The sequence below is a fragment of the Taudactylus pleione genome, unplaced genomic scaffold, assembly GCF_031769625.1.
Source record: "Taudactylus pleione unplaced genomic scaffold, aTauple2 ptg000451l, whole genome shotgun sequence".
Classification (NCBI taxonomy): Eukaryota; Metazoa; Chordata; class Amphibia; order Anura; family Myobatrachidae; genus Taudactylus; species Taudactylus pleione.
Window position 1 is genome coordinate 8,115,433 of NW_028284853.1, and position 69,167 is coordinate 8,184,599.

Sequence of the window (69,167 nt, forward strand, 5' to 3'; positions counted from 1 at the left end):
GGTAGCACGTGGGAGAGCCCATTTCGGAAACCTACCGGACATTCCGGGAGAGTAGGTAAGTATGGTTAAACCCTATTATACAAGCAACACCTTAATGCTTATTACTAATCCTAGCATAATGCCCACTGTAAATCCCAACCAGGACATGAAGATCAGCGGACAGGCTGCTTATAAATCCCGGAAAGCTCAGTCTGTGGAAGACAGTAGGATTTCAGCAGGAGCAATTTTCTGCTGAAAGTACATTGATGCCCCAAAGAGCTTACAATCTGCAGAATAATCTGAACTACAGCCAACATGGTGGAAAGCCCTGTTTGTGGCTGGAAATATACCGGCACCTCCTCAGCTCTGCACCTCTCCCTGTTCATGTTTTGCACTGTGACTGTGCACCAATATGTTTGTATATTGTAAATCTGTCGGTGTCAGGAAAAGCCAAGCATAAGCTGACATTTACAATAATAAGAACACACTCTCATTGTGAGTCTAACAACACACCCACACAGGGAAGTCATTGCTCGGAAGCAATAAATTATCACTTGCTGCTAATCACTCGTTATTTGTATTGGATGAACGCTGAGCCCGGCTGTTGGATATAGAGCACCTTCTTGGAGATCTGTGTGCTGTCTCACCATTATCTGGCTTCCAGTTATATTGGTGTCAGGGAGGGGTCTCTGTCGCACTAGTTCTGACCACTTCTAAAGCAATAAGTAGGGCAGTGTGCATAACTATATAACTCTTTAGATCCGCAGATGGGGGCTGGATAAGCTGCCATGGGACAATTGCCCTACCGGTCCTTTCCCAGACTTCACCCGCAAATCCAGGCAATGCAATAAACACAATAATCGAATAGCTTTGTGTTCTGATCATAGCTATGTCAGTATCTAGGAACTGCAAAGTGTGGCCAGTGGCGGAGCCTAGAGGTTGAAATGGGTTAGTACTTCATTTACAATCTGAATGATTCTGAAAATGTTATAAAACAAATCAAGCATTCTCTCTATCATTTCAAAGTTGATTTAGCGACAACTTCAATTAAAATCTTCTTTATTACAACTCTTCGGGGCAATAAAAAAAGGCAGCTGCCACTCACTGTACAGATTATATTATACTCGTATAGTTTACTATGGCAAAATACACTGTGTAGACAAAAGTGATTGGACACCTCGCACAAGCGAAATGCATACCATTGCACACAAGTTTCAAATGGCCACTAATGTGGCGGGTTTGACAAGAACACTTGGCAGGGAAGCCCATGCACTTGCAGTTCTACGGAAACAAATTTTTTTATCAGGACGACAATGCCACCTGTCATGGTTATCCAGGGCGACGCTGGACTGGTATACAGAAAATTTGATAACCCAGATGGACTGGCCAGCTCAGAGTCCAGATCTTAACCCCACTGAGAACCTCTGGGACGAATTGGAGCGACGGGTGCGTTCTAGGCAGACTCAACCTTCTTTAGAGTCACAGTTGGTCACTGTACTTAAGGCAGAATAGCAAAACGTATCGCTTGCTGTTGTTCAGGAACTTGTGGACAGTTTGCCAAGAAGGGTGACTGCAGTAACCACTGCATATGGTGGGACCTCCAAAGTGCTGACGTCAATTAAATCTCTGATCTATTTGCTTTCAGTGTCCAATCATATATAGTGTAGGTCTTATAGTGTTCTCCCACATGATCAAGCCTTTGTAACTTTCCTTTTCTTATTTCCTATGTACTATTTATAGATTAAGCAGCTGTAAACCTTGGCATGCTGTGACTCACTATCTTTCCCAGAAGTACATATCAGAAGCCCAAAACAATAAAGGACTGATTTATCATGTTGCGATATAGTTTAGTACAGGGATTGGCAACCAGTGGCTGATGAGGTACAATGACAGCCTCACAACACCTGGACAGGCAGAATGCCAAAGCCTGGTTTATCACACATAGAGAAGAGGGAATATAACACACACACACACACACACACACACGCACTTACTAATATAACAAGACTAAACAGCATATGTAAAGCAAATATTTATTTTACTTGACAGGTGCTAATCTAGTACAATGCAAGGTGAGTGGGGCATTGCAAACTGAAGGCTTCAAGGACTGGACTTTGACGGAACGGTTCTGACAATAATGGATCTCATTGTGGACCGCATAAAGCAGGAACGCTGCCTCCGAGTAGGGGAGGATATAGAGGGGATTTTAATAAATATATAGTGTTGAAGGGGAAGATTGGACCAGTTGAATGCAGGATAAATGTTAATATATACATATACAAAATAAAAATAAAAATTAAACCAGCTCAGGGGGAGGGACGGATGTCTCCATCTAAATCTGCGTCAGTGGCAGGAACTTCTGGTAGTAACTCTTGGTGACGTCAATCATGAGTTCCTGTGTGCATTCTGGGAGTTCTCCAGAGAATAGGCCTAAAAGGGTTAAAAATACAAAATCAGACATAAAACACAGAGGTAAATTGGTTTATAATTAAGAAGAATATGTGAGTTTATCATGTACCGGGCAGTGCACATACACTGGGGAGGTTGTACTAAGGATGAGGATCTGATACTTTTCTATAAATGTCTTAGGGCCTGATACAGCATGAATTGCCATTGCGATCGCAGCTCTGTAATCGCGCAGAGGTCTGCTGCGAAAATATGCTAATGAATGCAATCGCAAAGCCGTTGCACTGCCAGGTTAGAGACGCCCACTACTGCTATCTCACATCCGTAATACCTCTCAGTCCTGCGTATACATCAGTGACATAGAGTAACAATGGCCCCTCACGCAGAATTGCAGGCTGACCTGCCGCAGAAACTGCGAGTATTGTTGAACGCAGAGAGTACTTAAGCTGCGTATGCCATCTCAGTGACTACGGCATTCAAACGGACAGACACGTCTGTGTTTCTGCCACCACTGCCCCGTCACCACCCCCAAACGCTTACAGCCTGTCACTCACTTTGCGAAGGCTTTTATTCTGCTTGAGCGATCGCAATGCTAACATGCGCAGTACACACCATCGATTGATCTGTGTACACTGTTGCAGTTGCTGAATCAGGCCCTTAGACTAAACAACTGACAAGACTCAATGTCAAGTCCTGGGAGACAACGGTGCCCAAATTATTTAACTAAAGTAGTTATATTCCAGGGAGAAGACAATGTAACAGACCTAGTTATTGACTTGGCCTTACACCAATCACAGCTTATTGTCAGTATCTGCACACAACCCAGTTCCTCCGCCTAACTTCCATACACCAATCACAGCTCATTGTCAGACTTTGTACACACCTCTTTACCTCCCACTAGCTCCACTTACACCAATCATAGCTCATTGTCAGTCTCACCCCCCCGAGCTTTCCTCCCATTAGCTGCACTTACACCAATCACAGCACATTGTCAGTCTCACCCCCTCCCTGAGCTTTCCTCCCATTAGCTGCACTTATACCAATCACAGCTCATTGTCAGTCTCACACCCCCCCCGAGCTTTCCTCCCATTAGCTGCACTTACACCAATCACAGCACATTGTCAGTCTCACACCCCCCCCTGAGCTTTCCTCCCATTAGCTGCACTTACACCAATCATAGCTCATTGTCAGTGTCATCACGCATCCCTGAGCTTTCCTCCCATTAGCTGCACTTACACCAATCACAGCTCATACTCAGTTTAGTGGCTGCTCTATAATGTGTCACAAGTGTTAGAAATGTGAAATTGGCGGCCAAATGTAAATCTGGGCCCAGCGCAAATGCTCTTCTTGAATTAATAAGAATGTTCTATGTGTACTCTCCGACTTCCAGATGTGCCCAACACTGCTTATTAAATTGTCCTTTGCTATTTATTAGTGAGTTATAGCAACTAATTACTATACGGCTGCCGGACTATAGATGGACAGTAAAAAGGTAGACAAGGTCTAGATAGACACCAGATGTTAGACAGTCAATAGGTTGACTGGAACAAAATGTCGACACAAAGGTCGACATGTGAGAAGGTCGACAGGTACAAGTAGTTGACATGGTCAAAAGGTTGACATGAAATGGGCGGCACAGAATGGTCGACACATTATTTTTTGCTATTTACAGGGGAATTCAATATGGAGCGATAAGTCCGTTTTTTGCGTTAATATCGCACCTATGATGTCATTATCGCTGGTTTTAGTTTTACACTGTATTCAATTTCAAAGACTTTTCGCAGGTTCGAAAAGTCTTTGGAAAAAAACGGGGATAACTTTTCACCACTGAATAGGTGGCGAAAAAAAGTGCAGAATTGGGGTTTAGGGGTGCAGGCTTAAAAAAAATAGCCTGCACCCCTGGGAATGACATTTTAAAAATAACTGTGTCAAAAAAAATTAAATAAAAAAATAGGGACACCCCAAAAAATGTATTTAAAAATTGGGGTGAAAAAAAGAAAAATGGGAAAAAATTGTTTAACAATAGGGAAATAGGTTCAGGGCTATTCTGCAAGTATGCGGCAGGTGTTTTCTAGAATAGAATTATAGCGGCAGGTGCGCAAATGCAGAATTTTTAAAAACTTAGTTTAGGGACATAAAAATATGCTTGTACCCATTTTCATGTACCCCAAATTTGATGGGACCACTTAAAAAAACGAAAAAAAAAACCTAAGTGCTCTTCTGCATCACTTCTTCAATGTCGGGAAAAAAACACCTGCTGCGGCTATTTAAATCCCCGACTTTCATTTGCTGGCTAAAAACGGGGGTACCCATAGCGATCCCCCATGTTTTTACAGCTTTAGGGGGGTCCTATGAAATTTTCCTTCAAAAAATTGTACTTTAACGCAAATCCCACTTCGCAGGCTCCCGTTTTCGTAGGTTTCATATTGAATACGGGGATAAGCGGGCGCGCGCCCGATACTTTCACCCAGGTAAAAGCTCCGATATGAAACGTAAACTTCGACAGTGAAGTTTACGTTTCATATTGAATACCCCTCTTAGGGTTAGACACTTACCCGGTGGTTAGTGTTGGGCACTTACCGGAGCGTTAGGTTAGGCACTAGAAGGGACTGTTAGGGTTAGAAAATAAATAAATAAATAAAAGTCGACCATTTTCATGTTGACCTTGTCAACCATTTGTACCTGTTAACTTTCTCATGTCGACCTTTAGTGTGTTGACCTTTTGTCCCTATAGACCCATTGACAGTCTAACATCTGGTGTCTATCTAGACATTGTCTATCTTTTTACTATCTGTTAATCCACACCCTTACTATACACTGCTATAACTCCTTGTGAAGGGATTACCAACACAAATGTAGCTCACAGCCTCCACTGTATTTACTCATTGGCACATGAGCCCTGCATCGTGATGGCAGATACAGAGGGTCTCTGCCCAGTGTGGCTGCTTGCTGAAGGAGAAGAATTACCTTTATATATACTCCAAGTCATTTGTGCATTGTGGCAGCAGACAAATAAAATTACTTGTCGATGACCAGTCTCCAGAACGTGGCTTCAAAGGGAGCATTATTTTCAATCTTCAACTGAATGCGTTAAACTGATCAGCACCGGAGTCATAGGGAGGCATTCAATTAGCCCCGATAAGTTTTTGGGGGCAAAAAAAATAAAAAAAAATTTCCCCGTTTTTAAGATTCGGGCAACTTAATTAGAACCCGTTTTTCAGGCGAAAAAACAAACAGAATCCGTGTTAAGTTCATGGACCTGTGTGTCAATTAGCCGGCTGCCGTCCTGGAAAACAAAATCCCAGATGCGGCCGCGAGGGATCAATTAGCACGTGGTAATTTACATTGGCTAATTGAATTCCCCCCAAAGTGAAAGCCTGCGCGAATAATGGACCTAGGTGTGGCCTCGGGCCGCAGTATTATGTACCATGAAGATAGGCAGGATAATTAGAAGTTTGAATTTACATGTGAATTACATATATACGGTACACTCTCATATAGTCATACAGTTTACCAGGTGCTCAAAACCCAATAGAAACATCACATTTTAATTTGCCTAGCGGAAGAATTCATGATTAATTTTGGAACAAAAACCTAATCATTTATAGCAACATAAGCAGGATCCATCTTTCGACTCAATAGTTAAGTATTTAACATGTAACAGGGAAACCTAGGGCTATACAATTGAATACAGACTCTCGCCTCTGCTACATTCATTTCCCCAACTAACTGGACTGACCGGGGCATCCGGAAAACACGGTGAAGGGAGGGACCACTGTTTCAGGGGGCAAAACAGTGTTGTCCAAAATCTTGCAACAATCCTTTAGGACACACCTCCGGCCCTGTAAGAAGAGAAGTAACTATAATAAAAAGAAATGACCACTAAACACAATATTTAATTTAACATCGCTAGTTACATTGTTTTTGTACATACCTAAGCTGCATACACACGTAAAGATTTTCCGCCCTAGTTGATTGGTTGGAATGAAAATCTGGTAACGTATGGGAGTAACTGATGATCAGCAATTTGCTCCTAAATGCCAGAAAACAGATGAAAATGGTCGTTCAGACAAGTTTGTTAAATGTTTGATCCAAACAATTTGTTCAAACAGTTTTTGTCCGTTTTCCGGTGTGTGGGAGCAAATTGCTGATTGTCAGTTACTCCCATACGTTACCAGATTTTCATTCCAACCAATCAACTAGTTGGATGGTTGGACAAAAAATCTTTACGTGTGTATGCAGCTTTACACTAGTGAGTGCCGTTTACCAATGGTAGTCTGGTACACAAAATGGGGCAATCCCTCTTGGTAAGTAATATACCCACTGCTCAATAAATGAGATACTCCTTTTAAAAATGCAGATCATCCATAAACGCTCTTTGATAAAGCCCCCAAATTAGGGGTAGAACGCATAAGAGTACCCCTGCTTGTCTCAAACGTCTGAAAGTTGAGTGCACAGGACTTGCCCTTGGCATACTAACATTTATATGGCTTGTATCCACGGCAGACAGTCTGACTGCCTGCATCTGTGAGCTTCCTCCTAGTGGCTCCCTGTGGGGTGTTTGACTGCTTGCAAGCTTTGAATTTACAACCATTCTGGTGAGCAGTAAGCTGGCTCAGTGTCAGCTGCAATGTTACACTGACACCTCCAAACAGCAGCCGCTGTGGTACATTCTTACGAGAAGAATCACCCCAATTTATGTACCGGACTTCCACTTGTAAATGGGACTCCCCAGTGTAAGTGTGTGGAAAAACTACAAACATCAATCATATTTGGACCCAAAAGCCTCCCCGTCAGTCATAGTTAGAGATGATCCTAAAACGGTAACCTGCTGCAGAGGAGTGACATAGTGCATGGTGGATATAGATGGTTAGTTACAAACACTCCAGTTATCTCATGTATAATACTCAGGCCAGCAATACACATCCTGTGCTACAGATGTGTCCGGCTTCATCTATCCTCAATATGCCACGCAGGGTAACATGCCTGGCCTGAGTGAGCCGCCATGTCCCGTGCAACTCTGCTGGGCTTCTATTTTTTTGCCATAAAATGCATCTAAGGGCCGTATTCAATTAGACGCGAAAAGCAGAGATCCGCGGAATTGTATCGCCGATCTCGGCTTTTCGCGTGGCGAAAACTTATCTCCGTATTCAATTCCAGACGCTTTTCGCGTATGCGGAAAGTCAATGCAATGTAGTAGGTGAAAAAGATTTGCCTCTGAATAGCAGAAGAGAAGTACCGGTTTTTATTTTGGGGTGTAAAGGTGGGGAAACCACTCAGGAACCTAAGGACAGCCCCCCCAAAAAATAACTGTCAAAAAATTCTGGGAAAAAAAAACTTAACAGACCAATAAAGAACTTTCATTTTGGGGGCGAAAAAGTAAAAAGTGGGGGGGACAAGCATAACTAGCAAAATAGTCTTTTTGGGGGTCTGCAAGGGTGGGTCAGGTGTTTTCGGGATTGCAGGTGCTTGCAACAGGTGTGTTTTTCACGTTTTTTTTTACTTCACTTTAGAGACTATAAAATATGCTTGCACCCATTTTCAAGTACCCCAAATTTGACAGGACTCCTTATTTTCACCAAAAAATACTGCTTAATGCCATTCTTTACCACTTTTATAAGGACGCTAATAGCAAGCAATTGTCAAAACTTAAGTACCCAAAATAGCTTTATTAGGGCTATTAGTACTCATCTACATTGATCCCCAATGTTAGTGCATCTTTTTTGGGGGGTTCAGGCTGATTTCCCCACTTCTGACGGCACTTTCCGCCTGTTTCACATTCTCCGGGTCCAGTTTTCGCGTGGTTTGGAATTGAATAGGGCGACTAGCGGGGGGCTCGCACGATAAGTTCCCATGTCCAAAACACGCGATGATGGCAGAAAGTCCGACATGCTAAACTTTATCGCGGGTGCGAAACTAATTGAATACGGCCCTAAGTCGCAATGTGATGTGATCGGGACGCACCAGACTGTGCTGATTAATGTGACACTTGTATATCTGTGTGTGACAGTCTGTAAACGGAACGTGACGTGGTAAAAAGCTGCTGCTGCATCGTACGTAACACTTCGCATGCTGATCCAGAGACTCAGTAACGCACAGATTTACAAGTGTCGCATATCAGATTAATCAACAGTCTCCTGGTGCGTCCTAGTCGCATCGCATTGTGACTTCGATGCATTTTCGGCAAAAAAGACGAGAAAAAAATGCCCGGCCCTAGCAGAGTCTCACAGGACATGGCATGCCGAGAGGGGCTGTTTGGTGTGACTGCAGCAAAGATCTGCGAGGACACATCTGTATGTATTAATGCCAATAGCGTCTTTACTTATTTAACTGATAACCGTCCACCACTAAACACAGAATCCTCATATAAAGCCAGCTCATCAATAATATGCAATACTTACAATAACACAGTTCTTCCCTATGTGTACATAGGATCCTATCTGTGCCGCGTTGACAACGCAGTCTTCTTCTATGAAGACGTGGTCTCCAATATGCAAGGGGAAAAAGGCCACCCTGTTGAAAGCAAACGACAGACACGGATCTGCATTAGGGAAAGGGGACTGGTGTATTCAGTGGTACTGTGGATGTGGCTGAACGTCATCCCCCATAGTATTTACCTCCTTCAGTCTCACAGCACAGAGTGTCTGACAAGACCTGCCCTAATGTCACGTGTACCTTCCCATCGCAAAGGACTTCTGCAATTATCTGGCACAGCTTTTCCCTGGACAAAAGGTCTCTCTGTTTTAAAGAGCAAAGTAATTTTCTGTCCCTTAAACGGTTGTGTGTGTTAATTAGAACTTGTGGGGAAGAGGCCGGGCCTCTCAATGACAGGGGGAAATCAGAGACCTCGCTCCACATTCTCCTCAATTACACACTGAAAAGGCAGCAGCAGTGCCTGCAATTAAGGACAATTTAAGAGCATTAAGAGTCGTGTAATATGACTACAGGCACAGTACATCTAATAGGCAGCAAGCAACATTGGATCCTCAACCACTTAACTGATCTGTACAGAAACAAAACCAGGCAGATAAATCGTGATTATAAAGAATATTATAAATACAAAGTATAATTTTTAAGCATTACCCTATGTTATATTATAATGGATGCTAACACTACTCATACTATAACAGTTCATATTAGACTGGCATGATGGGATCTGTGTGCAGTTTGGGCACCAAAGCTGACTTTATTGGATAGATTCAGATGGTCAGCTCTTGGACCCTTATAGTGCTGTCGGACAGCTACTTCAAATTTTGGGGGCACAAGAGGACTGAATTAGAGCATCCTAATTCAAGGTTTTCTTAAAGCGTCCAGATAATTTAGTTGTATAATAATAATCACAATTATCTTTGATCATCATGATGCAAATGACATTACTAGTCTGTGACCACAAGTATTATTTATACCCATGTCTCCTCTCTGTCATAGACCAGTGTTGGGAACAGATTAATGATCTTTATGAATGCACACCTCTCTTCTGTCCTCCTGCCATAAATGGAACACAGGGTAGACAGGTTTAAATCAAGTCTGTGTAAGTAGCCAGATTGTCCATGTGGTCTTACATGGACAATGAGCTGCCGCGTAACGGGGGTCGGTGGATCTTACCTGCGGCTCGTCTAAACAGAGATCGAAAGATCACTGTAATAAATACTGAATTGTTAGTATATATAGGACCGACCAGTAACACTGCGTTATGTATTATTGGTCTGGACCAGTGGTTACCAAATTTGGTCATGAAGACACCATAAAAGGTCCAGGTTTTAAGGATATTCATGTTTGAGCACAGGTGACTTAATTAGTACCTTCGTCAATTTCATTTAAACTTCTGTACTCAACAATTGACATCCTTAAAATCTGAAACTGTGAGGCTCCCTCATGTGTTAAAAAAGCACATTATCATTGTTTGGGGTTAATTCCACTGTAAATAACCCTTCAATAAGTCTTAAATTAATTCACTGCACACAGACCAGTTAAATCCAATATACAACTATCCAAATGACACTACTGTATATGCAATTTCTACATAAAACATACAAGCCTCACCCTTTGCTGAATTTCTTAAATGGCGGCCTAATCACACTTCGGCTTTTGACGACGCAGTGTCTCCCCACTCGAACATTTGCCAGGTCCCCCCGGATAATACAGTCGTTCATGACTATTGTCTGTAAGAGAGAAGTGAACAGTGGGTCCTGGGAACTATAATATAGCACTAGGTGACTATTTGCTATTTACTGTGCAAGCATTAACTAAGGATCACTTGCGCATTGCATTACAGCCAGGGGAGGACACTGAGGATCAGGGAGTGCAGGCAAGTACAATTTCTGGTTCTAACATGTAACCTACCTAACTCCGTCCAAAGCCAAATGCTGGCATTATCCTATACAGGTAGAGTCTCCCATATCCAAATATTCCGAAATACGGAATATTCCGAAATACGTTTTTTTTTTGGCATGGCTGAGATAACGAAACCTTTGATTTTTGAAAGTTCAATGTACACAAACTTTGTATAAGGCACAAATTAGTAAAAATATTGTATAAAATTACTGTCAGGCTGTGTGTATATGAAACATAACTGAATTTTTTTATGTATGTACACAAACTTTGTTTGAGCCACAAAATTATTGAAAATATTGTATAAAATTACCTGCAGGCTGTGTGTATAAGGTGTATATTACACATAAATGCATGCTGTGTGTATATTTGGGTCCCATTCCCACGATATTTCATTAGGATATGCAAATATTCCAAAATACGGAATATTCTGTTATCAGAAATACCCCTGGTCCCAAGCATTTTGGATATCGGAGACTCAACCTATAGTACATAAAAAGCACCCATCTGATAGCAAATTATGATCAGAAAGGTGATTTTAAAATAATTTTTGTGCACTCCAGATCAAATTATATAATTTAACCCAGCCACTGTATATAATATAATCTTGGATAATAAATACATTATCTTATGCATTGCTGTACAGTCAATATTTAGATTTTAGTTATGTTCACTGTCGTGGTATCAACAAAACTATAGTGGCTTCATTAGGGTTACTCTAACCATATGTTTTTTATTTGCCTGTATTTTATTTATTTTTTTAAATCGGACGCAGGTTTACTGGATATGAAAAAATGAGTGTTATGGTAAAACTTACCTTTCTTAACTCTCTTTCTTCGAAGTCCATAGGGTCCACATGGAGACATTGGGGTGTAGGTGGGACCAGGAGGACCGGACACCAACAGCAAAGCTTTTCAATCCCAGGATGATCCGGTCCTTCCCCCTATACCCCGCCCACAGCCAGAGGGCACCTCAGTTTTGTTAACAAGCCCAAGGCAGGAGCAGGACAGGAGAGAAGGAAGACTGGTACACTGAAGAATCACACTCTCATACAGAGAAGGAAACAAGTGACCAATAGAAGAAACCCATAGAAGCCAGGTGGGTCAGGGCGGGTGCCCTGTGGACCCTATGGACTTCAAAGAAAGTTAGCAAAAGGTAAGTTTTACCATAACTCTAATTTTCTTCTTCAGGGTCCATAGGGCTCCACAGGGAGACTTTGGGGATGTCCCAAATCAGTTGTTCAAGGGCAGGAACGCTCCTGCGTTGATAGAACCCTAGGCCCGAGAGGCAAATGTATCAAAGGCATAAAACCTAAGAAAGATGTGGACAAAAGACCAGGTGGCCACCTTGCATAGCCGTTCAGCTGAGGCGCCATGCCGGGCTGCCCACGAGGGACGCACAGAGCGAGTAGAATGAGCAAAGACTGTAGTCGGCACAGGAAGGCCCGTCTACGTGTAAGCCTGTGAGATAGTCATGCGAATCCATCTGGCCAGAGTCTGTCAGTTAGCTGGCCATCCCGTCTTTTGAAATCCATATAGGACAAAGATGGAGTCCGATATCCTGATGGAAGTAGTACAATCTACGTAAATCTTTAGAGCATGGACCACATCCAAAGATGCCTCACCTGCCGAGAGGTCTGGTGAATTAAAGGTCAGAACAACAATTTCTGTATTTAGGTGGAAGAGAGAAACTACCTTAGGAATGAAGCCTGGGTGAGTTCAAAGAACAGCCATATCCTGATGAAATATCAAAATGGGGGAGCGGCATGAAAGGGCCCTTATATCCTATACCCTACAGGCAGATGCTATAGCCAGAAGAAAGAGGAGTCTTCGTAGTGAGCCATTTGATATTCACCGATTCCAGAGGTTCAAATGGAGGTTCCTGAAGTGCTTTGAACACAAATGACAAATCCCATGGAGCCACAGGAGGGACAAAGGGAGGTTGTATCATTAGAACACCTTGCATGAAGGTGGACATCTGGCATAGAAGCAATCTTGCGTTGAGACAAAGCAGAAACTTGTACTTTGAGAGATGCGAGGCGGAGGCCTAGATCCAGTCCGGCCTGAAGAAAGGCAAGAATTTGAGAAATTCTAAAGACCTGAGGGTCATAGTTTTGAGTAGCACACCATTGGAAATATGAATGCCAAATTCTGTGGTAAATCCTAGCTGAGGCTGGTTTTCGTGCTCCGAGCATGGTCTGGACCACAGAGCTAGAAAATCCCTTAGCCGTTAGGAGGGAAGTCTCAAGAGCCAAGCCGTTAAAGACAGACGGGCTAGGTCCGGATGTAGACAGGGATCCTGAGACAAAAGGTCTACTCGTAGAGGAAGTTGAAGAGGAACGTCTTGGGAGAGTCTTAGTAGATCCGAGTACCAGTGACGTCTTGGGATACTCTTAGAAGATCTGAGTACCAGTGACATCTGGGCGAAGCCGGAGCTATTAACAGGACTGTGTCTCCTTCTTGTCCGAATTTCCAAAGCACTCGAGGAAGTAGGGATATTGTAGGGAAGAGATATGCCAACTGGAAAGACCATGTCACCGACAAGACCCCGTCGGGGTCTTTTGTTCTTGCTCTGTAAACTGGAAGTTTGTTGTTGTGTCTTGAGGCCATGAGATCACGAGATCACTTCTGGAAGACCCCATTTGTCCACCAGAGGCTGAAAGACTTCTGGGTGTAGAGACCATTCTCCTGCATGCACGTCGTGATGGCTGAGGAAATCCGCTTCCCAATTGAGAATCCCTGGGAGGAACACTGCGGAAGATGGCTGGGAGATTGCGTTCGGCCCATGTGAGAATGCAGGACATCTCAGTCATTGCTGATTGACTTCAAGTGCCCCCTTAATGACTGAGGTAGGTTACAGCCGTGGCGTTGTCGGACTGTACTTGTAATGGCCTGTTTTTCAGAATTTTCTGAGCCAGAGTGAGAGCTCTGTATATGGCTCGAAGTTCTAGGATGTTGATTGGCAACATTGCCTCAATTGGGGACCATCGGCCCTGGAATGAGTGTTGGCTGGTTACTGCGCCCCACCCTCGGAGGCTTGCGTCCGTGGTAAGGAAAGCCTAATCAGAGATCCAAAAGGGACGACCATAGTTCAAATGGGTAGCCTGTAGCCACCAGGCTACGGACAGGTGAACCTCTGGGGGGAGGCTCATTGTCTGGGAACTTTGCAGATGAGGTAGTCCATTCCACCTGGAGATAATCAGGTGTTGCAGGGGCCTGGAGTGAAACTGGACGAACTCCATGTCAAAGGTGATTACCATTGACCCCAAAACCTGCATTGCAGAATGGATCAACACACTGCGACTGTGAAGCAGTCTGTACTGTAGCACTGAAATATTGTCTGTCATCAGGAAGATTCTCTGAACTCGAGGGTCCAGGAGGGGTCCCAAATGTACCATCCTTTGAGAGGGTGTCAGGTCTTCCAGTTGATCAGCCAACTGTGCATTTGTAGAAAGGTAATGGTTACCTGCAGATGGCGTTGAAGAGTCTCTGGGGAGCTTGCCAACAGCAAAAGATCGTCCAAGTATGGGAGCAGTCTGATGTCTGATCCCTTGACAATGAAGAGAGGCTAACTATGACTGCCATGATCTTGGTAAAAACCGGAAGGGCCCTTGAGAGGCCAAATGGTAGAGCCTGAAATTCGTAATGTTGCTGCAGTATAGCAAACTGGAGATATTGTCGATGAGAAGGCGCTATAGGTACATGTAGGTAAGCGTTCTGAATGTCCAGGGAAACCATAAAATCTGCAGGCTCTATAGCTAGTATAATCGAACTGAGAATTTCCTTACAAAACTTAGGCACCCTGATATACTTGTTCAGAGATTGAGGATAGGACGATGAGACCCATTGGGCTTCTGAACTAAGAAAAGGGTAGAATAATAGCCTTTACCCTGTTGTGAGAAGGGAACCCGAATTATTAATCCTGAATTCAGTAAGGACTGAATGGCTTTCTGGAGCAGCAGGGCCTTGGTTGAGTCCGATGGAGGTCTTGTGCCAAAGAACTGTTGGGGAGGTCGTCTCAGGAAGGAGAGGGCGTATCTGTGGGAGACCACGCCTCTCACCCAGGCATCTGACGTGGTTTGATGCCAAACCTGGGCGAACTGAAGAAGTCGTCCTCCCACCCTGGGAGCCACCACAAAGAGGCACGCCCCGTCAGCCTGCAGGCCTGTCCGTAGACTTGGCTGGTGGACGTCTAGTAGCCCAGGCCTGTTTGACCCTAGGCTTGGAGGCCTTGGCTGACGTCTGGAGCAGTGGAAAAGACTGACCTCTGGCCACCCAGGCTGTAGCCCTAGCAGGACGAGTAATAGCTCCTGTAAGAGTAAATAGATTTATGGATTTATGACAAGATTCTGTACGGCTATCTGTAGTCTCCTTCAAGGAAGTAGCAGTGTGAACGGGTAACGTGGCATTTTTAACCAAATGAGTTACATGAGAATCCACCGCTGGGGGAACTTCCCATTTAGTTCAATCAAAAGCTGGAAAAGGTTAAAAGGAACTGAATTGTTTTGGGATTTGAAACCTTTTTCCAGGCATGATCCAAGCTTCACTCATGTGATCAGATAGCTGGCCTGATTGAGGGTACTCTGGTAAAACTACCTTTTGTCGTTTAAAAAGTGCATTCTTTTTCTTAGGAGCGGGTTCATCCTCTTCAATTTGTAAAATGGATTTGACAGCTCTAACAAGAGCAGGTATATCTATCTTACAGGGTGCCTCCTCTTCTCCGGAGATGGCGTTAGAGTCAGAGAGGTCTGCATCTTTCGCCTCCCCAGATGATATGTCAGAATCAGATAACTGAGTGGACTGGGAGGAAAACAGAGCCCGTTTAAAGAGTTTGGTAAGTAAAGGCTTTTCCTTGTGTAGTAGTTGCTGCAAGGCTGCGGTACTGAGGTAGACAGCATGTCTACACATGGGGGAGGCTAAGGATTTGCAGGGAGTACCTGCTGTGGCCATCCCACAGGGGGAGACACTACAGCCCCAGTGTCTCGCCCTCAGGACCCTCCCTTGGCTGCCTTTTCACAAATGCTCCCTTGGCAGCATTTGTGAAAAGGCAGCCAAGGGAGGGTCCTGAGGGCGAGACACTGGGGCTGAGGGACCAGAGGCTGTGGCTGAGGGACCAGAGGCTGTGGCTGAGGGACCAGGGGCTGTGGCTGAGGGACCAGGGGCTGTGTAGCAATTAGTGCAAAGCCCATGCTTAATCAAGTCCCCCTGGAGCCAAATCCGCTGAGCAGGCTTTACATGACAACAGAATAGGGGCAGGATCCAGAAGCTGTTTATTATTCTTTCCTCTGCCCACCATAGTAATGATACAATGCAGTAAACATGTTGCAGTATGTGAAATATGGCACAATACAGTGTGCAAACGCGCTATATATGACCCAATATCATATGAAACAGTGCTATATATGGCACCATGTAGTATGCAACAGCTTTAGTATGCAACAGCACTATATATGGCACAAGGTAATGTGCAACAGCGCAATATTAAATATAAAGGTAGCACAATATAGTCTGCAACTGCACTGCTGGTAGCTCCCCTGGAGTAACAGTGCTTTATAAGGCACAAGTTATGGTGCATACACACGGTCAGATTTTTCCTTCAGATATGAACGATAACGATTTAAAAATCATTCAGTCGTTCATATCTGAAGGAAAATCTGACATATCTGACATACCTGAACGATGGACGATCAACGATGCGCGTTCCCGTTTGTCAGATAACGATATCTGATGTGTTTGCAGTCAGACTTGGACGATTCCATTCATTTTAATGCAGTCAAAAATCGTTCAAATCGTTCAAAACTAGGGATGTGCAGGCTCGGATAGGTTCGAGTTTGCACGTGGAGTTCGGATTTTTCCCTCCAAAAAAACGGAACTCAGAACGAGGCAAAACGTCATCTTACATGGACGAACATCATCATTCCTGGACAAAAGACCAGGAATGATGATGTTCGTCCATGTAAGATGACGTTTTGCCTCGTTGTGAGTTCCGTTTTTTTGGAGGGAAAAATCCGAACTCCACGTGCAAACTCGAACCTATCCGAGCCTGCACATCCCTATTCAAAACTTTGGTAAAATCGTTCATCTGACAAATCTGACCGTGTGTATGCTCCATTAGTTGCAAAAGCGCTACATAGGATACCAGGGAGCGGGCAACCGCATTAGATATGGCATCATGTAGTGTGCATCGCGGTGTAGAGTATGTGATAGCCCTCACACATGTGAGGTACAATGACCCTCTATACCTTAGTATGACAGGATACAGTAGAAGAAAGGGATAGTTATGACTGACAGTATAGAAAAGGAGAAGTTAGTGCTAGCACAAAGTCACATACAAATCAGAAAGAAAAATCACATTTTCTGCAGTGGGCACTAATATCAACTACACAGACCACAGCGGCTGGTAGGAAATAGCGCTGTATGACCTGGCCCTTGGGAGAGGTATACAGGTAGACTGGACCCAGCAATTCTCGGAGACTGCTTGTCTAAAATGGCTGCCGTCAGGGGGCAGAGGGTGAGGGAGGAGCAGTCCAGGGAACTCCACGACCACAGTGGAACGGCGCCCTGAGCTGGGGGAGGGGCTGCAGGGAGAGGGCATTTTTTCCCTGGCCTTAATATATACCTCTGCGCCAGTATGTTAATGCCCTGGTGGTCTAGTGGAGTATTGGGCTACCACCCCAGTGTCCACATCAGCGCCTCCGGTCTGTCTCCGGAGACCGGAGGCAAGACTGCACTATTATGTGGGGTCCCCGCGAACAGGGTTCCGCCTTACCTATCCCCTGGCTTCCGGACTGCAGTCTGGGGGTCCAAAGAGTTTGCTAGCTAGTCCCCCTCAGAGCCCCGCCGGGAGTACCTAGCACAGGCTTTGAGTCGAGGCGCCACAGAGGGGTGATGGGGTGGCAGCACAGACGTCCGGAGGACAGTCTGGTGCTGCTCACCCTTCTGGTAGAAATAAAAATTTAATAAAATTAAAAACATAAAAGCTTGGGCTGCATAAGGCAGCCCCCTGTTATAATGGTGGTCCAGCTCCTTGCATGACACCAACGAAAATGAAGTGCCCTCAGGCTGTGGGCGAGGTATAGATGGAAGGACTGGAGCATCCTGGGATCGAAAAGCTTTGCTGTTGGTGTCCAGTCCTCCAGGTCCCACCTACACCCCAATGTCTCCCTGTGGAGCCCTATGGACCCTGAAGAAGAACTTAAAACTATATTTTGTAACCTGTAGCATGTATAAAGCATTTTAGCAATAAATAGAATGGGTACCCACCATTTAAGGTGAGATTTAATCATGAAGTAACGTTTCCAATGGGATACTCCCTGTCTACAGTAGGTGTCAGGTAATTGATGTAGGTCAGTCCTAAAACAAATTAATTTAGTAATCGATTTTATTAGGGATCAATTAAAATTATGAAGGGTAACTTTCAATGACCCAGTATAGTACAATCTAGTCCAGTTGTTTAGTTCGGATTACAAGTTTTTGTTACTTAATATATACAAATTGTAACAATCAAATTGACATGTTTCACCGATCAACTGGCCGCTTTATCAGAGTAAGTCGTGATGTTCAGCAGGAACAATAGCAGAAAGCCAGTGCTGTATGGTGCAGCGTAGTATAGTGACCCTCTGGTTTCTAGGGATGAACCAAGACGACTACATCTGGAGCAACGTAGTGTAGCGTGTCTATGGTTTCTAAGGATGACCTATGACAGTGAAGGCTTTCTACTATCGCTCTTGCTGAACGTCATAACTTAATTGGATGAAGAGGGCAGTCGACCCGTGAAACACACCAATTTGATTGTATATAAATTCTGTAACAAAAAAAAAAAAAATCATAATCCGAACTAAACAACTGCACTGGATTGTACTAAACTGGGGCATTGGAAGTAACGCTATACAGGTTGAGTATCCCATATCCAAATATTCCGAAATACGGAATATTTTTACCATGACTGAGATAGTGAAAACTTTGATTTTTGATGGTTCAATGTACACAAACTTTGTTTAAGGCACAAAATTATTAAAAATAAAGTATAAAATGACCTATAGGCTGTGTGTATAAGGTGTACATGACACATAAATAAATTTCATGTATGTACACAAACTTTGTTTGAGCCACAAAATTATTGAAAATATTGTATAAAATTACCTGCAGGCTGTGTGTATAAGGTGTATATAAATCATAAATGCAATCTGTGTTTAGATTTGGGCCCTATACCTTAGACATTTTAATATAATATGCAATTATTCCAAAATACAGAATATTCTGATATCCAAAATACCCCTGGTCCCAAGCATTTTGGATATGGGAGACTCAACCTGTAATTGTCAATTACTAAACTCATTTGTTGCTGCACTGACATACATCAGTTGATGCCACCTTACACTTAGAGGGGGAGTATCCCATTGGAAATCTTACTTCACGTTTGAATCTCACTGTAAATGGTGAGTACCCAGTAAATCTATTGCTAAAATACTTTATACAAATTACTCTATAAAGTTTGATTTTATTTTTTTTTATTTCCGGTACACTTGCGCCCGAGAGCTCTTTCTTTCTTTCATGGAAGATTCTGTATTCCTCCCAATCTCTTACAGGCAGCAAAAATGACCAGAAACAAACATTTACCTCAAGTCGTAAAGGGGTGCCGATTCCCTGCAATCCTATATACTATTTTATAAGAGACATTTTTTATAGGAGTTCTTATGACTGTGCTAGTAAACCTGCCTGCAGAAGCTATCTTTCAGTACAATTCCATTGTTTGCATTCTCTTCTCCCAGACTACCCTCAAATTATTTGAGGTGCGATAATTTCCTCACAGTATAATATCTTGGTGGGGCTACATGTGGCATCATCACAGCGGGATATGACGTTGTTAAAAGTGTGGACTTGTTCAGAAAGGTCTGAAAATGACAGAGAGCACACAAAGGAGGCAGCAGGCAAACGTCTAAACCTGCAGAGGGATGGTATAAAACAATGTCTAACATACACACTGTTTTGGGCTAAGTAAATATACATTTGTAAATTATTGAAGTAAAGCTGGTAAATAGAAGATAATAGGACTGAACTCCCACCAATTCTGTTCTTTATGTACCATATTTTCTATTTCCCAAGTGCAAGGCATAGACGTACTATTTCATGGCTACTTCACTGTGGGATAAAACTTTCAACAATTATTGAAGTGTTCTCAGTAATTATAGCAACAGTGCCACCATATAAACAGGCCAGGAAAAGAATTGCAATTTATATTTTGAAGATAAAAGGAATTTATTTTGGTGTATAAAGGGGCCCATACATCTGCAATAAAAAAAAAAAAAGAAGGAAGTGTCTGTATTCCCCCCCTCCCCAAATTTAATGATTCTCCAGTCCACCAATATGCCCACATACACGGATATGTACCAGCGATTTGCAGATCATTTTCACCAAAGAATGGATCTGCCAATCGTGAAAGGCATTTTACTAGTAATCTGCAAAATGGTTGATCGTTACCATACACTACCAATCTGCAGCCCCGATTGTTCGGTGTAATCCAGCTTGTTAAACAACCTGATTGACCAATTCCAATCACTTATTTGGTAGGAATCGGCAATGGATGAACCCCATACATTGCTGATATTTTTTACACAATCATCTAGAAAAGGCAGAATTGCCCCAATGGATTGCTGATGTATGGGCACCATAAGACTGAGGCAAATTCAACATTATTTCCATCCTCCATACTTATTTCATAGCGGTGGTTAGCAGTGAGAAAGTGCGTTACTAACCTTGCCATTGAGTACGATATTCTGGCTGCCGCAGAGTACGGACTGTCGGCTCACTTTGTTTCCGGAGGCCTGAGAACACAGGACAGAAGTATAACGCATGTGTCTCCAGCCATTGGGAGCAAATGACATAATTTGATGGCAGACCCATCTAATTGGTCATTACTGTGGCAAACATCCTCGGTCCCTGTTTGAGCCTTTGCTGTTTTTTTTTTTTTTCAGATTTAGAATGGACTTATGTGTATCCCATGCCAAAATGTCCCTGTAGTATTAAGAACCACCTCTGCTGGAAGGCTATTCCAGCTATCTACTGTCTTGTCTGTAAAGAAATCTTTCCTCATACCTTGCTACCATCCAGTTTTGGTGCATGACCTCTAATACTTCTATTCCTCTGTAGAACGCTCCCTGTTGTACCTTCACAACACCCTACATATATTCCTCTCCCTACGCAACCAAGCATCTGGATGACCTTGCTTTTCTATATTGTCTGCTTAGCTCTAATGCCTAGGTTTTCCTTGTGACCAGTGACTAGAATGCACAGTCCTTTCTGGAAAGTGCGGCCACCTTAAACAGTGAGTACACAAATAGAAATATTTTTGTATAAAAGCTGGGCAATCCGATGAAAAGAAGAAATTGTCGTAAACGTATTGAATGGATTCAAAGAGTGCTCCGATGCATACGGACCTTGTTAAGGTGATAATCACAATGAATAGAGATTAAACTTACTTAAATCTTAATTTTCGTCTCCACGTGTATTCCAAAAACAGAGAGAATTGTGGACACTGCGTGGCGGAAGATGGACATGGTGGATTATGTGAGATGCACACACCTGTGATATGTGTCAACTTAGCTCCGGGCAATCTTAGCACAGTTGTTCACCATCGGAACTTGAATATACAGACACACGGGAGCTCCAAGAATATTGCAAACTAGGTGGTAACACTTATTCTGGTGATAGTGTAGCAGAGGTCCGTTACTTTAGTCAAGCTAGCCTGATCTGGGAAATGCGTTGAACACTATTCAATTAGCCGCGAAAAAGCAAAAACTTAATGTCGGAGAAGTTTTTGCACAATTTGCGTGTTTTGGTGCGATATTTCTGAGTCTAGTCTATGCAAGCTCACGTTTTTCGCACTATCCTATTACAAAAGCAAAAACGCATTCGTTCTGAAACTGCGCAAGGTGAGACCACCTAAAAGTACAGCATATTTGAAGAAATCAGCCTGTACCTTATAAAAAGCCTAACTGACATTGGAAATCAATATAGAAGTGTATTAGTGGACCTAAAAAAAATTGTATTTTGGGTTTTTAAATTGTGTAAATGGTTGTTATATGCATTTTTGTGGAAAAAAGCTATAATTGTTTTAATTGTCTTACACAATCCACTGTATCCATCCACCATAATGTAGTATATATATATCTGGTCATTAATTCCTTGTGATTATCACATCAACAGGCTCTCTCTGAAGCAAAGTTATAGGCTTTATTATTTACTGGCGGCAAGTGCAAGGACCAATGAAGTAAATCACTTGTTCTCTGGCGTTAGGCATCCCCAGTTTCAAAGTAATTTACTGAATACCTGCAGGTCTCCTGATGTTATCCCATTGTATCAGACAATTGTGCATATTTGTACTCCTGGCCTATTTTTCAAATATGAGATGAGTGCATTGAGAAGGATAAAGAGGAACAATGAGGGGTCAGTCATCTATCCCCTAAGCAGTCAATCACCTTTCTAACCCCGGCATGTAATGCACAACAGTGTCCAGGAGGTGGCACCATAGATGAAGATATTTCACATTATTTACTTTCAATTGTCCAACATTAGTAAATTAATGACCTAAAAATTTTATTTACATAATTTTTTTTTTTTTTTACTCTTTAGGAATAAACAGAAAATAAATAAAAAGGCGCTCCATTGTTTGAAAGAGGGAACTCCACTTATTATGGATCTGGGTATAGACTGGATGGGTGAGATCTCGGCTCCAACCCCTTATTCTATGAACTATAATGTTACTTGTTGCCTACTGTTAAAAAGAGGATTTTCTATAGCCAAGTCAGTGTGCCCTATCCTTGCATTTACAGTGCTCACTGCCCAAGGGGCACAATTGTGTGCACACGTGCACCATGGGGAAGCTGTAGCGGGTCCCACGCCGCTGCACTTGGTACACTCCTCTGTCCCCTATTAGTTTTGCCCGCAGCTCCAGGGTCGGACTAGCCTGCCAGGCACAGTGCAGCTGCTTGCTGGTGGCGGGCCTTCTGTGTGTGTGTGTGTAGCTGTGTGCAGCAGCACTGATTCACGGGGGAAGGAGACAAGCTGCTGCAGAGCGCCCAGAGCACCTTCCAGCAACAGGCAGGCACAGCCACACAGCTCCCTAACAAGTGCCCCCCTCCCACGCTGCTTGCATGCAGGGGCGGAGCCAATATGTCTAGCTCCACCCCTTTCCCAGCGGGATCATTCCCACCTGCCCCTGTAAGCAACTACATTGTGGTATGTTATTATATATCTAAGTGTGTGTGTTTCATTATTTCTTTCTTTCCTGGGGGTTATGTGTTGTAATACTGTCTGCGGTGGTATATTAATGTTGTGTGGGTGGGGTGTGTTAATAGTGTGTGTGTGGTGTACAGTATTCATATATCTGTGTTAAATGTGGGTCACTGCTGATGGCCTGTTATATGGCAGTCACTGCAACACTCTACATTACATGGCGGGCACTGCGACAATCTCTGTATATGGCGATCACTGATGCTCTCTGCATTACATAGCAATCACAGAGATGTCCTCTGCATTGTATGGTGGTTGCTGCGATGTTCTCTGCATTATGTGGGGGCCACTGAGGCACTCATGCCGGGAACTGCGACACTCTTTGCATTATATGGGGGTCACTGAGGCACTCATGCCGGGAACTGCGACACTCTCTGCATTATATGGGGGGCAATGCAGCACTCCCTTCATTACATGGAAGGCAGTGCAACATTCTGCATTATCCGGCAGGCACTGCAACACTCTGCATTATACGGTGGGCACTGCAACGCTTTCTAAATTACATGGTGGGCACTGCAATGCTTTCTGCATATGGTGGGGACTGATGGTCTCTGTATTATATGGCAGGCACTGCAATGATGTCTTCATTATATGGCGGTTACTGATGCTCTCTGCATTATATGGCAATCACTGCCATGTCCTCTGCATTATATGGTGGTTGCTGTGATGTTCTCTTCATTATATGGTGGTCACTAAAATGCTCTCTATATTGTCTGACAGCCACAATAATGCTTTCAGTGGTGTATCGCAGTCACTAAATTGCTATCAGTATTGTATGGAACTCATTAAAAATGCTCTGAGTATTGTCTGGCGGTAACTAAAATGTTCTCTGTATTGTCTGGCACAGAGCCGTAACTAGACTTTTTGGTGCCCTGTGCTAGAAAGAGCATTGGCGCCCCCCCCCATTTCAAATAGGGACATAAGACACACACACAAAAAATGGCCATGGCCTCATGGGGAAGGGCCAGGGAAGAGATAGGGGAGGCCATGAGATGCTGGGGATAAAAGAAGATGAAGCTACAAGTGAGAATGATAATAAACAGAAAATTGACAGGCCCGACCAGCGCCCCCTGCCCTGTGCAATGGCACTGGTCACACCACCCTAGTTACGGCCGTGGTCTGGCACCCCCAAAGATTGCAGGAGGAATGAGCGATTTCTACACTACCGCACATGCGTGATTTTCTGAGATGCCAGTCTGCGCATGCGTCAGATTAGCAGTCCAAAATCAGGTGTGGGGTATCCTCACTCATAAATGATTATATCCTGTATGTATATAGAGATGGGGACATACAGTGACACGGTGCAGGTGTGGCTATGAGCATCCTCACACACAAATTAATAGGTTATATACATATGATAGCTATATACATGATTATATAGTGATATGATGCAGTTGTGGAATATGCACATACGTAAATGGGCATATTCTGTATGTATATAGTGATGGAGCGCGCACACACACACACGTATATGCACAGGCAGACACACACACACGTATATGCACAGGCAGGCAGACACACACATGTATATGCACAGGCAGACACACACACACACGTATATGCACAGGCAGACACACACACACACACGTATATGCACAGGCAGACACACACACACACACACGTATATGCACAGGCAGACACACACACACACACGTATATGCACAGGCAGACACACACACACACGTATATGCACAGGCAGACACACACACAAACGTATATGCACAGGCAGGAGCACACACACGTAAGCACAGGCAGGAGCACACACACGTAAGCACAGGCAGATACACACAGGTATGTACAGGCAGGAGCGTGCACACACGTAAGCACAGGCAGATACACACACGTATGCACAGGCAGGAGCACACACACGTAAGCACAGGCAGATACACACATGTATGCACAGGCAGGAGCGCACACACACGTATGCACAGGCAGGAGCGCACACACACGTATGCACAGGCAGGAGCGCACACACACGTATGCACAGGCAGGAGCGCACACACACGTATGCACAGGCAGGAGCGCACACACACGTATGCACAGGCAGGAGCACACACACACACACACGTATGCGCAGGCAGGAGCACACACACACACACGTATGCGCAGGCAGGAGCACACACACACGTATGCGCAGGCAGGAGCACACACACACACGTATGCACAGGCAGGAGCACACACACACACACGTATGCGCAGGCAGGAGCACACACACACGTATGCTCAGGCAGGAGCACACACACACGTATGCGCAGGCAGGAGCACACACACACGTATGCGCAGGCAGGAGCACACACACACGTATGCGCAGGCAGGAGCACACACACACGTATGCGCAGGCAGGAGCACACACACACGTATGCGCAGGCAGGAGCACACACACACGTATGCGCAGGCAGGAGCACACACACACGTATGCGCAGGCAGGAGCACACACACACGTATGCGCAGGCAGGAGCACACACACACGTATGCGCAGGCAGGAGCACACACACACGTATATGCACAGGCAGACACACACGTATATGCACAGGCAGACACACACGTATATGCACAGGCAGACACACACACACATGTATATGCACAGGCAGACACACACACACACGTATATGCACAGGCAGACACACACACACACACGTATATGCACAGGCAGACACACACACACACGTATGCACAGGCAGGAGCACACACACGTATGCACAGGCAGGAGCACACACACGTATGCACAGGCAGGAGCACACACACGTATGCACAGGCAGGAGCACACACACGTATGCACAGGCAGGAGCACACACACGTATGCACAGGCAGGAGCACACACACGTATGCACAGGCAGGAGCACACACACGTATGCACAGGCAGGAGCACACACACGTATGCACAGGCAGGAGCACACACACGTATGCACAGGCAGGAGCACACACACGTATGCACAGGCAGGAGCACACACACGTATGCACAGGCAGGAGCACACACACGTATGCACAGGCAGGAGCACACACACGTATGCACAGGCAGGAGCACACACACGTATGCACAGGCAGGAGCACACACACGTATGCACAGGCAGGAGCACACACACGTATGCACAGGCAGGAGCACACACACGTATGCACAGGCAGGAGCACAGACACACACACGTATGTACTGGCAGGATCACACAGACGTATGCACAGGCAGATACACACGTATGCACAGGCAGGAGCACACACACACACGTATGCACAGGCAGGAGCACACACACACGTATGCACAAGCAGGATCACACACACGTATGCACCGGCAGGAGCACACACACATGTATGCACAGGCAGATACACATGTATGTACAGGCAGGAGCACAGACACACACACGTATGTACTGGCAGGATCACACAGACATATGCACAGGCAGATACACACACACACACACGTATGCACAGGCAGGATCACACACACACACACACACACGTATGCACAGGCAGGATCACACACACACACACGTATGCACAGGCAGGATCACACACACACACACACGTATGCACAGGCAGGATCACACACACACATGTATGCACAGGCAGGATCACACACACACGTATGCACAGGCAGGAGCACACACACGTATGCACAGGCAGGAGCACACACACGTATGCACAGGCAGGAGCACAGACACACACGTATGTACTGGCAGGATCACACAGACGTATGCACAGGCAGATACACACGTATGCACAGGCAGGATCATACACACACGTATGCACAGGCAGGAGCACACACACACGTATGCACAGGCAGGAGCACACACACACATGTATGTACAGGCAGGAGCACAGACACACACACGTATGTACTGGCAGGATCACACAGACGTATGCACAGGCAGATACACACGTATGCACAGGCAGGATCATACACACACGTATGCACAGGCAGGAGCACACACACACGTATGCACAGGCAGGAGCACACACACACATGTATGTACAGGCAGGAGCACAGACACACACACGTATGTACTGGCAGGATCACACAGACGTATGCATAGGCAGATACACACACGTATGCTCAAGCAGGATCACACACGTATGCACCGGCAGATACACACATGTATGTACAGGCAGGAGCACTCACAGTCTCTATGTACTCGGACTTGTTATACAGCAGCTCGCTCAGCTCCATCACTCCTGCTGCTCCTGGGGCAAGACGTCACTTCCGGCTACCGGAGTCATGTGACCGCTGTGTACCGGTGCCGGGAGGAAGAGGATCATGTGACGAACGTGTACCCGCCGCCCTGTGTACGTACATATATTTATTTTAATGTATACCACATATATATCTTGTACCCGGCTCCTGCTCGCTCCCAGTGCTTACCATGTCATATACGTGTAGCCTGGCCGTGTAATGTCAGCATTATCCTGCACTGACCAATGGCTGTGTGCAATATCCCTGTCATCCTGGCTGGCAGCGCATGTGATGTCCCAGCTTGTGATAACACAGTGCGCTCTGCCTCTCCCTGGCATGCTGGGACTTACAGTTCCACAGCTAGATACAGTTTGCAGATCCCCAGCTTTCAGGGACAGTCCCAGGGATGTGTCACTGCGAAGCTTTATACTTATATCACCAGCTCCCTAGTTATGTGTGCTAGATGCAGCAGTGTATCTTCCTATAATGTGTGCTGTATAAGTTGGGGTAAGGTATATTGGAGGAGACAATAACCCAGTAATGGGCAGCAGGCGGCCTTCGAAGCCTTCGCTTGCAGACTCCAGGCCCTTCGGGTTGCCTGTCATGTGCAATTGTCAGTTCAAAGCGAATATGTACTGACATAGGGCCTGATTCAACTGCACTGCTGAACGCAGTTTTGCTAGGGTCGGGAATCTGCGCAGGAGCCTGACCCGTTCTGCGCATGTGCAGAACGGGTCTGTGATCCCGCACGCGGACTGTCATTGATTGACGGTCTGCTGCCGTTTGGGTGGGGAGGGGGCAACGACGGCCTCCGTTTCCCGAAACAGAGGAGTGTTTCCACCGTTGGGGGAGATTTCCTGGCCTCTTTCATCTGCGGCGGCCGGCTTGCCTGACCCCATGGGTCACTTAGCCGGCCGATGTTCCCGCAGATTATTCGATGCTGCGTTGTACAACGCAGCTCAGGTAAGTATTGCATGCAGGAGGCATGATGTCTCCTGCTGCATTACCATTATTGCAAGGACGGAATTGCAAAGTTGCTTGTGTGCAGCTTTGAAAATCCGTCCTAAGATGAATCAGGGCCATAATCTGTATTGCGTACACCTACTGCGATGTTTATGAATTGTATATGACGGGTAGGCAACCTGTGGCATTTCAGCTGCTGTGGAACTACACCTTCCAGCATGCCTTGCACAGTTTTGCTGTTAGGGCATTCTGAAACTGGCAGAACATGTTGGTAGGTGTAGCTCCGCAGAAGCTGGAGTGCCACTGGTACTCCTGGTATGTGATATTCAAGGACAGCCCATGGTATTCTATAACTTTACAGAGTGATGAGGAAGCTGCACATTTTGGCCTCCTTATGGGTGTTGTGTATCTGGACTGGCGCTTACGGTAGGAGCTGGTTTGGTGGCTACTTGAAGAAAGCTTGAATGAGGCTTGATTAAGTTCCTTTGCATGGAGTAAATACTAAGGAGTGAAGTAGGCACTGTATAAGGAAATAGAGAGGTGAGTCCTAAAATATAAACTAGATGGATTCTAGTATAACCGGGCTGAGGGCCTGATTCAGAGCCGGACGCTCTGACCAGAGCGCTCGCTCTGAATCAGGGCCCTCCTACCTAAACTTGGAGCGGCCTCTTGGACGCTCGCATAGCTGTGATGTCAGTGGGGCCGGACCCAGACGGTAGGCGTTCTCATGGGAACACCTCCGTCTGGCAGCCACGCCCCCGGCACGCCCACCAAAGGGGGCGCGCTGTCACCATCGACAGCACGCCCCCTTTGGTGCGAGACCCCGAGCGAAGGCTACCCCGTCGCTCGCCGGGTCTCGCGCATGCGCACGACGGAGCTCCCTCCGTCGTGCCCATGCGCATTTGGATACCATCGACCCGCTTGCGAGCGGCCTGCGCTTGCGAGCGGGTCTGAATGAGACCCTGAGACCTATAGTGCATGAGGTAACCAGGCTGAGACAGGTATTGCTATGGTAACCAGGCTGGTACGGACAAAGCAACTGGTAACCTGGCTGGAACTGACAATGAAACTGGTAACAGGGCTGGAACTGGCAATGCAACTGGTAAGCTGGCTGGAACCAACAATGCAACTGGTAAAAGGAGTGGGAACCGGCAGTGCAACTGGTAACAGGGCTGGGGCCGGCATTTCAACTGGTAGCTGGGCTGGGACCGTCAATGCAACTGGTAACCGGCAATGCACAAGAAGCAGGGATACAGAACAAACTGCAGGTTTCTGCTGGACCAGGAAGGTGTCTGGTATAATGTAATTGTATTGGCAACTGGTCTGGTCTCAAGGAAGAGTTTAACTAGGGGCTGCTGGAGTAAGCTGTAGCAAGGTAGCACTCCCATTGAAGGGGTGGCGGTCAGCTGACTATTTCCAAAATACCGGCGCCCATGCATCGGAGCCAGCAGGGTTCAGGTGTGCAGATTGTCTAGGGTGTGTGCAGCAAGGACCAGAAGACATCAGAGGACCTCAGGGCGAGCCGGGAGAGAGAGCGCTGACATAAGTAGCATTACATTCCACATGGGCAAGTAAACAGTCGCTGAATGAGGGACGGAAACAAGGGAGCAGAGCACTGGTGGCATGGATTGTGCTAGGGAAGGAGAGCCCTGCCCATAAGAGTTTACATACTAATGGGAGGGGAGAACAGTTAGAAGGTGAACTGGGAAGAATATAGGGTGGAGTAGAATAGTATTGAGTTATTAGATTGACTGGCACCCTTCAATAAAAAGGTACGTTTTAAGGGCACGTTTAAAGCTGGGACGAGAGTATGATAGGGCGAGGGAGTGAGTTCCAGAGGATGGTGGCACCTCAAGTGAAATATTATTGGCGAGAGGATGTGACCGGGGGTGCAGGAGCAAAGAGGGGAGTGTGGAGAGAGATGAGGTTAGAGATGTAGGGAGGGGGAGAGTGGTTAAGGCTTTGTACATGGGGTGAGCAGTCAGAAATGGATATTGAGCAGGATAAGGAGAAAGTGAAGCAGGTTGCAAAGGGGGGGTTGTAGGAAAATGAACAATACATCAAAGTGGGGACAGGCCAGGTGGAGGTTACATTAGTCTACCTGAGAGATTATGCGTGATGTTTTGGAAGTGGCAGCGGCACGATTAATAGATGGCCTGGATGTGCGAAGTGAAGGAGAGAACTGAGTCAGGGATGACACAAGACATTGGACTTGGTGGATGAACGAGAGCATGATGTTATCAATAGAGACGGAGAGAGGGGGGGAGAGGTGAAGGGACCCTGGAATGGGGAATTGCATTGAAAATACATTTAATTCTGAATTTTTGCTGGTATTTGGCCAACAATCTTACTTATTCTATAACCTTATACAGCTGAAATTACACATAATAAATCTATCATGTGTGTTTATATGTCTTCTCTTCATTGTTCTTCATTTTGCCTGTGTTTAGTGAGCCATGGAGAGTTTACAGGAGAAGTTTCTCACTTTGGATGAGAAAACAAAGGTAACCAACCACATGTTATGGTGTATATTGTAGTGTTCATTCTAGCACTCTGCACCTGTCACAACCCGTGCAGTTCCTCTTTCCTGCCTGGGGTGTCGCTCTCTGCTCTGGTGCTTCTAGCACACTCTGATGCAAAAACCTGCTGAGATAAAGACCAGAGTGTGCTAGAAGCACCAGAGCAGAGAGCGACACCCCCAGGCAGGAAAGAGGAACTGCACGGGTTGTGACAGGTGCAGGGTGCATCACCTTCACATCTTCATTAACATTCCAATTTTATTCATTTCAGCTAAAAGAAAGGCTTGCCCTACTGAAAAAAGAATATAGGAAAACGGTGAACCGTTTACAGGTAAATACATATACGCATATAAACATGCAATGCTGGAACTTTTATTGAAATTATAATGGGATATTATGTATTCTGATTGCGATATTTTTATATATTGTATAAATGAATATTAATATATATGAATATAAAGATGGGAGGAAACAAAACGGTTTTGAACCTTACCTTAACAGAGATCACAGAGAGCCGAGAGGGTAAAGTCGCATGTGAAGAAAACCATTGAGGAGCAGAACCGGCTGCTGAGCCAGGAATGCAGCATAGCAGACTGCACCCTTGAGTCCCCAGGTAAACAATCACCATGGTTACAGAATAGCCTGTTTCTGGGGTTTGCCGGAATAAAAAAAATAATAATGAGGCTTCATATACCATTACTTAGGGGTCTATTTACTAAGCAGTGTTAGGAGACAGAGTGAAAAGTGATAAGGTGCCAGCCAAACAGCTCCCAACTGTCATTTTTCAAACACAGTCTGTGAGATGGCAGTTAGGAGCTGATTGGCTGGCACCTTATCACTTTTCACTCTGTCCCCTAACACTGCTTAGTAAATAGACCCCTTAATCTTAATCTTTATGGCTTTGATGTCCTGAATAAGAGATTTTTGGAGCACATAAATATTTCACTGTGGTTAATCCACTATAAAAATCCTGAAATATGAGCTAAAAGCAGAAAAAAAAATGTTTTTGGGGACAAATGACATTTTTTAGCATCCACGGCATGTCCAGTGTTTGCCAAGAGTACAATTACAGCACCTGCCATTTTGATCTCTTGACCAATACTTGGACAAGTGCTGACAAGGCGATCGCTTTACGCTGAACACGGGACAGATGTTAAATCACCTATGAGTACATACTTAATATGTGTACTTGCTGCAGTAAATCTCTCCTCACACACTCTGTAAAAAATGTTTAACTTGTGTCTTTAGCCAGGCAGGTCTGGTTAATCTCTGGGGGTGGTTGTCTTCATATAAAGGTCCTGATGCAGGAAGGTCTGGCTAGTGCTGTGTACAGTACATCTCTTACGGGTTGTGGCAAAATACTATAATAGTCAAACTATGTGTTTCAAAGTATAATAAAGACCCAATTGCCTATCTATAATGGTTGTACGGTGCCCATATATAGTTATAGTCTTGCATCTGCTGGAGGCCCGGAGCTGCATAGGCAGCCATTTTTCAGGTGATTTGCATATGTCCTTGGGAATAAGGCATTGTCACCATTTTCCCGGAGACCTGCGCATGTGCCGTAGATTCTGGCACCAAACTAGAGTCTACTGCGCTGCCAGAGAAGAGGGGCACACAAAGAGTCTCGGGCCCTCTTAAACCGCCCCTGCAAGGAACTGTAACTAGGCTAATGGTGGCAGCCAGAATGTTGTTATTCCCTTTATTTTGGCTTTAAAGTGTGGCTATTTGGAATCCAGTGTTACTTATTAGACATGCCTCAACATTTATTTAAAAATGGAAATTGAAAAGTGTGTTTTTTGAAAAAAAAAAAGAATGTATAAAAATGTTGTAAAACGTATCTTTTTATTGGTGACTCTTATTATTGAAATTTATATCTGCAAATGAAAAAACATGTAAATGGTATGTATTGTTTCGTAGGTCTGATGAAGTGCACCAACAATGCCTCAGGAGATGTCGAGGAGTCACGGCCAGGTGCCGGAACCTCCATAGTAGACAAGGACAGGAAGCTGTGTGTCACCTTTAACTTGGAGCCTGAAGTCCTCCATGCCGGCAGCCACTCTCCCCCATTTTCCTGTGGTGAAAACAGCGGCCAAGAAGCTGATATAGCTAACAAACCCCAGGGAGACGGGACGAATAATCAGAGAACGAGGAGCCGGCTGAGATTAAGCAGAACTTTAAAGAGAGACTGCCTTTCAGACTCACCGTCTACAAATGTCATTCAGCCCGACGGTATCGTTAATGTCCGGGTTGGCCAGCAAATTAATACATGGGCTAAAAGTTCATCTGAATCACCAGTGTTTAAGAAGTGCCTTAAAGAAGACCTTACCATAAAGAATGATGCCACTATGAGTTGTTCTTCTGAGAACACAAAAGCTGTAGTCCTCTCTCCTGAGATTGGGGGGAGTCTTGATGCTGGACCATCTCTACTAATCACTACAGATCATTCTCCAGGTGATCGAATGCATAAAGACAACACCACCATGCAGACAAGTAACACTAAAACTACAGAACTTGCACAAAGTAGTATTATATATGACAGAATGGGAACAAAAGAGGAGCATGGTAGGACATGTAATGCCGCTGGAACCACATCTATTACTCAGCACAGTCCTCTTCTACGTTCTGGCAACCAGTCTCTTTGCAATGTTAAGGTCCACGCAGAGAGCTCAGTCATGGAAGAAGAATGTAACCCACTCAACTCCTGCACTCTGGTGGAGGGGCTGCTATTCCCGGTGGAGTATTACGTTCGGACAACGCGCCGCATGTCCAGCTGCCAGAGAAAAGTGGATCTTGATGCTGTTATCAACAGCCACCTGGGCTTGGCCAAGAAAGGGACAAGAGGTAGACCGTGGAAAAGAAGAACGTCTTTGTCTCCTTCTGTCATGGTTGAGGGCAGCCCGGGTCTCAGTCACCAGACTGTAAGTAACAGTGGCGGAGAGGTGACACGATCCAAGCGAGGAAAGGGTCGGAAGTCTTGTCCTGCAGTGATGTCTTCTTCTGGTTTGAAGGACATATCCATCCAACTGGAATTTGGCTCTGATTCCAACCTGATATTAAGTGGCTTTCACAGTGAAAAGGAAAATTGCAAAACAAAAGCACCCACCAAGGTGAATTCACGCAATAATGAGCATGATCTTACTAATATAACAGAGGATTCACAAATAAAAGAAGTATTGAAGCCCAACGAGCGTTTTGAGTTGCTGCAGTCTAAGAGTAAAGGGTACAGTCTAAGACCTCGGAATGCTGCAAGCCTTTCTTTACTTATGTTGCCCAACGACAAAGAAGACTTTGAGGCTAGCCCGTACATCCTCAGGACTTCCAAGGAAACCAATGAGCCAACAGGTAGGTAAAATGACGCTGAGTGCTTAGGTTACATAACCAAATGGCTTGGTGGTTGGCAGATGCACTGATGGGCAGTGGGCCTCATTGTACCATCATGTGAACTAAATACAATGAGGTGATGCACAGGTGAATGCAAGTCAGTCTGTAGGATAGAGGGCCGTCCAATGCGGTCCCCAAAGTGTACCAGTTAGGAAGAATTTAATTAGGCACGTTGTTTGCCCAGCAGCTAATTGATCACACTGCCTGATTCAGTTAGTAGCGGGAACCCCGCGCACTAAGCCCTAGAGGGTGGATTTGTCATTGCAGCCTCAGGAGCTGCGAGAAAAAAATCTTCATTAACATGCTGGCTCTGTATTTACCGCGCAGGGGAACCCATAGATTCCAGCACTGCGCAGAATCTATGAGTTAGGGCGCGTTAACCCATGGTTTACAGGCAGATAAATTGCAGATTAATTGAATAGCTCCGGACGTGAAACCCGGAGCTATTCTCCGCGCGGTAAACCCCACGACTGATTGAATTTCACCCTTTGTCTGATCACTGCAAACAGTTTATTGCAACCCAATGAGTAGCAAGATATTCCCTTATGTGTCTGAGCAAAACGGATTTCTGTCATTGCCAGGGAAATAGTCTATACGTACCAACTGGCGTTTGATTTGCATTTAAAAACATAATTTCAAACTATTGATTTGAGTGGGTGGTATTTGTAAAACGGCAACGCTTCCATAGGTGTGTAACAGAGCAAGTGGGTGTGGGGTCATTTTTGTGCCTTTAGCAAGAAAGCACAGTACCGGAAATTGATGCCAGTGGGGTTTGAGCCTAATGGTGCATACACACGATCAGATGTACGATTTGAACGATTTTATCAACGATTTGAATGATTGAACAATTTCTGACTGCATTAAAATTAGTGGAATCGTCCAAATCTGACTGCAAACACATCAGATGTTAGATATCGTTATCTGACTAACGCGCATCGTTCATCTGACAAACCTGTCAGATATGTCAGATCTTCCTTCCTTCAGATATGAACGGTTGAACGATTTTTAAAATCCTTATTGTACAGATCTGAATGAAAATCTGACCGTGTGTATGCACCATAAGGCAAGTCTGTGTAGAGCGGCGAATCCCAGTTTGTCCTGGAAGCCAGAGACGGCCCTTATTCCTGGCACTTCTAATTACACAGCGCCTGAGGAGCCATGGTTTACCTGAGGCTAGCTGGGCATGCTGAGATTTGTAGTTCCACAGCAGCTGACAGGCATAGCTGGAGAGCCGCAGGTCCCTGATGTAAGCATGCAGGACAGAGAACATATCATTTGACCCCAGTCCCAGCTGAACACATTCAAATATTAGATGTCTTTTAATCTGTCTCAGATAGGATCGGCCGTCTTTTGGGAATTACTGAATGTGGTGCATGATGTCATAAATCTAAAAGACTTACTGAATTTGCTTATTAATCTTTTAGACACTTTTTGTTTCTTTTGCCCCGATTGTGTGGTCAGGCCATGGCATAACTAGGGGGCTGTTAGCGTATTTGAAATACGAGAGCACCCATTTAGACTTGTAGTTGCTGTCTTCTAACTGGATATATTACAAGCCAAATAATGATGTAATTGATTCGGATTATAATTGATTGTCGTGCTAATTTTGGATTCACAAATGATGCGGTATTGGGCCAAGACAGCAATAATAGACAACAGATTCAGTTAAATGAAGACTAGGATCAATGAACCTCTCCATTATATTGTTTTAATAATTGGACACAACAGTTTATTTTATTAGAAAGAATCCTGGTATGTGTATGCTATGCAATGCTTTGCTGTGGTGCTCTTCTATAACAATGGCATGCTTAATGTATGTGTTTATTTTTAATCTCAGAGAATCAAGTTCTTAATGCTTTCAATGCAGCGGTTTAGTCTGGCAGTATACACTCCCCGCCGTTGGCGACTTACTAAAGAGGAGGAGTCTCAGAAACACTAAATACAATCAAAACGAAGCCGTGTGTTTTTTTTGTATCGTAATTTTGTTTCATCTTAATGGGTAATGGGTGATTAATATAGATAAAATAGATCTTTTGCATTATTTTGTTCCTCTCATCCCCTTTCTGTCTACAAATGTTGTTTCTTTTCCTGCAGGCTCCTCCCCCTTTCCCTCATTTAGCGGCAGGGTCAGTCTGGAACATCTATCGCAACGTTTAGACATTACAGACTTCCATTTGCCTGATGAAGAGTTTGGTACTCTGAAGCTTGAGAAGCTGAAATCCACTAGTTCCCTGGAATCATTTGTTCCCAAACCAACCAAAGTGAGAAATAAATGCGTCCTGACCAGTAGGAGTAACCACACAAGACTGCAAGACCACTCAGCTGTGCTACATGGAGCACTGGAAGTTTGTCCAAGTGCGTCAGAACCTGACTTAAATCTTTTAATATTTCATGAGAACCACCTGCATGATGAACAGTCTGCTGATACCCAAGGGGACGCTTCAGGGAGCAATATTCCACTTTCCATTGAGGTTACCAAAAATAAACTGGACCTATCTCAAGTGTGTCTTAATAGTGACCCGATAAATGCCTTAAAACTTTCACCAAAGATCTGTGGAACTGTGGAATCAAAAAGTAAAACTTCCAATTGTCTTAGTTCCACTAAAAAGTATCAGGATCCTCTCCTCCAGCCATTTGAAGGGGTCAATCTTGATTCCACCATGTGTACAGTGGAGGGGAAGCTTTGCAACGATGACGCAATGTCAAAAACAGACGCACAAACTCCATTTGATGCCTTAAGTCACGATGAGCCAAATCTTTCCGTGCCGAATACGGACGTTCTGGAAAAACTCGCACAGTCCAAAAGTGTTGGAGAAAATCTTCTTGTCTCAAGCACCGATCTGGAATCTGTTGTGGGTGCAAACTCTCCCGCAAATGCCCCCGACAAACTTTCTCCCACAAATGCCCCCGACAAACTTTCTCCCACAAATGCCCCCGACAAACCTTCTCCCACAAATACCCCCGACAAACTTTCTCCCACAAATATCCCAGACAAACTTTCTTCACCAAGAAAGATCACTTGCAGTGTCCTCTTCTCGACCTCAATTTGCTCTGTCCCTCTAGACAGTAGGGATGAATGTGTGGCCCCAGATTGTACATCACAGTTTCCTTTCTTGGGGCAAACCCCAGCTGTCTTCTCCTCACCCCAGTCCAGCCATACTCCTATTAACATGTATGGGGAGCAAACTATATTGAAAACAGTAGGCTCACTTCCCGAGGCCTCTGGAAATGACGGACATGAATATAGTTCTGCGTTTAGTGAGGAGACTGTTGTTGCACTGGGTGAGACAGATGTCAGCCAATTCAGTGGAGTATTTCCCCAATCTACAGATGTATCTGAAGTCTGTGATAACGAGATCGTGGACAATCAATGTAATAATACAGAAGATTGTGGAAAGGAGAGTCTGCCAGCGGTAACTCCCAAGGTCAACAAAGACGGAGAGGTTGATGTAAGTGGTTTTATTTCGTCATTGAGGAACAAGTACATGTGCAAGATTTGGCATTCTCTGTTTTCCATTTCCTATACAAGCCCACTCTGTCAGCGTTATTTACACTGTATGCTTATATCATTGCTGGGTTATGTTTTCTAAGCCAGGTCGTCAATTACAGAAACCATTTCCTTGTTCCTACTCAAATAAGAAAGGTTTACAGACAGGTAAATGCCTTATTGCAGCCATTACAATAATAAATGTCAGTGGCCTGCATTGTTCACATCAGGATAAATAGGCCATGTTTTATTTATGGGCCACAAATACCAACCTGCAAAACTACTGAATCTACGTGTGTGTGTGTGTGTATTTGTGTGTTACCTTGAAAAAAAAAACCGATAAGCGTTGTGAAACGTTGGAAATTTCCGTGACATGGGTTGAAACTGATTTTTGTACAAGCTCCGCAGTCTTCCCTATTCTGTCAAACTATGTAGAGGTGTGGCTATTAAATAATGAGACGTATTCATAAAAAAATAAACCATTCTGCGCGAGTTAAAAGGGAGTTGGGGAACTTTGACCTTGGACTATTCCAAAACGGTCTTGCCAGTTTCACCCCACGGATAGTTTGCTGTCATATAGCGTTCAAAGTAGTTGTGTTTTTCTTGTGCATTGTAAAAATGCTTAGATTAAAACTAGAGCAACATGTTAATTTTGAAATTTTTAGTTAAATCAAACAAAACATCCGCCAAATCTTTCCGTACACTAACCGGGGCTTACGGGGCAGATTGTATCTCACGTGCACGTGTGTTTGAGTGGCACAAAAGATTTAGTGACTGTCGCGAGGATGTAGAAGATGATGAACGTTCCGGGAAGGCCTCGCTCTTCAAAAACAAATGAAAATATGGAAAAAAAAAATTGAGAAGATTGTTTGAATTGATCGTCCAAATGATGAATCGACATTACTATAAAAATGTTCTAGCAACTTTGCAGGAAAGAATCAGAAGAAAGAGGACAAATTTGTGGAAAAATTGGTTTCATCCTCCATCAGGGCAACGCACCAGCCCACACAGCTCTGTTTGTGAAGCAGCGTTTGGCCGAGAAACATTGCAGTGCTAGAACACCCTCCATACTCGCCAGACCTAGCACCATGTGACTTCTTAGTCAAATCTGCATCAGAGAAAGTCGTTTTGCATCAGTTACTGAGGTAAAGAAGAAAATGACGGCGCTGTTGAGACAGCTGAGGGATAATGAGCGACAGCACAGCTTCAACCAATGGAAAATAAGAATGCAGCGGTGTGTGGATGCAGAAGGGGAATACATAGAAGGGGAATGGAGTTAAAATGTACTTAATATAATTAAACATAAATTATAGCATCAGTCTCATTATTTAATAGCCACACCTTGTGTGTGTGGATAGATAGATATAGATCAAGGTAAGGGTGCCGTCTCCTGGGGTAAATGGCTGCACTTGTCATGCAGCTGCCAAGTAGTAGTACACCAGTCCAGGGCATTGATACATGTATCCACAGGTAGTTTTATTAGAACAAAAATAAGCAAAACATATAAGTAAATCCTGGCCTGGCCAGCTCTAACTAGGCAAAATGATTACCTCTCTGAGTGGAGGGGCCTAACGTCTCTCACAAATCAGAAGTCTTAAGCACAGCATTTCAGTAATCACAGTGACTTCCAAGAGGCCTTTAACATGTTCCCCAGGCAGTAAGAAGCTGACTACAAAGTCTGAGATACCCTTAATCAGCCTCTCACAGGTGGTTTGGCACTCGAGGCTGCTAATCAGCTTCTGATTACAGGACATAAGCTAAAAATCTGGGTCACATATATCTCCCCTTAACAACCACTCTAGTGTTTTTGTCACATATATACACACACACATAGTGGTGCTTGAAAGTTTGTGAACCCTTCAGAATTTTCTATATTTTTGCTGAAATTTGGCCTAAAACTACCTCAAATTTCAACACAAGTCCTAAAAGTAAATAAAGAGAACCAAATGAGACAAAATAATTTGACATGCTCAATGTTTTTTGGGTGGAGAAAGATTCAATATCGCATATATCTGTGAGTGGCCGGGTGCAGGTGTATCGTTTACATGGGGCAGAGATGGTACCAGGATGCACTATGGGAAGAAGGCAAGCCTGCGGTGACAGTGTGATAATTTGGGAAACCTTGGGTCCTGCCATTCATGTGAATGTTCTTTGGCATGTACCACCTACCTAAACATTGTTGCAGACCAAGTACACCCCTTCAAGGCAACAGTATTCCCAGATGACAGTGTCGTCTCAGCAGAATAATGCGTCCTGCCCCACTGCAACAATTGTACAAGAAAAGTCTGGGGAACATGACGAAGAGTTCAAGGTGTTGGTTTGGCCTCCAAATTCCCCAGATCTCAATCCGATCGAGCATCTGTGGGATTTGCTGGAAAATCAAGTCTGAGCCAAGGAGGCCTCACCTCACAACTTGAAAAGATCTGCTGCTAACATCTTGGTACCAGATACCACAGGACACCTTAAGAGGTCTTGTGGAGTCCATGCCTCGACAGGTAAAAGCAGTTTTGGTGGCATGAGGGGGAGCTACACAAAATTAGGCAGGTGGTTTTAATGTTATGGCATTTAGGTATGTGTGTGTGTGCAGGGCCGGTGCAAGGTTTTCCCCCAAACCCTCCGCCCAGCTCACAAACACATACACAGCGCCTTAATAATATTCACATGACCTGAATTAAAGGGATGATTCCCCCTGCAGTGCCCCCAGTAGTAAGGGCCCCTGTAGTGCCCCCAGTTGTAATGCCCTTGTAGTGCCCCCAGTAGTAATGCTCCCTCCCTGCAGTGCCCCCAGTAGTAATTCCCTTGTAGTGCCCCCAATAGTAATGCTCCCAGCAGTGCCCCCAGTAGTAATGCCCTTGTAGTGCCCCCAATAGTAATGCTCCCTGCAGTGCCCCAGTAGTAATGCCCCTTGAAGTGCCCCCAGTAGTAAGGGCCCCTGTAATGCCCCCAGTTGTAGTGCTCCCAATAGTGCCCCCATATGATGCCCCCAGTAGTAAGGCCCCTGTAGTAAGACCCCTCGAACAACCCCCCCCTTTCACACAAAATTAAATACCTTAAACCCCGCTCCAGTGTCTGCTGCCATCCATCCCCGTCCCCCGTTGGGAGTGCCGGGGGGGGGGGAGGAGAGAGAAGGAGCCAGGTGCCCGCTGGTAACACAATCTCAGCGGGCGCCCAGCAAATGGAGGGTGCATGGGTTGCGATCGCTGAGATGGCGGGACCCTTTAGCCGCCGGGTCCCATAGCAACCGCACCCCCTGCACTCTCCGTAGTTAGGCGGACTCAGAAGCGCCCTCTAGTGGCCGGCGCACCTAGGTAGCTGCCTAAGCTTGCCTAGTGATAGCGCCGGCCCTGTGTGTGTATTGCAACAATCAGAGTAAAATTCAAAAACTGAACACAATGATAATAATAAATAACTGCCCTTGTATGTTCCTTGCCAGCGAACAAATCTAAAATACAGATAAATAAACAGTGATCGCGGTGAGTGAAAAAAATATGTGGGTCCCAGGGAGCCTCCACTTAAAAAAAAAAAAAATTGCATCCTACCTGACAATTATGGGTCCCATCTTACACTAAATGCCCACTGTAATGGTGCCTTACTCAGTGCCCCCAGTAGTAATAATGCCCCCTGTAGTAATGCCCCTAGTAGTATGGGCCCCTGTAGTGCCCCAAGTTGTAATGCCCCCAGTAGTAATGCTCCCAGCAGTACCCCAGTAGTAATGCCCCTTGAAGTGCCCCCGGTAGTAATAATGCCCCCTGTAGTAATGCCCCTAGTAGTATGGGCCCCTGTAGTGCCCCAAGTTGTAATGCCCCCAGTAGTAATGCTCCCTGCAGTATCCCAGTAGTAAGGCCCCTGTAATGCCCCCATATGATGCACCCAGTAGTAATGCCCCCATATGATGCCCCCAGTTGTAAGGCCCCTGCAATGCCCCCAGCAGTAAGGCCCCTGTAATGCCCCCACCTGATGCCCCCAGTAGTATGGCCCTTGTAATGCCCCCAGTAGTAAGCCCCCCCCCCCGCACACACACAAAAAAAACCCCCAATACTTAACTTAAACCCCGCCCCAGTGCCTGCTGCTGTCCGTCCCCGACGCCCGCTCCTCGGAACTAATAGGAGTGACGTCATGATGTCACTCCCATAGTGCACTGCGGGACACGGAAGCCGGAGCTCAGGATTGAGCTCCGGCTGGCGCTGAGGGGAGGGAGGAGAGAAGGAGCCGGGCGCCCGCTGGTAACACACTCTCAGCGGGCGCCCGGCAAATGGAGGGTGGAGGGGGTGCAATCGCTGGGCCAGCGGGCCCCATAGCAACTGCACCCCCTGCACCCTCTGTAGGTACGCCTATTAACGCTGCCATCATTCAAAGCTTGTGCCTGCCGCGAGCCAATCGGATCTCGTGGACCGGCAGCTGCTGCTGATTGGCTGCCGGTCCGTGAGCTCACGACCGGTGCTTATTTGAATAGAAAACAATAATATGACAAAAAAGTCCTTGCGCCAAATATTCAATCCAGTAGATTATTCCATTTGTAGAGGAATCAGCAGTAATGGAATCTTCTTGTATAGAATACTCCAACCAAGCACATATGGAATAAACAGGTGGCAATATATTAGAAAAAAAGATCAATTTGTGCAAACTTCAAAGGGAATAGGTCAAATATGAATGTCCTTTTAAATCCTTCCGTGTAAAATAAATTACAGGACCACCAATGTAACGTTCCCTCCTATTATAGAGAATGCTCACATGAATAATACCTATAGGGGTTAAGTATAAATCCCATCAAGGTTTCTTTAACAATCACACAGATAGAATAATGAAACAGACAGCAAGATGCTCACATTGATTCTTACTTGAGAATAACTGTAATAAATCTCATAAGGGTTTCTTTATCCTCCGGGCATGCGCTGTGCTGCGGCCAATCGCTGATAGCCTGTCAGTGATTGTCGAAAGCACAGCACGTCCCCGGGGACCTAGACACTTTCTATAAGTTTGTCCCCGGGTTGCAATACCAGGTAAAATACGCGCTATAGTGCGTATTTGCGAACACTGATGTAAAGACTAAACAGGAAATTGCTCAGTGTAGTAATTTGAACCATTCAAAGCTCGAGTAAAGGAAAGTGATGTGCATACTCAGGGATCCCACAGGAAGTTGGTAACAATGAAATGCGTTGGTAGGTTCCTGAATGCTATCTCTTAAGACAGAGGTTCTCAAACTCTGTCCTCAGGACCCCACACAGTTCACGTTTTCCAGCTCACCCAGCAGGTGCACAGGTGTAGTCATTACGCACTAACACTTTTTAAAAGTTCCACAGGTGGAGCTTGTTATTTCACTTGTGATTCTGTGAGGAGACCTGGAAAACATGCACTGTTTGGGGTCCTGAGGACCGAGTTTGAGAACCTCTGTCTTAAGATATCCTCCTGAAGTTCCATGCTGGCCTGTAGCTCCTTTTTACTGGTTGTAGTCAATTCCATTCTTCAAGAGCTTCTGTCTTCCTCACAGGAAACTGCACACGGACTGGATTACGGCAGCGTAGTAGAGGGGACATCAGGGAATGGATCTCTGCACCTCATCTCGGAAATTCAGGTCAGTAAATCTATCCCGCCAAAGTGTTACCAGACCACAGTTCAAGTATTACCACCAGAAGGGCTACCAAATCTACCGAATCCTTCTGTCTGGGTGGGATACGGTCGCCCTGCAGCGGGTTATGAGCTTCTCAGCAGGACAGCAACAATTTGGGGGATATATAGCGGAATTCCTTTTCCTTCTCTTCCTACCAGGTTTCCCTGACACTAATCTCCTATTTCTACTTCAGGGTCCATAGGGTATCCACAGGATACCTTGGGGTATAGGTGTGACGTCAGTCGCCGGGCACCATAGAGTTAAGCTTTTCAGCCTCCCAGAATGCACTAGGGTCCCCCTCCTATACCCCGCCCCCGAGCTCCCCTGTCGGAGTGGGGGCTAGAAGAGCCCCTGAAGCTTTCTTCTATGCAGCTGTGGCTGCACATCTGGATGTACAGCATGGACAGTCAGTCCTGACGTCCATGCTGTCCTCCCTACACCCCCGCCGGTACCAGAACGCCGGTACGAATCCGGGGATGCTGGTGAGCATCTGGGGTCACAGCTAGCGGTGACCCCAGATGTTCCGGACCATGGCCGGATTCAAGGGGGACAAAGGTAAGCAGCGGGGTCCCGCGGTGGGTCCCCACTGGTCACATGGTCCTAAGTCCCCAGGCAGGGGGCTCCCTGGGGACTGGCTGCAGCGTGGAGCCAGGCGACCAACCTGCGCTTCCACTACCCCCTGGTACAGCGGACCGCAGCAGAGCGGTAGCGCTGCGGCGTCCCAGGGGTTAAATGCATGCCAGGGGAGCGTGCCTTCCCTGTCTCACAGCCGGCGCCTCCCCCGCTGCACACAGCCCTCTCTGCACGCTGCCGACTGGTCCTGTGGCAGCGCTCCTCCCCCAGGCCAGCCTCCTCTCTGCTCCTCGGCGGCCATCTTCTTCTGGACGCATGGTGAACGCTGCTGGAAGCGCTGGACGGAAGCATCGTGGTCTGGGTCCCCCCGCATACCTCTCCTCCGCTGTGGTCAGGTCTGTGTATGCAGCGCTGTGTCCTACCAGGCCCTGTGTCTGTGTAGTTGAGTGATCAGCGCTGTTAGTGCAGGAATTGATTTTCTTTGCATTGTATGTGACTGTGCTAGCGCTGCTGCCTGTAACTTTTCTTCTAAACTGTCAGCTTTATTCTGTCCCTGTTCTTTCTGCTAAGCCCTTGCGGTGCGGTGCTGCAGGGTGGTCTCTCGCCTATTTACTATATAATTGGTGAGAGGGGTCACATACTTGGTGCCATCATGTCTGAAAGTGATTTTCCTCTCCGGCTACAGTGTACTACGTGTAAAGTACCATTAGCGGAGGGGGAGGGTAGCGCGGAGGGCCTTTGCCGGCAGTGTTTGTCCATGGCGCAGCCGCTAACGGTTACAGCATCAGTACAGGAGCCGCCCTGGGCTTGTTTCGCTCAGGCGCTTACGACCTTAGTGGGCCAGTTAGCTCCGCAGCCCGCGTTTACACCGATGGGTTTGTCCCAGCAGTCAGTGGTGTCGTCACCCATGCAGGGTTTCCCTCGACAATTGGTGGTACCCCACAGTCTCCCTATTTCCCCGCTCCCGGTTTCTCAGGAGCCAGCGTGGGTTAACTCCCTGACGAGTTCTGTACAGCACTTGTCGGATGTGAGTCTGTGATGCGGCCGCATAAACGGCCGGTGGCGTCTCTGTCGGCTCCTTATGAGGATGACGAGGGGACGTCTGATGATGGGGAGATTCTGGATCCTTACGATCAGGAACCTCTCCACAGTAAGGACGCTGATGCAAAGTCCAAGGTATATATTCCTGGACTTATTCGGGCGGTCCGCACAGCCTTGGTGATTGAGGACGAAGTTCCCCCAGCGGCTAAATCTAAGTATGCCTTTTTCAAAGATGTGAAGGGCGATGCCACAGTCTTTCCTCTTTCGGGCAGTTAGTGGACCATTTAGAGGAGGCGTGGAAACAGCCTGGCAAAAGATACCAGCCGCAGAAACGCCTGGCGGTGGCTTATCCGTTCGCGGATAATTATTTTGCAGAGTGGGAATCCCCTCCACAGGTGGATTCTCACGTGACCCGTCTTGTCCGTAGTGCCACATTGCCGATGCCATCCATGTCCTCCCTTAAGGATGCTACGGACCGCAAGGTGGAGATCTGCCTGAAGTCCGCTTATTCCCTTGCGGGGGGGGGGCAGCACGGCCGGCTACGGCCATTTGTTGGGTTGCCAGAGCGATGGAGTGCTGGGCGGATTCATTAGAGGCTTCTTTTGATTCCGACTGTCCGGCCGAACAGGCGGAGTTGATTGGCAATCTCCGTGATTCGGCCACTTATATCAACACATTAGTACTCTGGTGTCTAGAATTTCTTCAGCAGCGGTGGCTGCTCGTCGCAGTTTGTGGCTGCGATCCTGGAAGGCGGACGCAGATTCCAAAAAGGGTCTGGAGGCGTTGCCGTTTACCGGAGAAGTTCTCTTCGGTCCGGATCTGGATAAGATTGTGGCCACGCTGGCGGCAGCCAAATCGGCTTGTCTCCCGTCGGCCGCTGCTCCTTCTGGTTCTGGACCATCGTCCTTTTGGTCATCTAGGGCCCAGGGTAGGCCCAAACCACAGTCGTTTCCTCGACAGGCTGGCCCTAAGAAATCGGCCAAGCCCCAGAAGCAGGCATGGAGTACCAGACGTCCGGCCCCCAAGCCAGATGACAAGCCTGCGGCCTGACGGTCCGGGTCTCCCTTTGGGGGATCCCAGGGTGGGAGGCCGCCTGCTGCAGTTCGCCCAGTGTTGGTCGGCCACTACGACAGACACTTGAGTTCTCGAGGTGGTCTCTCACGGGTACGCCCTCTCCTTCCGGCACAGACCCCCGGCGCGATTCTTCACCACGGGTCTACCATCAGACCGGAACAAGGCTATGGAGCTGCGGAAGGTATTGCACACTATGCTCCAGGCTGGAGTTATAGTGCCTGTTCCATTCTCCCAGAGGGGCCAGGGTTTCTATTCAAATCTTTTTTTGGTACAGAAACCCAATGGGTCGTATCGTCCGATTCTCAACCTCAAAGCACTCAACAAGTCTTTGCGGGTTCCGAAGTTTCGGATGGAGACCCTACGGTCCATCATTCTGGCGCTGGAACCTGGGGACTACATGGTGTCATTGGACATACAGGACGCTTACCTGCATGTCCCTATTCTTTTGCGCCATCAACAGTTCCTCAGGTTTGCAATCCGCAGCGACCACTTCCAGTTTCGGGCATTACCTTTTGGCCTGGCGACAGCACCACGTGTTTTCACCAAGGTGATGGCGGTCATGGCGGCTTCTCTGCGGCTGCAGGGAGTCCGCATGTTGCCGTACTTGGACGACCTGTTATTGGTGGCAGGATCTCCAGAGCTCCTGTTACGCCACTTGGACCTGACCATTGCACTGCTGCAATGGCACGGCTGGCTAATCAACTGGCAGAAGTCCACTCTAATCCCGTCTTGGAGGATTCTGCATCTTGGAGCCTTATTGGACTCGGGACAGCAAAGGATCTTCGTGACGGAGGACAAGATCTCTGCTTTACAGTCAAGGGTGCGCAGTTGTCTGCACAGCCGCCGGGTGTCCCTACACTCGGCGATGAGGTTACTGGGCTCCATGGTGTCGGTGTTCGACATGGTGGAATATGCCAAGTTTCACTCCAGACCTCTGCAGCACCTGATCCTGTCCAAGTGGAACGGGCTGCCTCAGTCTCTGAAGTCCCAGACGATTGTGATCACCCCGGAGGTTCGCCTTTCCCTTGCTTGGTGGTTACAGACGACCCACCTCAACAAGGGACGTCCGTTCTGGGTTCCAAATTGGGTCCTGTTGACAACGGACGCCAGTCTTCGGGGCTGGGGAGCAGTTTCGGGTCCACACTTGTTCCAGGGCAGGTGGACGCCGACAGAAGCGGAGCTTCCAATAAATATCTTGGAACTCCGTGCGGTCTTCAATGCTCTCCAGCAGGCACATCGGTTTCTCCAGGGTCACCCGGTGCAGGTCCAGTCGGACAACGCTACCACCGTGGCCTACATAAACAGGCAAGGAGGAACTCGCAGTCGGGCGGCTCTCGTAGAGGTCTCTCGGATCCTGGTTTGGGCGGAGCGCAATCTTCCGGCCATATCAGCGGTCTTCATCCCGGGAGTGCTAAATTGGGAGGCGGACTTTCTAAGTCGCCAGGACGTTCATCCGGGGGAATGGTCTCTGCACCCGGACGTTTTTCAACTGCTGGTGGACAGGTGGGGTCTTCCAGAGATCGACCTCATGGCGTCCCGGCACAACAACAAGTTGCCGGTGTACGGGTCTCGCACAAGAGACGAAGGGGCGTCTCTGGTGGATGCTCTGTCCGTCCGGTGGACGTTCCGGTTCGCATACCTGTTACCTCCGGTCTCCCTTCTTCCACGGGTAATCCGGAAATTCAAACAAGAAGGAGGGACGCTCCTGTTGATAGCTCCCGCGTGGCCCAGACGGCACTGGTTCTCAGACCTTCAGGGTCTGTCCGTGGACAGTCCTCTGCGGTTGCCGCTACGACCGGACCTTCTGTCTCAGGGTCCTTGTCTTCACCCGGACCTGACTCGGCTGTCTTTGACGGCGTGGCTGTTGAGACGGCCATGCTGAGGTCCCGGGGGTTTTCCAGCTCTGTGGTGCGTACCATATTGCGAGCTTGGAAACCGTCTTCCGCGAGGATATACCATCGCGTGTGGCATACGTTCTTCCATTGGTGTCGACCGAGAGGTTATGCACCGCGGGAGTTTCGTCTGTCTCGGATTCTCGCCTTCCTGCAAGCGGGACTAGATCATGGGCTTCGCCTTGCTTCTTTGAAGGTACAGGTTTCGGCCCTATCTGTCTGGTTTCACCGTAGGATTGCTACAATCCCGGATGTGCGCACCTTTATGCAAGGTGTTCTCCGCATTCAGCCGCCCTTTGTTCCACCTGTGGCGCCTTGGGATTTGGCTGTGGTCCTGAGGGCTCTCCAAGGACCGCCGTTTGAACCACTGGGCTCAGGGGATCTTAAACGGCTAACAGCTAAGACTGTTTTCCTTCTGGCTATTGCTTCGGCCAGACGTGTTTCTGATTTAGAGGCTCTTTCTTGTAAACCCCCTTTCTTGGTTTTTCATGGGAACAGGGCAGTGCTCCGCACTCGGCCCGAGTTTCTTCCCAAAGTTGTTTCCCAGTTTCATGTTAACGAGGAAATCGTTGTTCCGGCCTTTAACTCACCGGGTCTTTCCGTGGGTGAGGCCTCTTTGGATGTTGTGCGGGCCTTAAGGACTTATGTTGACCGCACTTCTTCGTTTAGGAAGTCGGACGCTTTGTTTGTCCTCTATGGCTTCCGTAAAAAGGGTTGGCCTGCTTCAAAGCAAACTTTGGCAGCCTGGATCCGTATGGCTATTTCTGAAGCTTATCTTCATGAAGGCCTACCGGTTCCTCCTTCTCTGAAGGCTCATTCCACTAGGTCTGTGGGTCCTTCGTGGGCAGCTCGACGTGGTGCCTCTGCAGTCCAGATCTGCAAGGCTGCTACGTGGTCTTCTGTCCATACCTTCGTGAGGTATTACAGGTTTGACACCTTCGCCTCTCAGGATGCTTCCTTCGGGCAGCGGATTCTCCTTTCTGCACAGGAGCGTCCCCACCCTTAAAGGATACTGCTTTGGGACATCCCCAAGGTATCCTGTGGATACCCTATGGACCCTGAAGTAGAAAATATGAGATATGGTAAGAACTTACCCTTGTTATCTCTATTTCTACGAAGTCCATAGGGTTCCACAGGACTCCCGCCCTGTCGCACCTGTGCTGCAGATGGGCTTTGCTCTGGTCACCGGTTTTCCGTCTCCCTCTGGTGAGAATGTGATTCTTGTATGTGTCCAGATCTTTTTTCTCTCTCTTCCTTCTCCTCCTCCGGCCTATGGCTTGATAACTAACTGAGGTGCCTTGGCTCGGGGGCGGGGTATAGGAGGGGGACCCTAGTGCATCCTGGGAGGCTGAAAAGCTTAACTCTATGGTGCCCGGCGACTGACGTCACACCTATACCCCAAGGTATCCTGTGGAACCCTATGGACTTCGTAGAAATAGAGATAACAAGGGTAAGTTCTTACCATATCTCATATTTTATGAGAGTCCTCCCCTTAGAGCAGTGATTCCCAACCTCTGTCCTCAAGGCACACCAACAGTCCTGGTTTTAGTGATACCCATGCTTGAGCACAGATGGTTAAATCAAAGTAAGTGAGATACTAATTAAGTCACCTGTGCTCAAGTATAGCTATCCTTAAAACCTGGAGTGTGCCTTGAGAACCGTGGTTGGGAACCCCTACCTTAGAGTCTAGCAGGGCACATTTACTGGAGTATTTGTAAACAGCTTCCCTGTCCCACACTATAATGTATGTGATTAATTGGCCATACGTGTCATATTACTTAGGGTGTGAGCCCAAACCATCCGGCAATACGTCCTGGCTTTATCTGTGGTCATTGGCCAACTGCACTAAGTAGGCCCTTTTGGGAGCCAGCTGTTCAGCATCAGTACTGGAAGTACTTTTTGCCGTCTAAATATGTGGCCACATTGCACACAGGCCGTGAGGTGAGATTCACCCTGTGACGTCCTCATTCTACTCTTTCCAGCAATACCTATTGTATTCCCCAAATTCTGTCAGCCCTGATGAAGTGGTTCTGCAAACCCTGCCCAGTCGTGACATCATGTGGTCACGCCCACCATAACTGGATTTGCTGTGAGCGTAGCGATATTGGAGCGTTGATTAGCGTTAGTAACGCAGGCTGCTGGCTTCTGCTTGCAGGACACCTGCGGGGGAGGCTGTGCGGTAGATCTGTGCTCTGTGTGGTGGGACTTCTCCGGCTGTACCGACCTCTGCATTGTGTCAGCGAGCGAGTCCTCAGTCTGTCTTTGGAGACCCCAGGCAGCAGGAAAATGGAGACATGCTCACACCTGGAATTTTATAGAGGTAAGTTGGTGAGAACAGTAAGTAGTATAACATCCATATATGAGCGACAATGGCCGTATCCTGGAGCTTTGCTTTGTGTGTGCGGGATCAGACACCTAATAATTGTGTTTTGATTCTAGATGCCAGTTATCCAGATTCTTCCATTATCCCAAGAGAAGAACACTGTGTGTGTTGCGCTGGGAAATCTAGAAATTTTGGAAATCTGGTAACAGCTCAAATAAATAAGAATGTGTTGAAATGAGAACTACTGTGAAAACCCATTAGTGACACCTGTAGGTTATAGAGTGCAACTACCAAATGTACTTTTGCTATTATAACATTCTATTCTGTTAATGTACCACCCCATGGCTTGAACCAGTGTAATCGGCTGCACTTTGGTGTAACATTACATTACAGAAATATATATATTGCCATGGGTGCTCTTGCTACATTAGTACAGCATTGAAGTTTATCACAGTAGTGTGTGTGCACTCATCACCTTAGCAGCGTCGCTGTTTAAGTTGTTGGTTCTGCCATTTTAGACTTACACGTTTTGCTCTGCAATGTTGCACAGGGTGCTGCTTTCACGTCCAGAGAGCCAGAAGTGGGAGAAGCAGTTGGTCAAAAGCGGGAACATCAAGACTGCTCAGGGCCTGTCCAGGTACCGGGTGGTCTGCAGCAGCGGAGTGGGAGGTGGTCAAGTGGTGGAACTCTGGCAGCTGTCAGAGGAAGGACGGTGAGGGAGTCACTTACGCACACACACACGTATATATAAATCAAACAATGGGAAGGAGATGCATCTGCACAGAGGGGGCTATTCAGCTATGTGTAATGCCTGCGATGTGCCTTCCTGCCACCAACATCGCCAACTTTGTCTCACACCCCGTAGAGTTGGGCAGAAAAATGATCCATGTTCGCTACTGAAATATACAGTAATGTGGACATCGCCTCCTGAAATTGTGCAGCCCAAGTAGTGTATCCTCTTTATTGAAGTATTGACTTTGCAAAATCACCTGACGATTAGTTTCAGCATGTAATAGACTTTCCCCAGGGGTAATAATGCAGCCCAGGTCAGTGGTTTATGTAGCCTAATTGACACCTATGCACATTTAAACTAATTAACCCACCTCTGTGTGAGAAGCAGTGTCTATGTACCAGCGCCGCCGTGTACAGTGATATCAAATGTAAATAAAGAATGCTCCTGTCCGTAGAAGAGGAAACCACTGACACAATGGGATCAGACAGAGTAGCTGTAGTCACTCATATGGGTGCGCGCAGGTAACATAAAACAAAACAGATAAGCATGCATACTATACACTGCAAACATAAGATACTGCTCCAGATACAATTCTACCCACCCACAGAGCACTTGATGGTTGGGTATGGGATCCTGACAGAATCCTGACCAAACTAGGTAAGTGACCTAACCCTCTCCGTAGTGCCTAACCCTTCCCCTATCCCTAATACCGTCGAAATTCTGCTGTCGGGATTCCAATGTCGGTATACTAGCCTGGGTGGCTGGATGTAGGAGCTAACTTCCGTGCTCTCCCGCTGATAATCCTGACAATCATCCTGAAGGAGTGTTGCCCTAAGCTTAATTTTGCCCAGTCTGGTGGCTAAAGGTCCTCTGCCCCTCCTGGACCTGGAATCTGGATTCTCCTCCAGCGTTCTGAGGTACCGCGGGTGTCTGGAACTGCCTTGCGTCTTCTTCTGTCTCCCACGTGGATGGCTGCATCCTCCGGCGTTTCTCTCTGGCAGGTTTTGTAAGCTGTGTTGCTTGGCTGCGGGTGCCTTCACTGAGGGGGATGTTTCTTCCCCTTACATGCTGCAGTGGCCTGGCTCCTGTGTCTGCCTCCCTCTTCACACTGGGCTCCGGTGATTGTCCCCAGCGGTGCACATTGACGGCGGCCATCTTGGATTCGGCTCTGCATAGCTTGAAACTGTTTGCTGGCTGGTGAGAGACTTTTAGTGTCCTGTATTTTATTTCTATCACCAAATATTTTGTCTCCCTGCTGCTTGGGCTCTCTGGAGAGGTGCCTATGGTTCCAGTGGACGGATTTATTATACTCAGTTACTCCTTGGAGCCGGCTGACTGGGACTTCTAGTTCCTCCTCTAACTACAGTCTTCAATCATGATCCTGCTTTTCTATATTGCTTCATAACTGAATTGCTAGGTGGCCTCCTATTATCTATTATATCCTGAACCCTTGCTGTGGGTAATTTTTTTTTTTTCCCTAAACATGGTTACCTCTCTGCAACAAATCCTCCAGGCTGTTAATGCCTTTACTCAAAGGCTTCTTAAAGTGTTTGGTAATATTCAGGCAGATCTTCCTTTCCGAGTCATGCTCCTGAGAAGTTCCCTGAAGATGATGAGCAAATTATACAGCCGATTCCTGCATCCGCAGCTCTTACAGCTTATGTGACTAATTGCATCCAGGCTTTACCCTTTCTGTTGGATATGCCTAAACCTGAGCTTTAATTGCACTGCCATTCCTAGGTGTTCCGATGCTGTTGTTTTACCCCTGCAGATTTGGTCCTTATTCTTTTTATGTGTGCCAAGATTTCGAGATTTGCTGTTACAGTATGCTGGATGTGCTCCTGTTTGTTCTAGACTATCATTCTAACTCCATTGTTTGAGGGGATTGAGACCTGGCCGGATTAGGGTCTTGAAGCATGTTACTCTGTATAGTTGCTGCAAAATTTTTACTGCATATCCTGTATTGTATGTTAAATTCACTTCTTACTACTTGTTATATGGTTATTAGCAGGCCTATAATTTTGTAATCATTCTCCTATGGATTGTTCTCCATTTTCTCATGTTGCGGGAGAGCTGGGGTTAGTCTATCCTAGCTTAGGGTAATTTAGTCTATAGCCCTTGTCATTTATTTTGTGTTATTATCCTGTATCTGGGTATTGGAGGGGGGGGGGGGGTAGGCACTTTGATTGTTAAGTATAGTTAATGGGGGTGATTGTTAAGTATAGTTAATGGGGGATTGGGGGTTAGGGGCTCCAAGTATACCTGGGTTGGGGTTAGGTTATACAGGGTGGGGGGTTATGGGGAGGTTTGCTTTGGGATGTGTTTTTTTTTTTGGGGGGGGGGTTGGGGTTTATTTTTTGGGGGGGCTTATATTTTAATTTTGTTTAGATTTTCTATATTGGCGGATACAATTTATTTTTTAAGTTTTTGTTATTTTACTTTATCCTGCCTTGTGACATTTTCTGCGGGTTATATAATGTCGAGATATTTTGTCTGCTGCTCATTCTTGGGTATGAGTTATTTACAACCTGCTTTCACTTAGTTCTATATTGCATGGCCTCAAATGGCGCCTTTGGGGACATGTTATAATATTCGTAGGCTTATCTACATATATTAAACAATTAAGGCCAGCCTTCACCATTACTTTAGACCCAGATATGGGGCTCATGGTTTGGTGACTTTTCCAACATGTAGATATTTGGCAGCAGAACTTACTAAGTGCTATTGCTTTGTCATACTTTACTTGCATGAACAAATTATTGAATAGGGTTTTCAACCTTGACTATAATCTGTTTTAATGTCAAGAATATGCTTCCTTGAGCTGTTGGCTTTTATTTGCAATTCCAGACAATCATCTGTTCAAATAATTATTTAACATCTATCTGGCCTTTGCATGGTACTAATTTCTGCTGTCCTCTGAATTATATGATGGACTAGAAACTTTGCATTCATGTGCCTGGCATGTCTGCAACACTTGCAACTCATGAGATTATCATACACAACAATTTGCCAAGTTACAGTTTCCGGTGTCTGTTCAGTGCTATCACTTGGTCCTTGCTGAGAATTTCCCATAGGCAGCGTGAAATTGTTATGGATAGTCTATTGACAAGATATTGTGCTGCTGTTTTGTTTTTTTGTGCTATACGTATGATTTCTATTTTATTTGTCTTATTTTTTTATTTTTTTATTATTTGATTGTTATTGCTTTTTTTTATATTGTATTAAGATATATTTTATATCTGCCGACTTTATCATTATATTGTATTTTATTTTTTTTTATTTAGTTTTGATGTATTTCAAAATTTCAATAAAAAATGCTCAATTAAAAAAAAAAGTAAGATAAATTTGGATTCCACTGTGAAAGGAAGGATTCATTTAAACGTCACAGACATAACAGCGCTGGTACTCCCAACAGAGGTGGATTAGTTCATGCAATTATTAGGCATATGTGTTTGTGTCAAATTTGGCTACATAAATCACTGGCCTCTGCTGCATTATTGACCCCCAGAAAAGGCTATTACATACTGAAACTAGTGGTTGGGTCATTTTGCTAATTACTTTAATAAAGAGGATTTTGTACTTGGACTCAAAGAGTCATTCCAATTCGGTGCGATTTAGCTTGTGCGCACCACTCTCACCAGGTGAAAAAGTAGGGGAAATCTTTATTTTAAGGTAAAAATGTTGGGTCTCAGTGCAAAACCCCTTGGACACCCTCAATGGCTAATTAGTCATTTTGAAGTTCTCAATTAGCTAAATTGGCCCAATAATTACATATTATTTTGGGGTGTTAAAAAATGGCCTCAAATACCCCCAAAATTTTAATTTTTCATTAGTGTAGACACCCCAAATTTAAAGCATTTTTTTTATGGAAAATATTTGCATTTTATCATATTTATATTTAATTTTTTGGAAAAAAATTTAAAGTGACCTCAAATGACCACAAAATCACCTTTTTTATTTTTTTCTAATTTTTTTTTCCATTTTTCATTTAATTAGCTTGTGATTAAACGAGAAAAGTTCTTGCTTTTTTTAATTGTTTTAAAAAAATGCTCAAATCAGCAATTTGACACCGTTTAAATACCTCTAGTACTTTCCGTATGGCCACTAACAGCCTTCTGTATGATTTTTCTAACAAAGTTGTCACTTTTTTGGGGTCCAGGATGGTTCCCCACTTTTGCATGCCATTCTCCCAAGTCACATGTTATAGAACATTCGCACACCCTCATCGCACGTAGCACAAATAGGCATTTCAAATTCGACCTCACATTTTTAGGGAGTGCACCTTTGTGCGACATTAGCGAGTTTCATAAAATAAACTTGTTGTGCGAGTTTCATAAAAACAAACTCACTTTTGCAAACTCGCACCTAATTGGATTGCTCCCTATGTGTTAGTAGAAATCCTTCCCATAGTTTGGACAGTTGTAAGTGCTGTACTATACTATTCCACCTACTATAATTTTATTATGTTCCATGGCAGTTCACTCTGACTGGTTCCTCCTGTGAACCTGCGTCTCTTTGAACACTTTATTCCCACATGGGTGATTTGTGGCGCTTGTGTTGTCTGTGGACTACAGTTCCCATGATGCCCAGTTGCGATATAGTCAAGCAACAGCTAAGATGTCACATCCCTGGCTTAGTAAAGAGTTGTAGTAACTTGCACTGTGTATCATTCTGCAGTTCAATGGGGTCTGTTACACTGATGGCCCCCAAAGACAGCATTCTGGCTTTCTCTGAGGTGGAGGGAGAGAGGGATGCTCTCGTCGGATCCACAGTAAATAATAATCTGGTTATCTGGTCAGTCTGGTCTTTTATCTTATAAACTTATAATACTTAATTTATTGTATGGACCTTCTATCCTTGATGTGCTTCTTATCTGCATTTACAGGAACTCTGTCACTGGACATCTATTGAGTACGATTTATATTGGTGATCTCTGCTCAGACATTGTTTCTCTCCATGCAACATCTGACTCGGTGAGCAGCCTCCCCTCTGCTCCCAGCGTCCCCACTGTTCCCGGCCTCCCCTCTGCTAACCTCCCCTCTGCTCCCAGCCTCCCCTCTGCTCCCGGCCTCCCCTCTGCTCCCGGCCTCCCCACTGCTCCCGGCCTCCCCACTGCTCCCGGCCTCCCCACTGCTGCTGGCCTCCCCTCTGCTCCTGACCTCCCCTCTGCTCCTGACCTCCCCTCTGCTCCCTGCCTCCCCTCTGCTCCCATCCTCAACTCTGCTGCCAGCCTCTTCCCACTGCTCCCAGCCTCTTCCCACTGCTCCCAGACTCCCCACTGCTCCCAGCCTCCCTTCGCCTGTCGGTGTATCACTATTTTTCCTTGTGTGTGTTTTTTTTTAAAATATGATTGTACATTACAGTGTAGTTAATTCATCTATACTTAAATTCTGATTACATGTTTTATGATACACACCTTATTAAATTCTGCCTTGCCTGGTACTTTTGTGTGTAGGGTGAACAATCTGTGGATCGAATGATGCTATGGGGTATTGTGTATTTTCTATGCTAAAGTTTGTATTCTCCCCAATGTGTATCCATATTGACCTGGTGCATCATCTCTCCATGTATCGCTTATCCCACTTAGTGTAACCTTCGTAGTGCGGCCAGAAAGGCTCCCTCACCTGGCACTTCCATGGATGGCATGAACATTTCATGGGACTGATGGTTCTGTGTTTATCTTATTATCTGTGTATTTAATTTCATACTTTGGAGGAGATTTATCAAACATTGGAGAGTGATAAAATAGAGAGTTAGTGTTCCTGCTAGACCTCAGGAAGGGCAGGGCGCTGAGGTGCGCGCTTCTGAAAAGGGGGGGTGACCGACTGGGGAGGGGGTGTGTTCTTGTAATACACACCCTATTCGTCACACTTGAGCGCGTGCCCAGCACTTATGGAGGTGCTAGGCTTCTCCCAAGATCACCCCTCACTGTGAATAGATGCTGTGCGCATGCACACGGAATCTATCAACCCGGCTGCGTTCGGTAACCACAACTTTTCCTGCACGCGGGACACTGCGACCCGCGAGTGGGGAAAGCACAGGGCAGGCTATTTTAGCGGGGCGCCACTAAAAGGGCAGGGCGCATTTTGCCACTTTGAAATCTGGCAGGGTGCGGCGCTCCGCTAAAACAGTCTAGCAGGAACACTAGAGAGTAATAACGTACCAACCAATCAATCAGCTTCTGTCATTATACAGGCTCTGCTAGAAGAATGACCGTTAGGAGCTGATTGGTTGGTACTTTGTCTCTCTCCAAGACTTGATAAATCTCCCCCGTTTGTATCTTCCTGAACTGTAGTCCTGTCTCCGCGCATTGCTTATCCCACCTAACGTACCCTATGCAGTGCGCTCAAGATGGTTACTTCATCTGGTACTTCGTGTATAGGATGCACAATCTGCTGAGCTGAGGATTCTGATCACATGTTATTATACCTTGTAGTTCATATATTTTGTATTCGCCCGTGCCCAATATGGCTGCCTCCTTTGTAATATGGTTTCTTTCCTGCAACTACAAAGTGCTCTGAGACCTTCGTAAAGCGGCGTTATAGAAAATAATATTAATATTCAATTACAGATGTTTCCTCATACATCCATTCCAGTCGCGCCACACAACGCGTTTCACATGCAGTTACGTCCAGTCACACACAGAACATAGGCATGCTGCATATCATTTTAATTATCAGAAGCTGCTTGTGCTAACAATTCACATCACTGTGCGAATAAGGCGCATTTGAAGGTTAAAAGTTGCACGAAAAGACGCTCAACGATACCGAGTTACATCACGGCATGTCGCGACTAGAAGGGCTGTTTAGCACGCAAGGAAGGTAGATGTATGTGGACACATCTGTATAGGGACACATTTGTATGTCCTTGTTTCTGTGCACAGTCTACATATGTTCTACCCGCAAACTTAATAGAAAGTATAGAAAGGCTAAACCATTATTGGAATACTTTGGCCTTTTTCCGTACATTCTGTTGAGTTACTCAATATTCCAGGAACACCTCCATAACAATATCTTACCGCATTTGATTAGCATGTGTTTGTAGAATATGGGAATAAAGGTCTAATTACTTTATTCATAATTTTATTCTTGGTGCGGTCATCCATTGTCTTTCTACGCCTACCCACAAACTAACGTTATGTAGATGTATAAAGCCAGCAGGAGAATTGAAAGCAGCAGATTACATCAGAATTGATACTACTGTCTAAAGCAGGGGTGGGTAATAAGCGACCCTCCAGCTGTTGTTGAACTACAATTCCCAGCATGCTGTGCAATAGTTTTAGCATGGCCAAATAGCAAAACTGTGGCAGGGCATGCTGGGATGTGTAGTTCTACAACAGCTGGGGGGGCCACTTAATGCCCACCCCTACTCTAAAGCTTAATGTGTTACTATTTGGAGAAAGAGAAGACTAACCCAGTACTATCCTGTTGTTAATTGCTTTGCCAGGGTTTGCTGTTTCTGGTCGTGGGCAGCCTGTTCAGCAAAGACCACGAGGCCTCTGGCAGCTGTATATTCAACCTTATTGCTGCCAATCCCCGGGGAGGAGCGACTGCTCTCATTATGTCCTATGTCATCCCAGGGAGACTCAATAGCAGGTACCCATTTTTTTTCTGGACTTTATATGATGGTTAAATTGTCATACAGAGGTAGATTGTTTGTACATGTGTACTTCTACACGCTGAAACCTATACACCTAGCCTTCTTTTTATTCTTATTTTAATGTCTCCTTCTGTATATATTAATTTTTACATAACTCGCTGTACTAGCAAAGGATAAAACATTATACCATTATTGGAATAGGTAAGAGTAGTTTAAGAAAGGAGAGGGCCCGTGTTAGGACTCCGTGTGGGCCCCATAACTCTGGTTTTGTGCACATGTGCAGGTCTTCAGGAATATGGCACCCGCGCCTTGTTCCCGGTGCCTTCTCTACTACTGAAATCTCTGGGAAAATGGCCACCGCTCCATTTTCCCAGTGATATCTGCTGCTCTGTAGCGCTTGCCAACGTGGGACTCCAGAGAGGTAAGTATAGTTTTTTTGCAACCATTATAGATACGCCAATCATGAAAGGTCTTTATGCTAGTTATATAAAGACATAGGTGCTATTCTGTATGTTTCCTATTAACTTTTATTCATGCGGATAATATTTCTGCAAAATAACTTTATGTATTTTTTGTATGATTTAGGTACCTAGAAGGAGATGTGAAAAAGCAAAGTGCAGCAGCAGTATTGACCTGTGGAAGCATTGCACTATGGGATTTACCCAGAAGTCATTGCTCTACTATGCTCCCTCCCAGCTCGGATATGCCGTGGTGCCTGGTACGATGGGGCCACAGGCCTTCCTGTTTGCTGACTGGACGGAAAGACGGAACTATCTTTGTCTATGAGTATACAGACCACCAATCAAACAAGACAAGAGATGACCATAGAGAAGTCGTGTAGTGGAGGGAATTTGCTGGGCATGCTAGAGCAAGCTGTGAGATCAACCCAGTGGAATGCACACAGATGACAAGGGAAACTAAGAGAGACATAAATAATACTTAGTGTTTCTGTCACCTACAGTGGAGGCAGCCATTTTGTGCACTGGTTCACTATTACTAGACTGTAATCTTTCCCTTCACTCGGAGCTGATGAAATGACTGAGGTGTAATGCAGGTAGTGCCCCATGCCTCAGTGATATCACTGGCTGCTAGTGAATTAGTTAGGAGCAGCTTTCTAAATATTGGATTTGTTCATACAATTGCTTGTACTGTATAGGCGTTAGTTACTGCCATATAAAATTAGCTCCATGAGCAGGAAAGTCATGGTGCTTATACAATGTATGGGGTGTAAATTTCAGGGAAGCCTATGTATCACACAGATGTGCGGTTGCAGATAGGGCATGCATAAGCCATCAGAATGTCCAAATATATGTATAAATGGCACTTGGTGCTATAACACTACTTGAAGTATGTTGTCTTAAAAAAATTATATTCTAAATAAATCTCTCCAGTGCCACGTCAAGGAGGTTGCGCTGGAGAGGCTAAAAGTAGACCAGCATTGCAGTTACTATGCCGGGGGTACACTCACTCTGTAAGGGTAGGAGTTTTTGTTAAAAAAAAGTCACTCTGTACTTTTGTCATAAATTTCTAAAACATCTGCGTGAACGGTCCTTTTAATACTGCGAATAAAATAAATATACCCCCCCCCCCCCAAAGTCTGAAATGTTGCTTATCAAGCCACTTAAAGGGCAATTTGGTGACACGTACTATGGATAAAACTGCACCACATCCTGTAGTCTAGTGAGATGGCCAATACTCTGACTTACAGAAATGATCTTTGAACTTCGTAAGACAGATTGGGGGCGATTCGAATGATTGTGATGCTGAATAGCCTCGGGAAGGAGGTCCGGGTGCTATTCAATGCACCGACTTAAGTGCTTCTAGTCGGACTTAACAGCGCGCTGTTAAGTCCGACTAGAAGCACTTAAGTCAGTGAATGCCGGTTAGCACGACTAAAGCAGGGTGTTTAGTCGTGAGAGCCGGCATTTTCCGAATAAAGTTCCGGCCAGGAGGCTGTTAGCACTGCTCTACGCTGTAAAACGGCATCGCAGCCGGCACTTTAGTTGGATTTCTGCTCTCACCACAGAAGGGTGTGAGCTGTAATCCTCCTTAGCTTAACATTGAGGTCAATTGAATCCCCACCATTGTTTGGAGTCTATGAACTGTGGTTTGGGAAGAGTTTGGTCTCGGGAAGTAACATTGGCTTAGGTATTTGTGAAGGGCATGAACTTTTTAAATTCTAGTGGGTGACAAGTATTCCCTTTTTTCTGTGCCTAGTAAAGTCTTTGGCAGCACCTGCTTACCGAATATATTTAATTTGGGCTACAGTTCATTTACATCCTCACCCTGGGTTCAGATGTATCCTGCAGGGTTAAGTATTAGACACTGGCTTAAAAACAGTATTTTTGTAATTAACCGTAAAATCCCTTTCTCCATTTCCATGGGGGACATTTATGAGAACATCAGCATAGGGAATGATGGTCACTCCCAAGGCTGTTAGATGATCAACTGTCATATCCATACCCTTGGTAAAGACCCAAGGTGTGGAAGAGTTTCCTAAGGAAAGGGCTTTGAATTGGAGTTGGATGTCCTGAATAGTGAACTGAATTAGGGACTGGTCCTTGTAAAACAAGAAATTCCTCCTTTTCCATATTCGCTGTTATGTAGTGGAGAGACTCCATCTTGAACTTGTGGAACTGAAGATGCATATTCAGCGATTTGAGATTGAGTATGGGCCATACTGAACCGTTAGGCTTTGGTACGAAACACAGGTTTTAATAAAATCCCTCGGACCTCTGACCCTTGGAAACAGAGAGACTACCACCTTTGTGGAAAGAAGCTTGTGTATCGACTACCTCAAGGCCACACACTTTTAACAAAAAAGCGGAAGATCAGTGGTGAAAAATCTCCAAGGTGGAGGGCTGAGGAATTTCAACTTGTACCATACAAAGAGGATACTTCTCACCCAGGTATTGAAACAACTGTGAAGCCAGATGTTTTGAAGAAGATTTGGTCCCACCATATGTTCACCTCTGTCGCTGAGCAACCAGCCATGCAGATTATTTTTCTGCTGGTTTGCTATCCAGTCAACTGAAGGGCCAGGACTGATGGCCCTTAGATCTTTCTCCGCTGTTGGAGGGGATTTAGCGCTTGGACTCCTGAAACCTTGGCTTGGATGAGGTTAGAAAGGAATGAAAGGATGGACTAGAAGAGGACCGAGGCCTATATGTAGATGAAGTGGAAGGTAAAAAACAGCTTTTGCACCTCGTAGCAAGAGCAATTATCTTATCCAGGTCAGGTCCAAACAAGTTCTCATCAGAAAACGGCAGATCTTCCAATAATAGCTCAGAAATCGAATCCGCTTGCCAATTTCTAAGCTATAGTGCCCTACGAGCTGCAATGGGACAGACAACAGCGCAGTCACGATAATATAATGTGACAGAAGTGCACTGGCAGCAAATCAAAATAAATTACACAGAATATAATAATATTTACAGAAGGCACAGTAGCTACGAATTGCAATGGCAGCTGAGGAAACCTTAGAGCAGACCAGACTGGCATCTATGGCGGCCTTCCCCAAATTAGTGGCAAACTTCTTAATGTGTTCCACCAGTGGAAGGAGATCAGCCCAATTGGGTACCTGACCACAAACAGGTCCACCCATTTTTCAACCACTTTGTTGACCCAGTCTGAATGTAACAGAGCGTTGGCAGGTTTAAGCAACCACTGTCAATAACACTTACACATGCAGCCACCTGGGCTGGAGAGCGGTACAATAATGAGTGTCTGCAGGCAACAGTGAAGCATACTTGGGTGTGGTCCTGTCTCTTTAAGCCAGTGGGACAGCGCCTAAACCCATGGAAGAAGTATAATGTGTATTTCAAATCTATGTGATACCTGGAACCAAATGATGCAGAGCACTGCTCATATTTAAGAGAGTCAGTGTAGGGACTGACCAGGATGGGAAGACCGTGTCGTGGTTGGTCAGCTTGACAAATTATTGCAATACTTTGGAACGAACAGCTCCTCCAGCACAAGGGAGCAGTGCGGCCGGACTCTGGGGTAGGTAAGCAGGGGAAGGGCAGCTGCCGGCAGTACTGGTTAGCAGGTGCACAGTTGTTTCTGTGCTACAGATAGACCACCAGGGACATTACTGCAATGGGGGCCATGTTAAGTGGCAGGTCCCTGGGGTTGGCAAGCAGGGGGTGGAGCATTTCCCTGTTCTCTCCACCCCCCCAGCCTGGTGAGTTCCTGCTACTGGGCTCACTGCCAAAGGCTCCTCCCACTCTGAGCAGCCATCTTGCAGAGCAGCCTGCCTGCACAGAGAGCATTCCTCCTGCCCCCATATACCTCACTCCTTTGTGGTGCCAGGTTTTTTACTTATCCCCTTCTTCACCTATTGGTGTTTGGTAGCTAGGACTATTGCGCCTATTTTATCTATCTCTGAGCACTTGAACTGTATGTTTGTGTGTCTGTTAGATACCTAATAGCACTACTGCTAATGATAGTTAGGGTTGGGTACGTGATGCCGGTGCTCGGGATACCGGCGGTCAGAAACTCAACAGGGTTTGGATACCGACACCTGACAGTCGGTATCCTAACCCTAACCCTCTCCGGTGCCTAAATATCACCTCCCCCTCTCCACGCCCTCAACTTATTCCCCCCCCCCCAGGGCCTAACCCCTAACGCTAACCCCACTATTTACCTTTGGGATGCCGACACTGGGATTCTTACAGTTGTCGGGATTCCGGAGCAGGTATTCTGAGCGTCGGAATCCCCGCGGTTGGGATTATGATCGCATCCGTTAGTTGGATTACATTTACCACTGATAGGTTAGGTGTGTTTTTTATTTTCTTTATTAGATAATTGCTATAAAGAACAAACATATTATATGGTTTGTGATAATAATATGTCTACACAGGTTTATTTTTGATTTAGAGTGCACATTGCTGTCAGCCTTGTTAGTCACTATAGACATTTTGTTATTTTTCTCACTGTGCCTCCTTATTTGTCTATTTCTAGTCCCTATACTGTACTTGGGGCCTACAGTAGCTTATTTCCACTAGACCACTTATTCCTTTATACGTGGTCTATCAGTTCAGGACTCTTGCCCCCACACATACACATAAGTAGATATGTGCAATAGCCCATAGCAACAAGCCACAATTACTTTAGCAAACAATCGGTTGATATACGGCTTACTGCACTTACATATGTGGTAGTAAATAACCCTTATTGTAGATATACCTGGAATATGGCCAAATACTCTGCTACCAGAGTTAGCAGATGAAATATTGACTCTTTATTTCCTTTGAAAAATTGAGGATGTATTGATAACCGAGTTGTCTATATTTACAAAAATATACTCACTTTAATCAATAATTCCTATACCCACAAGGAGGTGAGCCCTATTTTAGACTTTGGGCCGGATAGGCGGCCAATGGCGCGATTCATGTTGAACTGCATCATCGTGGCTCCGCCCCCACTCTACAATGCTGGTAATCTCGGCATTGCATAGCGAAGGCAGGGCTACATTTGTGTCATCACGCCCCTGAGCCAACCCATCTCTGCCAAGCTCCAACCATCGCCACCCCAGACAAGTCCACCTCCACCGAGCCATGCCCCCCTCAATGCCGACCCAGAGGAGGCAGCCAAAAGATTGGCAACTATGCCTACGTTGGCTGGTCACACCCCTTAAACATGGGCCCCTACTACTGCATTCTTCGGGTGGGCCCTTCATGCCCCAGTCTGACCCTGAAGCAGGGACGGACTGGGGCTCCAGACAGCCCTGGCATGAATCCCTGTGCGTGCTCCCTAGGCGCGCGCTGCAAAAAGGGGGCGTGGTTTCACTGGATAGGGGGTGGCCTTGCTGCACGGGGTTGTGGTTTTGCTGCACACCCTCGTCTCTCAGTATCTCGGTTGAGCTGCTCGGCCAGGGTTTCAGTCCGGGCTGGCTCATCAAGCCATTGGCCCTTCTGGCATTTGCCAGAAGAGCCAGATGGCCAGCCCTGCCCTGAATATTACTCCCAGTGTCCCTGGCGGCTCGGGCGTCAGCCAGCGCATGCACAGTAGGAATCATGGGTCTTAAACCCGGAAGTCCTTTCTTTGCCAAGAACAGCTCTTTTTGGAAGACCCGCGTTTTCTAATTTTTTATCACATTTGTACGTGCAATGCCGTTATGCATGCAGTAAGTGGCGGGATGCATCACATTCACAATGCGCCCTTTCAAACAAGTAAATACAGATTTTAACCCATAATTACATTATGTAAGGCGAATGCATGCCTTATTACAGACACAGCTATGGAATTCGTTGGGCAAATGAATGTGTGTCTTGTATAGAAATCATAGCATATGTTTTTATTGGGGCTCAAATATGAACATACTGTATGAAAACACATGCAAAAAAACTGTCAGTGACGTGCCAGTGGGTCATACGTAAAGAGCAATGATGTGTTACAGCCAATCAGAAGTCAGATTTCATTGGTCTGTGTACACTAGTTTGATTTTTAACTAGGTTGTGTGAACTGCAACACACCAAACATACTGTGTGGTGTTCCCTGATGGTATGCAGTCGGGAAGCCCGTGGACGTAATCCCGATGGCCGGCTTCCCGACTGCTTTATCCCGGTGAGGGTTAAATGACCGGCGTCTAAATCTAGATGCCTGTCATTTTACCGACGCCGGGAGACCAGCGCCCGGCATCCTGATCGAAGTGATGCCGGGCGCTGCTGCGGACAGCCGCGGGGCGGGGGAGGGCTAGGTTTAGGGCTCCCGGGGGGGACTTAAGGTTAGACACCCCCCAAGGGAGGTTAGGGTTAGACTAGGGGAAGAGGGTGTTAGGGTTAGGCACCCCCGGGGTGGACTTAGGGTTAGGCACCCCCGGGGGGGGGACTTAGGTTTAGGCAGCGGGTAAGGGGGGGTTAGGGTTAGGCACCCCTAAGGAGGGTTAGGGGGGGGGAGGTTAGGTTAGTAAATACTTACCTGGGGACGATCGGGATTTTCACCCATGTCGGGCAGCCGCGTCCGGCGGTAATTCATACCGATTCCTCCCTGATAACAGAGCACTAGTGTAAGCACAATGCATGTGTTTGTGTACAGATATAGCTATTTATCCAGCTTAAGCTTATATGCAAAAGCTACAGGACATACCATTATTATTGGGAACAATGATGCCACTTTTAAATGACATCATGCTTCTTCTTCTTCACAATAATAATCCACATATTAACCAGTTTACCACTACCTAGTGCACTGTGAGTACCAAGAGATGGGCGCTAAAGCTGCCAAATTGTATGCAGCGGCAATGTGAAAATATGCAAATGTCGCAGCCGCTGAGATTTGTAGTGAGACGCCCATTGGCAGCTTTTCAAATCCAGATGGCTGTGTACAGAGGCGCGATGGACTTCTCAGAAACCCTCTGGCCGCGCAGAATGGCCGCCAAACTGAGACGACAGTCATTTTTACTGTGTAAGGGTTCGCAGTTGCAGGCTAAAACATGAAAATGGCCGCGACATGTCTGTGTTTGAGTAGACACCTCCCCGTTGCCACCCACAAACGGTCCCTGTCTGGCAATTGTTCTGCGAATAAATCCTCACTACGTGCCAGAATGTAATTAAACCTGACGCATGCGCAATAAGACTCGGGTCTATTTATCAAGCAGTGAAAAGCGTGGAGAAGTGGACCAGTGGAGAAGTTGCCCATAGCAACCAATCAGCTCAAGGTCTATTATTTTATAGACTGTATTTGATAAATGCTACTTCAAAGCGGATTGGTTGCCATGGGCAACTTCTCCACACATTTCACTGCTTGATAAATAGACCCCTATGACACACTCGCAGGCCACAGCTAATCACTCTACCGCATAAGCAACGGCATTGTGTCCATCTCTGTATCAGGCCTCATTCTCCTGTATAATCTGCTTTATTGTTGCCTCATTTTCTAACCACTGCGACTCTATGGCATTCCCATTCCCTCAGATATACACTTATGTGGTTATTCATTCTTACTCAAAAGCTTTCTAGTCCGTTTTGGAGGCAAGTGCTAAAAATAAAGGTCCCCCATCTACTTGTAAATCCAATAAATAAAAATAGGGATTAAGGCAGATGCCAAAAGCTATACTATGGCCATAAGATGCAGATAAGAGGGGGTAAATGAGGGTCCCTGTATTCCTGTTGGTATAATATAGAGAACAGATGGGTTTATTCCACTGGATTTAACATGTTTATTTTCAGAAACAGCAGCTCCCAATTAGGACTGTAGGAGCAAGCAGGCAGCCAATCGGGACTTAAAGAGCAGGCAAGCAGCCAATCAGGACTAGAACAGGCAGGCAGCCAATCAGGACTAGAGCAGGCAAGCAGCCAGTTAGAACTGCAGGCGCAGGCTGCGAAAAATAATTGGGGGCCCATTTTATACCCATAGAATTATCACATATAATAAGTATATTCCTGATTCCTTCTCACTCTGGGCGGAATGTATCAAGCATCGCACATTGAATACAATACATCCCGCAGCTCATCACATGCATAGCAGCGTTTATTAGTGCTATATGCATGTACAATTGCGTTTATTTACATAAAGAACATCTCTTCCAATAAGAACTGTCCTTTGCAGTGCGAGGACCCCCAGGTTTATGCCCCGGGACTACTACTGCGCATGGACGAGGCGCGGGAGACACGGGGAGGGATCCTATGGGACTCCTCTTGGGGAAAAGTGCGGAAAGAACACCATAGGCTTCTATAGGCAATGCCATCTATAGATGTGGGAGAACCTAAGCGTGGTGATAATACACTCGACCATGTTTACACAAACCTCAGTGACGCTTATAAATCCTTGTGCCCCCATATTGGGCAATCGGATCATTCCTCCGTACTCTATATTCCGGTGTTAAAAGGTCTAGGCCAGTTACTAGGAATGTCACTGTTTGGCCTGAGGGGGCTCTGTTAAATTTGCAGGGCTGCCTTCAATATTCTGACTGGGACTTGTTTATTGAAGAGGCAACAGTGGTCTCAAGTATCAATGTAGATTTAGTGCCCTCTATGGTCTTGATATATCTCAATTGTTGTATAGAGAGTGTTACTAGGAAAAAGGTAATTTGACTATTTCCAAACAAGAAGCCATGGATGAATAGTGAGGTCCGGTTTCTATTAAGATCTAGGGATAGGGCATTTAGGGCAAAAAATAATACTGCCCCTTCAAATTTGAAAAAGGCTATTAGTTTGGCTAAAGAGGCATATTCAAGTAAAATTGAAAGTCATTTTAGAGAATTTGGTGATGCTAGGTCAATGTGGTAAGGGTTTAAGAATTTAACTGACTATAAAGGCTTAAATTCCCATACCTTTAAGAAAGATGGCCTCTCAGCACATGAATTTAATACATTTTATGTCAGGTTTGAGGAGGCTAATTCCATTCCTGCAATAAAAATATGTGAACCTCCATTAGATAGTCCTTTGAAATTATCTGAGTCTGAGGTCAAGCTTTGCCTACGTAGAACTAATGCTAATAAGGCATCGGGGTAAATTTACTAAAGTTCGATTTTGTTTTCTGTTCAATTTTGCATTCGATTTTGGTTTGATTTTTTTTCTGAAAGGATTTACTAAAGGCAAAATCGAATGTCAAATCGAACAGAAATTTTTTTTTTTAAATTAAATTGATTTTCTGAAAAACATCGATGTTTTCACATAGAGGACAATAGGATCCCTTCATTTACTACCATTCGATTTGTAAGTCGAATGAAAAAGGAACTCAAACTTCATGCATTCGTTTTCAGCATGAGCAGTTTGATTTGACACAGACACATGCATACATTAGTGAGATGCATGCATGCATGTATCTTACTGTAGAAAAGCTTGGAAAGAGTTCATGTTAAAAAAAAAAATGATGTGGGGTGCCCCCCCTAAATAGACAACCATCCCCGGACTTTTCATAGCCAGTCCTGGTTGTGTAAGTACAGGTAAAAAATTGGGTAGGGTTCTCCCTGTACTTACCGCAACCAGCACTGAGCTCAGATCCCGTCCTGGTTCTGGAATTAAGGGGAAAAAAAGCGTAGGGTTCCCCTGTAATTTCCACAACCAGCCTCGGACCCTTTCTAGCGGGGGGCTGATGCCACAGCCAGGGGAGCCCTTTCAGCTGAAGCATCAGCCCTGACCGCTAGTCAGCCCAGGCCAGGGACCCCCCCAATAAAGGGCTCCCCCTCTCCAGGGCACCCCTGGCCTAGGCTGATAGCCAGTGGCTATCCCTATCACCCTAGGGCGGTGGGTGGCGGGTTGATAGTGTAAGTGTAGTGTAAATAAAAGATAAGTGTAAACATTGTCTTTACAGTAGAACTGCAGGTCCCAGCAAGCCTCCCCCACATGCTGGTACTTGGAGAACCACAAGTACCAGCATGCGGTGCATTAAGGGCCTGCTGGTACCTGTAAAGAAATGTTTAAATAAACACACACCATGATAGTAAAGTTTTAATACATACATACATGCACACTCACTTACACATGCTCACCTACATTACCTGGACTGGTCCCCTTCTCCCTGTAGGCATCCATGGTCTTGGTAAAATACAAAAACTAGAATCGCGATCCACACCACAGGCAATAACCACGATGGTTGTTACCTCCCGAATAAAGAGCTCAGATGTGGCTCAACCCTTTATTGAGCCGTTTCTGAGCGTTTATTGGCTGAGAGAGGTCAGCCACTGCCTCTCTCAGCCAATGAACGGCTCCCTCCATTGAAGTAAATGGTGGGAAATGCAGAATAAACTTTAGTAAGCCTGCGCCTCTCCATGTGTGAGTGTGTGTGTATGTATGTATTAAAACTTTACTATCACGGTGTGTGTGATCCTGAACCAGCAGGTTGTGAAACAGTTTCTTC

The 69,167-nt window shown here is 45.9% G+C and overlaps 2 protein-coding genes across 2 annotated transcripts; one reads left to right on the forward strand and one right to left on the reverse strand.

Annotated features, from left to right (window-relative positions):
- Positions 1 to 1,998: 1,998 nt before the first annotated feature.
- Positions 1,999 to 27,274, reverse strand: DCTN5 (dynactin subunit 5). The gene is made up of 6 exons (XM_088448205.1): positions 27,118 to 27,274; positions 20,471 to 20,539; positions 10,429 to 10,547; positions 8,787 to 8,898; positions 6,125 to 6,227; positions 1,999 to 2,409 (listed from the first exon to the last, which is right to left on the reverse strand). Exons 1-6 carry the CDS (start codon positions 27,163 to 27,165, stop codon positions 2,312 to 2,314), a joined length of 549 nt encoding a protein of 182 aa, XP_088304331.1. The 5' UTR covers positions 27,166 to 27,274; the 3' UTR covers positions 1,999 to 2,311.
- PALB2 (partner and localizer of BRCA2) lies at positions 27,156 to 59,943 on the forward strand. The gene is made up of 14 exons (XM_088448204.1): positions 27,156 to 27,281; positions 30,582 to 30,635; positions 30,922 to 30,981; positions 31,152 to 31,263; positions 32,571 to 33,995; positions 36,129 to 37,483; positions 43,010 to 43,093; positions 49,865 to 50,029; positions 50,149 to 50,234; positions 50,583 to 50,744; positions 55,443 to 55,559; positions 55,651 to 55,738; positions 58,212 to 58,360; positions 58,950 to 59,943. The coding sequence occupies exons 2-14, from the start codon at positions 30,588 to 30,590 to the stop codon at positions 59,203 to 59,205; spliced, it is 4,107 nt and encodes a 1,368-aa protein (XP_088304330.1). The 5' UTR covers positions 27,156 to 27,281; positions 30,582 to 30,587; the 3' UTR covers positions 59,206 to 59,943.
- The last annotated feature ends 9,224 nt before the right edge of the window (positions 59,944 to 69,167 follow it).

What these genes read in the sequence shown, in the direction of transcription:
- DCTN5 (XM_088448205.1), bottom strand. Translation starts at nt 27,165, where the DNA reads ATGGAGCTGAGCGAGCTGCTGTATAACAAGTCCGAGTACATAGAGACT. An exon ending in TTTAAGAAATTCAGCAAAGG is followed by an intron (nt 8,899 to 10,428) that starts GTGAGGCTTGTA and finishes TGCTTTCAACAG; the next exon opens with GGTGGCCTTTTTCCCCTTGC. An exon ending in TAGGGAAGAACTGTGTTATT is followed by an intron (nt 6,228 to 8,786) that starts GTAAGTATTGCA and finishes CTCTTCTTACAG; the next exon opens with GGCCGGAGGTGTGTCCTAAA.
- PALB2 (XM_088448204.1), top strand. Translation starts at nt 30,588, where the DNA reads ATGGAGAGTTTACAGGAGAAGTTTCTCACTTTGGATGAGAAAACAAAG. An exon ending in AAACGGTGAACCGTTTACAG is followed by an intron (nt 30,982 to 31,151) that starts GTAAATACATAT and finishes TTACCTTAACAG; the next exon opens with AGATCACAGAGAGCCGAGAG. An exon ending in CTAGAAATTTTGGAAATCTG is followed by an intron (nt 50,235 to 50,582) that starts GTAACAGCTCAA and finishes AATGTTGCACAG; the next exon opens with GGTGCTGCTTTCACGTCCAG.